Source organism: Triticum aestivum, chromosome 6B (assembly GCF_018294505.1).
Source record: "Triticum aestivum cultivar Chinese Spring chromosome 6B, IWGSC CS RefSeq v2.1, whole genome shotgun sequence".
NCBI classification, from domain to species: Eukaryota; Viridiplantae; Streptophyta; class Magnoliopsida; order Poales; family Poaceae; genus Triticum; species Triticum aestivum.
Window position 1 is genome coordinate 494,225,971 of NC_057810.1, and position 72,089 is coordinate 494,298,059.

Consider the following 72,089-nt stretch of genomic DNA (forward strand, 5'->3'; position numbering starts at 1 on the left):
TCCAAAGTAGCAGGAAGAAGGCGAGGGTGCTAGGAGAGTGTGAACGTGATGATTCCACCCATACTCTTCCGTAACAGATCCCCTCTTGATAGTACGGTTATCCCTACAACTCAATTCCACCGAAAAGAAACGAGAAAAAATAATCCGTCTAAAGTGAAGTCCTCGAGGGGTAACAATCGCATAGTGCCCTTATATTAGATAACCTGAAAAGCTTAATACACACGATTAGTGCGTAAAAATATTGTCATCAATCACCAAAACAAACCAGGAAAAATAATGCCCTAACACCAGTTATAATAAACAATCGCTAGAAACACAAGAAAAGTGCAAGAGGGCGAGGAGAGAGAGGGAGAGAGGAGTTACCATCTATCCGGAGACATGGCGCAATGGAGGAAAAACAATAAGCTCTATTCGCATCAAATTGTTCCCTTTCTACATTAAGCTTCTCTGTTCCTATCACGCCAACTTGTACAAGCAGCAATGGTGCCCACCCTATAGATAAACGAGATTCTTCTTAACCATGAAAAGGCACATAAGCTCCATGCACCAATGTGTCGCGCATGCACACAAAAAATATAGAAAAAAAACATGTAGATAACGAAAATAACATGCCAAAGTATAAAGTCGTTAATGCACGTCATAGTTTGTTTTCATATTCTTTTTAAATGTTACAAAATTTTCTATAAAGAAAAGAGAATAGCATAGAAAAATATGAAATATAGAATAATAAAGCAACAAATCAAATATGGAAAATAAATAAAACCGTATATAAAGAAAAATATAGGAAGATAAGGAAAAAAGATACAGAAAAGGAAAAGAAAAACGAGAAAATGCTGACAACACAACACACAAAGGATGCAGGTAGGCCATGCCGAAAATGGCCCAAGTAAACCGCAAATAGCAAACACAAACAACAAAACGCATGCATGGCCACGGCAGTAAATCTTAGTTGAAACCGATAATTGCCTTTGGCTCCTAGGTGCATATGCATCCATTGTCGAAATACACATTTCGAAAAATTAAAAAATTCGGAACAAAAATTCCGCGTGTACATCCAGACATTTTATGTGCGTGCACAAGATTTCAGTGAAAAACGACGTTTTTTGTGTCTTATGTAAAAAAGACAATTTCTGATGCTTCATTCTAACTATTCACGAGGCATTTCTTTATCTTTTTTACACCAGCCACAAAAAATGTCGCTTTTCACCGAAACCTTATGAACGCACATAAAATGTCCGGATATACACGTGGAACTTTTGTTCTGAAATTTTCAATTTTTTAAAATGTGTATTTCGACAATTGGTGCATATGCACCTAGGAGCCAAAACGCCGCTCTCGGTTGAAACCCGTTAGTGTCAACTAGTCGAGCCTACGCTCGCAGGCAAGGTGCATTGGGCCGGCCTAGTTGGGGGCATCGCTGCTCTTTTTTTTACCTCTTTATCTTTATCTTTATCTTTACCTAATAATAAAAGGGTGATAGCTTCTTCCTTCTAAATTTCGTCCGTTCCGTACGTCAAGAAAATTTCGTCCGTCGTATGTGAGACTCAGCTATTGGGCCTTGGGCCGGCAGCCATGTCCTGGTTTTCCAAAAAAAAAGACAATTTCTGATGCTTCATTCAAACTATTCATAAGGCATTTCTTTATCTTTTTTACACAAGCCACAAAAAATGTCGCTTTTCACCGAAACCTTGTGAACGCACATAAAATGTCCGGATATACACGTGAAATTTTTGTTCCAAATTTTTCAACTTTTCGAAATGTGTATTTCGACAATTGGTGCATATGCACCTAGGAGCCAAAACGCCGCTCTCGGTTGAAACCCGTTAGTGTCAACTAGTCGAGCCTACGCTCGCAGGCGAGGTGCATTGGGCCGGCCTAGTTCGGGGCATCGCTGCTCTTTTTTCTTTACCTCTTTATCTTTATCTTTATCTTTACCTAATAATAAAAGGGTGATCGCTTCTTCCTTCTAAATTTTCGTCCGTTTCGTACATCAAGAAAATTTCGTCCGTCGTACATGAGACTCAGCTATTGGGCCTTGGGCCGGCAGCCATGTCCTGGTTTTCCAAACAAAAAATAGTCAGCTTAAAAATAAAATTTCAATAGAATCCGGACTTGAAACCTGCTGGCTCAACCATAGCTTCGAACCATCAACCATCTCATCCATCCAATATTCACGTATGAACACAGGAATTGTTTTTACTATTGACTACCAACCGAGCAATGATTCCTCACCTTATTAGTCCCACACCGATCCTTCAGAGCAATTTTCATCAATTTATATACAATAGAGAGTTGCCCAGAATATGAGCAAGACGCCTAAAAAGGACCGGAAATTAAAGGAAAGATGAATTCACGAGGAGTGAATTGTGCATGCTCCAAATCATACGCTGTACATTTAAAGGAAAGATGGATTTATGTGTGTGCTGCAAATGAAAGGATCAATTTGGACGTCCCTGTTTTCCTACGCGTGGATCGTTTTTACTCTCGTAGTCTAGGTTTTTAGGTTGTTCGTCGTCTTTACTTCGGCGGCGACATCGTCTTTTTAAAGATTTTTCGGATCCTTCCCTGACGAGGCCATCGGTCCTATGGTTGGGGATGGATTTGGAAACCAGTTATTTCAAGCAAGGATGACGTGGCGGCGGCGGCATCCTCGTGGTGGACCTGTGTCCTCGGCTCCACCGTTGCGACGGCGTTTGCTCCAGCGTCGGCGTGAAGCTTGGAAGGTAGTCCAGGAGCGGATGCAGATTGTGGTCTGCATCGACGACATCTGGAAGACGGAGCATGTGCTAGGCTCGTGGTTCGTAGATGGCAGATATGGTTTCCTCCTTCGACGTTTTAGTCGTGGTGCGATGGAGCCGCGTCGAGCTCGGCTGAGAAGGTGATTCGTCATTCTTTTCATCGGTGGCTACTGTGGTGGTGCCGGAGGCAGGTAACGGGCGTTAGTGTCAAGCTCAGAGATATTCTGCTATCTTTTCAGTTTTGTCATGTTGGTTTTTATGTGACTTGTACTTTGTTCTTTATGATATGAATGGGATATATATTACCATGAAAAAAATTTGGCGTAGTCGTGTGCGCGCGTGGTTGTGTGTTCCAATCGGCTGCAAAGATCAATCAGCCTGTGTATGTGCAAAACCGGAGCAAGCCGGAGATCGTGCACTGCCGCCTGCTGTACAAAAGGGCTCTTGCGTCTAGAGACTGTTTGCTCATGTCACGAGCTCTGATAATGAAGGGGTGGTGATGGTGTTCGAGATGATTTAAATCAGTTTATCAAAGTCGCTTACATGGTATTGTTCTTTTGAGGTCAGATTTCTCCTCTGCAGAAAGTAACCACAATTTTTTCCTTCTCCGTAGGAAGTAATCTCATATTTCTCTTTCTTTGCAGAAAGTAACCTCCCTGTGGTAAGATTTTGTTTGCTTTTCCTTGACGAAAGAAATATAACTATTTGGTAATATCAATTTCTTAGCTAACAAAGGTAAAACGTCCGCAACATGCCAAATATGTGGATTTAATTCATGTGAACCGAACTACTGGATGATTTTATTCCCTTTTTTGCCAACTTGACATAGGGCATTGCGCAAATCATTTCTGGTAGCAATTCATCTCATCCAGTAGTTTGATGGGGGGTTTTTAGACTTGATTTTTTTGTCTTATGACATTTATTTCTATTCCAAAAAAGTTAATTTGTGTAGCAGATTGAAAACAATTGGATGTTGATGCAATCGTGGTCTGAAATTATTAAGTGTGAGCACATGCACATGCGTATAGGTGCTTTCGACTGGTGCTAACTCCGTAATTAAAACAAGATCTCATCTTCATGAAACTAGCAAAGGTGTAGACGTTAGAAAGAAGAGATGACGTATCATAAAAAATAAACCTTACTATTCAAAAGGATGAAAAAAACTATTAATAAGTTTCAGAGGTATTAAATTGTTTATCACACATAAAACTAATTGACCAGTTAGAATCTGACCTAATAAAATTGAGCTAGATATTATTTTCAAAATGGCGTGGTGCTGAAATAGAGATGTGCACATTCGTGAGGTCTTAAGCAATGCTTGTCAGGGATGTGTGATATTGTTTTTCTCCCATTGCAATGCACGGGCATGTTTTGCTAGTTTCTTTGAAATCAAGGTACCCCCTTCAAAGGTCACATTCGACTCCTCTTGTCCTGACAAATGACGCACTACATGTATGACACTAATCGCAACCTATAAATTTTGTGCTTTTTTCACTCATTAAAAAAATATTTTATTTCTTGACCTGTCCATTAGAATCATGAACCACTTTCATCTTGTGTTTCTCACATCGAGATTATTGATTCTATATTAGGATGGAGAAAATTTTCTCCGAAAATTAGAAAAAAATTTAAGAAACACAAAAAAAGGAAAAATGGAAGCCAAAAAAACGAAACCCCCCAAAAAAAACAATAACCAAAAACCGTATGTGTTTTCACTTTTTTTGTGAAGCACATTTCACTTTCTCACATTATGCTTCACCGTGAATCTCAATGGTGATTTTTCAAATGGCGTGCTTAACGTGAGTAAAACAAGAAAAACTAAAAAGAATAAAAAAATCATGAGAACATAGAAAAAACAAGCAAAGTCTAAAAACGCGTGTAAGAAAAACAAAACAAAAACATGCTCCCGTGGGGTGCGTCCAGCATGCGACACATGGGGTGATGGGGCTCCCTACACTGCCCGCTGGGTTCCCCGAAAGGAGTACCCGTCAGTTAGTTGTTCCTTTTTTTTCTACTTGTGGTTTTTGTTTCCAAATTTTCTTTTCATTATTGTTTATTTATTTATTTTCATTCTCGGTTTTAATTTCCATTTTTGGTTATTATTCTGTTTTATTCTGTTTTATTCACTTATAATTATTTATAGTCCTTTGTAATATAAACATTTTTCTTATATATATATATATAACCTTTTTTAATGTATGGTGTAAATATACATTTTTCTAATACAGACTAAACTATTTTTTATAGTGATTTTTTTCAATATACGATGATTATATTTATAATGCATACTAAAATGTTTCTAATCACATATTGAACTTTTATTATGTATTTTTTTCTATTTTTCTAAATATATTTTATATTATTAGATATGTAAAAAATCCACAAAAAACGGCATGAAAACTGAAGAGAAAAATGAAGTAGAACAGTTTTTTTTCTTATTTTGAGACAGCTGAAGTGAACTCGTCAGAGTGGGCCGGCACATTTGGGCCCCGCTTCAAGCGTTCGAGAATTTGGCGCTAATATGCGTCGAATGGGGGGGGGGGGGGTGCGCGCGTCGTGCTGCCCACACCCTAGCGCTTAAAAAAGATGGGGTTTCCCATTTTTCTCAGTTCACCATGTTTTGAAACCATTTTTGTTTGGTTTTTCACATGGGTTTTTTTATTATTTGTTTTTCTATTTCTTCTTATTCAGGTTTCCATCTATGTCTTTTCTTCAAACTCTTAAACCATGAACTTTTTAAAAATTTGTGAACTTTACATATAAGAGCTTTTATGTTTATGGGAAAGTCATGCTACTTTATTAGTACTAGATGACACTTAATCATGCACTAATAGCTTAGGAATAAAATTAGGGGGTGCATAACATAAATGGTGGATTACGACACCCTACATGAGCTGGGCAACCATGTTTGATTCTCTTTATAATGTTTGAAAAAAAATCATACCAAAAAATTTCAACAAAGTCAAGCATTCGTTCAGCATTGGGGCCGCCTCCATAGAATGTCCATGGTTAAAGTTTATCAGCCCCGCCACAATCATGTTATCCATCTGCACAATCAGTTGGTTATAGCCCAGAAGACTAGCCAAGTCTTCCAGGAGAGCGACATCTTTTGGAGCGACTGCATCAGCTACATGTTCAAGTCTTACATTTGCTGCATTGATGATCACCCTGTGATCACGAACTCCCGCCCAAGAAGCACCCGAATTATCATCCTCCATGAATGTTGCATTCATGTACAATATTTTATGCCTACCTACCGGTTTTCTCTAGCTCTTAAGACAAGGGCCAAGCATGGGATCTCCCGTCGCACAGACGAAATTCATGGCTAGTGCTTGGATAGCCAACGTGGTTCGATCCGGAGTTTGCACGAGTTGTTCACGAACTATCTGTCGTCTTTGCCACCATATGTACATGAGAATATCACATGTACCAACATGAAACAGCAATAACTTTCGTCATATTAACTGGATCCATGTAGGGGGCTCATGCTCCCGCGCGGCAAGCGGGGCATTGAGCAATATTTTGTAATGTGATGATTTGCCAGCACACAAGGACATGGGACCAGAAGAATCTTCACAAGAACATTCTAATTTTCCCCCAAAAAATTGAAATTCCGTAGACCCTTTCAACTTCTACAATTTAGTATTTTCTTATAATTTGTAATGTAACATCAAGCAGATACAAAGCATAATGAGAGACACATCATCTCTGCATATAGCAGTGATGCATGGAGAAAACCATAATTTGAAGGCCTCTTACATAGTACTAATAATCTTCCCACTCCCTTTAGTAGAAAGAGCACATGGAGAAAACTGCAGGGCTTTCTCAGGCTTGCTAAAGAAAAAATGTCATCCTTGCGACAATATAATTTGCCATAAAAATGTTTGATTTGTTATGCCAAAAATCTGACATTCGATTTGTAGCCAAATCCATAACCCGGCGATGTTTTTTTTTTTTCAAACTAACCAGCCGGGCTGATAGAAATCAGGCACTTGCCTCCTCTTTGATCCTTGGTATCTGGCCTAACCCTAGAACCGTACAGAACGGAGCCTTTCCGTGCCATACATGTCCATGTCAGCGACAGTGCCACCCTAATCGTTAGGAATTGGAGCTTATGTTTGGCAAGTCATCAAAGGACAGACAGCACCACATGACCCAAGCGTCCCAGCGCGTACAATAATGTCGACGTGTCTTTGTCTTCGTCCGAATAATCTGCCCAAGTCAACCTAGGTTGACACCTACGAGTAGCATGCATCCATGGTCCTCCTATAGTCCTCTGAAAGTCTGAGGTGCCAACTGCTTGAAAAACCTAAAACACGTACGCACAACCGTCAACTTCTCTGTCCTTACCGCTGTGCTCTAGCCACTCGGTTTACAATTCCAGTCACCATTAGACCAAATCACGTACAGTAGTGCTACTATCCAGGCCATTTGATAGGATTGTCAACGGGGCAGATGAGCAACGACAAGGTTTGCGCTTGACTTGAGACAAGATTAGCAGGCAGTCACATGGTGGAACACAAATTAATCGGAGAAGCCTCCAAGTCTGTGCGACCTAACTACTACATTCACGTCCACGTCAGTGTTGACCTGCAATTCTTGGAGCCATCACATACTCTACCAGCTAATCAGTACTAGTACAGTGACAGTGGTACGTCCATGGGCCATTCATTCATTAATCTGGCATTCTGGCCTAGCGCGTGGGCATAATACAGTACTCCTACCATGCTTTTAGCATACGTTTATCTGCCTGCCTTTTTGGCTGGCGCGCTTGTCTGAACATTATTAACATACGTTTGGTCCGTTTAGCATGATCATTCGGGATGTGGTGTGGAACTGCGAAGGAGCTAGCCAGGTAGCCAGCCTCACGGGCAGGCCCACCGTCCACTGAGATTTGGGGCTGATGCGTACGTCCGGCGATAGCGATGGTTCTTTTGTTTTGTCTCCTTTGGCTGCGCCTTTGCATACACCACAAGTTAGTGGTGTTATTTGCCTGTCATTAGTCGCTTCCGGGGAGAGAAAAAATATATCATTTCTTCATGCTTCACAGGGTAAAGCAAAGCATATATTTCCATTGTATCCGCGTGAATACGACGGTTTCCCGTGGAATTCGTAGGCACAAAACATGATGTACACGTGGACATTTCTAGAGCCCCGGTTTCCGTCGTTGCGTCTGTAAATTAACTAGAGCAGTCACATAGTAGCACTCATGAGAATGTTTGAGTACATGCTACAGGAGTTAATTTAGACTTTAAAGCACTTAGTAATGATGGACGATGATAAATATACGGGGATGATGTTCCGAGTATGCGTGTTTGGTGAGATATGCGGGGGATTTGATTGACATGCTGCATCATTCGCCTGATGCACCTGAGGACTAAGTTTACTAGTCCACACGTAGTGGAGGTATGTTTCAACAAAAACCAAAGGTAGTGGAGACGGTGAGGTGACGGGGAAGACTAAGTTTCAACCAAATTTCATTGTCACCCTATACCTATAGTATAGCAACGGTAATAATGTTAAAATACGGAGTGGGTTTCCGTTCGTCCCCATGGAAGTTTCATGCTGAGAAAATGCACGTCGTCGTCTCTTTGTTGACGTGACACTGGTGCACCGCCAGTTTATTATTATTTAATAATAGAGAAAAAAGATGCAGCATGGGAATACAAGCATGGTTCAGTGGATATGCACACAACTGGCCAAGTGGTACCGCTACCTTTAGAAATTCCACATGATGAAAGTTCACGTCGGTGTTCGTGGCCATGATGCTTTTTTACCGGGTATATCAAACTACCAATAGCAAACTAGGTCTCGTACCTGTCTGAAATTGATGGGTTCCACTGTTCTTATGCCGATTTCATGAAAATATTCGTACCCCAGACGTCTTGGTTGCGTAAAGAGATAAAATGGAACCGCCTATCTAAAAAACGGAGCTTCTTTTGACCGTAGCCGTGAATATGTTACACCAGTACATTTTTCCGGGCCGTAGCCGTGAAGCTGTTACTACTTCGCTCTCCTGCTCCTTTCCAAGGTGGAATATATGATCCACACCAGCGATCCGCCATCAGTCACTCGAAAGGCCGTGAGTTTACAAAGGAGATGGCCATAAAGCAAGCGAATGATGACACACGAGTACGTACTGAACATTTGCTAGAACTGACGAATAATTTCGCAACTTTCACTAGCAACCGGCTCCGGGCCCAACCTACAACGCATGAGCTTGAAAGTCGCCCTGAAAGTTAGCAGATTTCTGGCACTTTCGCCTGTACATTCTTCGCGAGGTTGTGCGTCGCGTTGCGCCTGTCTCCACTCTTTCTTTCAGATGTGTATCTCCATCTCAATGCTTTGCTACGCTTGTTCTCGATCTGGGGAAGACAAGGACGAATGCCTTCAAACGTCCCCGTGCCTTTTGTAACCATATACTACTACTAGACTGCAGACTACAATTGTTAAACCTGATGAGCTGATCGCCCTGGCTCTTCCTCTTGACTTTTCCATCACGAATAGTACAAAGCAGATAGGGGGTGGTTTGTTGGGCCTTCTTGATTCGAGGGCCTTTGCTTTTGCAAGATCGCGAGAGGGCGCGCTTCGACCTCCGGCACGCATGTATTTCAATGCGATATGGGCAGTTGACGTTTTCTTTTCCGAAACCCATCGCTGGCATAATTTGTGGCTCGATTCAATTCAACGCGAGGTGGCACGGTGCACTAAATACGTAAGTCTAGACAAACGGGGGATGTCATTGTTCTCATATGCCCAACCGATCTGTCTAGTGTGTTTAGTCGTCGATGATGATCCACCCGTTGCATTGCATGAGCTGCAGATTTCAATTTCGAGTTTTCGTCCGTTGTGAACTTGTGATCCGAGTCCGACCGCCTCCTGCATCAGATCACTAGATACGTTAACCAGCCCAGACCAAGAGTAACACTTTCTTGCTTATAAACTCTCTCTCTCTCTCTCTCTCTCTCTCTCTCTCTCTCTCTCTCTCTCTCTCTCTCTCTCTCTCTCTCTCTCTCTCTCTCTCTCAAGCGCATTGTCGATTTGTTTCGGAAAACAAATGTAAGTTAAAACAATTTTTGATGGAAAATTACTGACCGTGCTTGGACCATGCTTGACTTGGGGCTCGACCGTCACGTTTGACCAACCAATAATACTTTCCCAGCTATCACAAAAACAAAACCGCTCTTGTCTTGTTGCCACTCCTCTCATTCTACCACTTGCCCCGGCCGCCACTCCATAAGTTTCTATCCCCATCAACCCGTCAGAGCACATAGCTTTGCAATAGCTTTGCAATTCACAAATACTAGCAAGAGACAACACGAAGAGCAAAAAAACAAAAGGAAGAACGAAGCATAATCTGACAACGATAACATGAGAAACAAAACACTATACTCGGGTGGGTGCATGCGGCATGGTTATGGTACTAACTTAATAGGGCAAGTTAAAATATGCTCGGGGTGAAAGTGGCAGTTGGCCTGCCTGCCAGGGTCGAAAGGTGCTGGATTCGGGTGACGCCAGCATCCACTACGCTGGGAGGAGTCGTGCAGTCCACGTCGAGATGCCAGGGACTGGACAACACCTGGGCCCCGTCCGGATTTCTTCCCGGATCCTTCCACTGCGGTGATTTTTTTTTTTTTTTGAATGTTGGTAGTGCAGCTACCAAATTCATTGATCAGTAGAGGACAAAAAAAATCGAGCTACAGGGGAACCCAAGATGGGTCAGCGCCAAGCGGCTCGACAGGAAGGAACAAAAGAAGAAAGGAAAGAAAAGCACTATCGAGAGCGCTTAGCCTGGGTCAAAAGGAATGCCCGCTCCGGCCATATTCCAGAACTTAATTTCGTCTCTCACTCTCTGTATAAACGCTTCCTTCCTCATGAATTCTTACTGAAATATCCTTCTGTTCCGCTCTCGCCATAATTCCCAGGACATCAACTGGATCAGGGACAAGGTTCCTTTCTTTTTGTCTTTTGTTGCACGGCCAAAACAGCCTGAGAGCCAGTCTTGAACACTAGCCCTTCCATCCCATGAGTCAGGTAACAACGCCGGGATGCTGGACAGTGCAACGATTTTTTGCCAAGAGAAACGGGACCAAGGACACTCAATTAGTAAGTGTGGCGCGGTCTCGAGGCTTCGTTCACAAAGGGGGCAGAAGTAGTTGTTCTCCCAGCCGCGGCGAAGCAGAACATCAACCATCAAAATCTTGCCCAACATGGCTGTCCATAAGAAGAAACGACACTTTCCGGGTGCCCATGCCTTCCATATCAGGTTGTATCCCTTCATTTGAATCGCCCCCTCGAACTGCAGCAAATAGGCGGATCTCGCGGAGTACTCATGTGACGACGTGAACCGCCAAGCAATGGTGTCCGGCTGTCCTTCCCGCAGCACCACGTCATCGAGCAGTATGGCCAAGCGAGAGAGTTCAGATAACATTTCGTCAGTAAGGCCGATGGCGAGGTCCGACAGCCAAGTGTCCTCTCGCATGGCCTCCTGAACGGTGCGGTTTTTCCGAGTGGAGATTCTGAAGAGTGACGGCGCAATGATTTTGGGGCACTGTCCGCACAGCCATCTATCGTGCCAAAAGTTTGTTTTCCTACCATCTCCGAGTGATATCTCAGTTGCCATAGCAAACAACATCTGATCTCTGTCATCACATGGCAGTGGCAATCGCGACCAAGGTCTGGGTGGATCTTGCCAGGCTAGCCATATCCACCGAAGGCGTAAAGCGGCGCTAAATTTTGCAAGGTTCAGCACACCAAGACCACCAAGGTGTTTTGGTCGGCAAATCTGGTTCCAGCTCACTCTGCATTTGCCACCAGTGCAAGTGCCCTCACCACTCCAAAGCCATGCACGGCACAGTTGGACTAGTCGCTTCAGTGCCCAAACCAGGAGTTTGTGCACCGTCATCATATAGATTGCCAACGCTGTGAGGCCCAACTTAAGAAGTACAAGGCGACCGCTTTTCGCCATTAGACCACCCTTCCATGTGGCGGTCTTGCTGCCAAATTTGGCCAGTAGAGGATCCAGATCAGCCTTGGTGAGGTTTTTGAGGGATAGAGGCATTCCGAGATAAGTGATTGGGAAATTCTTGCGAGGGATGCCGAGGGGTGCCAGAATGTCGTCAAGGTTGAGTGAGCCACATCGTATGGCAAGGACCGAGCTCTTGGTTGCATTGACATGAAGGCCTGTGGCTTGAGCAAAACATGCTAGTACCAGCTTAATCATTGTGGCATCGCTTTTCTTTGGGTTCATGAACAAAGCCACATCATCGGCGTAGAACGAGCATCACATTAGTGGTGTCCGCCCAGGAAGCTTTGAGAGGACGCCGCTAGTAGTGGCCAGATTCATCATTCTTTGCAATGGGTCCATGGCGAGAATGAAAAGGAAAGGAGATATCGGATCCCCTTGTCTAAGCCCTTGCCGGTGTTGAATTGCCTTCGAGTGTTGACCGTTTATGATCACCCGGGAGGTTGCGGTCCTGAGTAACATGGCAATCCATTCACGCCAGCGCGTGCCAAAGCCTCTTGTCTCCATCATCTCCATCAAGTAAGGCCATGAGAGTGAATCGAAGGCCTTGGCAATGTCCAATTTTAGTAGTATTGAAGATTTCTTCGATTTGTGCAGTTTCCGTGCAGTGTTCTGAACGTACAGAAAATTCTCCTGTATACACCGCTTCTTGATGAAGGCACTTTGACATTGATCAATCAAACCATCAAGCTTGGGCGCAAGCCGGCTCGCCAGAATCTTGGAGAATATCTTGATTAAACTATGAAGCAGCGAGATTGGCCTGAAATCCCGAAGAGAGTCTGCCCCTTGCTTTTTGGGGATCAGCACAAGGAAAGCAGAATTTATGCGAGCAAGACCCCGGCTGTCCATGCGGCAAAGTTGGTTGAGGGCCTCCAACAAATCGTATTTAATGGTTTCCCAACATTGTTTGAAAAAACTGCCGGAGAAGCCGTCTGGTCCCGGCGCTTTGTCCTCTGGTATCTCATCTATAGCTCGTTTAATTTCGTCAAGAGATAATTCCCCCTCAAGATCTGAGAGATCCAACAGGTCCAGCTCAAGCTTGTCCCAATTGAGGGCAGTGGACCGCGGTTGCTCGTTGCCAAATAAATTCTGGAAATGTATGTGAGCAAGCTCGCCCATCTCCGTCGAGGAGGATACCGGTCCAGATGGTCCCTGTAGGATGTGGATTGTGTTGCGTTTATGCCTAGCATTGGCTTTCCTTTCAAAAAATTTGGTGTTAGCGTCTCCTGCCTTTAGCCAAAGGATTCTACTTCGCTGCCTCAGTTTAATTTTCAGGAGAATGGCAAGCCCCATGCATCGTGATTTCAGTTTTGACCTTAATTCACTCTCATCCGTATTAAGCGATCTGTAGTCTTGGGCCGTGTCTAGTTGTAGGATTAGCTCGTTCACTATCATAAGCTGTTTCTGAATGTCCCCCACGAGCGTTCTGCTCCATGCTCTAAGGGCTTTACTGAGTCGGTGCAGTTTAGCGTTGAACCTAGTGATCGGGCACGAGTTCCTGACTGGGAGGTTCCAAGATTGATCCACCACCTCCCGAAACCCCTGGATGTGCTGCCAATATGCCTCGAAACGGAACCACCTATTAGTTTTGGTGACTACGTCGTTTACCAGGAGCAAGGGGCAGTGATCCGATATGGCGGATGATTGGGGCAGCAGCTTTGCTCCGGGGAAGAGCAGTTCCCACTCAACATTGCAGAACGCACGATCCAATCTCACGAGCGTTGGCGAGGTTTGCTCATTGCTCCATGTGAAATGGCGCCCGATCAATTGAATTTCGTGCAAATTTGATCTATTAAGCGTGCTTCGGAACTTATTCATCCATCGGCGGCTGATCCTACTATTGTTTTTGTCCTGTGGGTCTTTGATGAGATTGAAGTCACCTATCACAATCCATGGCCCTCCCATGGAGTTGTGGATCGCAGCAAGTTCAGCAAGGAACGCCGGCTTGCGCGCATCATCATGAGTTCTATACACGGTTGTCACAGACCAAACGGGGCCTTCGTTCGCTGCCGTAAAGCAAATTGTGATGGAGAAATCTCTCACTGTAATGTTACTGGCTGTTAGGGACTTTGAGTGCCAACACAAAAGCACACCACCCCGAGTCCCATCAGCATTCAGGGCCACATGTTTATCAAACTGTGCCCCAACAATTTCTACCCGATCAGCATCGGAAACAGCAGCTAATTTGGATTCTTGGAGACAGACAAAGGAGCAACTCATGCGATTGATCAGAGCACAAACAGCCGCACGTCTTGCCCCATCATTAAGGCCCCTCACGTTCCAATTGACAAGCGAAAGATGTTCAATCATAGGAAACAATAAGGTCGCACAAAGCTAACGGCCGGATACAGGCAGCCGCAGTAGAAAGGAAACAATTCAGGGCAATGAAACGCCGGCAGCCATAGCGACGCACACACAAATTCAGGTTCAGGTTCTGGGGATGACTAAACATAGGAAACTAAGACAGACTGCGGAGGCGCGTTCAGGTAGCAGCCGCGCTAGACGGCCGTGGCCGCAAGCTCATCCAGGATGGCCTGGAGTTCAGCATCAGGCAGGCGCAGCTGTGCCGGAGAGGTCAGGCCAGCGATTTCCGCGAGCTTCGCCACGTTCTCTGGTGGCATCGGGCTGCGGAAGAAGTGAATGTACTCGAGCAGCGTGTCATCGGTGAAGTCCTCCGCCTTCCTGATGAAACCAAGAGCGACGCTGATCGCCGCCTGGGAGCGCCTGGAGGAGGAGAAGTTGGAGCGTTGGCGAAGGAAACGGGAGCTTTGCCTGGAGCCCTTCATGACGCTGAGCAGGCGCTGCTTGATGGGGCGCGACACGCGTGCCGTGGGGGACGGCGTTCCCAGAATCGACGACGATAGCACCGTAGCAAGTTTGTTGATGAAGGCCCGCTGCTCGTGAATCTGCAGCTCAAAGACCTTGGCGGTGATAGCTGTGAGGAGCCCAAGGCCTGACAGATTTGCTTCTGCGAGCGCACGTCTAGCTCGCGTTTCTTCCACAGAAGGCGTAGGAACAATGGTGTTGTTGCTCCCTGCACCAGGTCCAAACACCACTTCCGGGCCCGTGGCCCAGTCTGGTTCCCAAGGCAGGCTAGCGAACTGGGCCGGCTCCCAGCTAGGTAGCCAGCACGGCCCAAACTGCTGTGCAGGCTATTCCAATCGAACCACAGTTGCGTGCCCGGAGGAGCGGTTGATTCCCAGCTATTCAGTACACCTGATCCCAAGGATGGTGGTAGCGGGGGGAGCTCGTAGTTGTCCCACCGGCTCTGATTGAAGGAGGTGGCCATCCCGACAGCGGTGAGGGAAGCTGTATCATGTGTGTTCTGGCGGAGCCACGGTACTAGGATGCCAAGGGCCTGCTGCTGCTATCTGACTAAAGAGAGTTGCATCTCATGTCGGGGCGGGGAGAAAAGGGGCAAAAAACCAGGGACGACTGGTCCCCAATCGTCCGCGCCAACGCTTGCCAGAGCACGAGCTGTCAGGTCTGATGGTGGAAGAGCAGTCTCTCTAAGCGGGTTCACAGCGTTGGCCATGCCAATTGGTGTGGCAGCAATGCTCTGTGCGACACTCTGGGCGTCCTCCTCGTCCGGCTGGTCGGGCTGCTTCCTTGACTCCTCAGTTGACTGTACGGGCATCACATGCAGGGACGGAGTCATGAGCACGCGGGTGCGGCTCGCACTACCCCTCTCCTGATGCGTCTCCGCCGCGCCCAGCGCACCAGCGAGCGCCGGCCGCAGCATGCCATCTTGGGCGTTGCTTGAACCCCCATCGTGGCGCCTGAGTCGGCGCTGTTGGGGATATACATAACAGGTAGGCCCACGAAGGGTCGAAATATCATGAAGCATGGGGCCCACACAACATGTGGGTCCAGGTCAATTTCATACAGACACACTATCCACTCGGACAAGCAGCATACTATCCACTCGACCAAGCAACATACCATCCACTCGGATGACGGCTCACCACTCGACCGTACGACTCACTCGGATATACGAAGACCAGCAGGCAGCAAGGCAGTCAGCATCTTTCTAATAGTGAGGGCTTAATAGCGGGCTGGCATTATGGCATTCATACCCCACTTTGTAACATAGGAGGTGAGGGGGTGGCGCACTCTATATAAGCCACCCCCCACCACTAGACAAGGGGGCTCTGCTGCCACCTCTCTCTCTTTTCACCATTGGTCTCAGGACTTAAGCTCAGGCATGGGGATCCGTCCCTCTCGCTCACACACATTGTAATCTCCGGATATATACTCAGATAAAACAAAGCCTCTCCGGAGCACGAGACGTAGGGTTGTTATCTCCACCGTGAGAGGCCCGAACTCGCTAAAACCACCGTGTCACCCATATGCATCTCGATAGATCATGCTCCGTTATACTACCCCTATTCTACTGTCAGACTTAGAACCACGACAGTTGGCGCCCACCTTGGGGCATGGCGTCTATCGAGCCATGATGCATATGGTTTTTCATTCATCTAATTTCCTGTTCATGCAGTTCATACGAACAACTGAAGCACCGTAAAAGGGGAGGAGAAGATACATCTTCACCCGACACTGCGAGCGTGCATAACCATTCACAAACGCGTCCATCTGGCGATTTCCTTCTACACTGCGGGCTTCATCTTCGAGGGCCGGTACCGCTGGACGGACACGCCGCCACCAGGCGGTGTGCGGCTCCTCTTCGCCGAGCTCTCCGGCGGTGCCGCCTCCATGGGTGCCGACGACCCGCGCCACTACCTCGGGTTCACGGGCGATGACCCCGATGCCGCCGAGGACTCCGAGCGCGAGGCGAATCGCCCGCTCGACCGGACCGACCAGGGCTGCCACCAGCGCGCCTCCTGCTTCGTCTTCTCCATCTTCTCCGTCGAGCCCAGCACACCCGTCTGCTGGCTGCGCGACCGCAGGTGTTCAGCAGTCACTCCGGTGACGCGGACACTCGGTTGCTGCACGACCACCAGGCCTCCGGCGCGTCCATCCGCGCCAGATCGGCCCCTCTGGCGGCGTTTCCAAGTCCCGTCGCTGCAGCCGTCGTTCGGGAGCAAGGGACCAACCTTCTCGCCCGTTTAGGGCGCTAGCCGCATGCGAGCGCAGCCCACCGGCGCCGGGCCGCCTCCCCGTCATACAGAAAAAGGAAACGGAGGAACGTGGGTTGATCGTTTCGCTAAGGTAATTGCCTCATTAAAGGGCTCATCAGGTGAGTATTTTCAGCATCAATTACTTATTTACTGCTGCCAAAACTAATGCGCTCATTTGGCTACTTCCGCTCTTATCGCGGCAGTTATTAGTGCACGCACGCATGCACTATAACCACCGGACTTTAAGTCCCTCCAAAAGGCCTCAACTCAGGGGCGTTTTTGATCATCAATAGATATTCGTAGCTATACTTGCTATATTAATTTGCAGGTCGCTCGTCCGGACAGCATAACAATTCACTCGACCGGACAGCACATCAATTCACTCGGATGAACATATATCTCACGCGGGCGAGTAACACGATGACATGTTAACTCGTATGAAGTTTGCATCTACACGACTAACATGCAGGCACTTGGTCAGTCATGTGATCCGCCTCGCGCGTCACCATTCCGCGGGACGGGTCTACTTCACACGGCCACCCCGCGCATCACTACTCCGCGGGACGAGTCTACTTCACTCGGCTGCCCCGCGCGTCGCCACCAGGTTGGTCACCTCATCACCATTCGGCCGCCCCGCGCGTTGCCACTCGGTTGGTCACCTCATCACCACTCGGCCGCCCCGCGCGTCGCCACTCGGTTGGTCACCTCATCACCACTCGGCCGCCCCGCGCGTCGCCACCAGGTTGGTCACCTCATCATCACTCGGCCGCTCCGCGCGTCGCCACTCGGTTGGTCACCTCATCACCACTCGGCCGCCCCGCGCGTTGCCACTCGGTTGGTCACCTCATCACCACTCGGCCGCCCCGCGCGTCGCCACCAGGTTGGTCACCTCATCACCACTCGGCCGCTCCGCGCGTCGCCACTCGGTTGGTCACCTCATCACCACTCGGCCGCCCCGCACGTTGCCACTCGGTTGGTCACCTCATCACCACTCGGCCGCCCCGCGCGTCGCCACCAGGTTGGTCACCTCATCACCACTCGGCCGCTCCGCGCGTCGCCACTCGGTTGGTCACCTCATCACCACTCGGCCGCCCCGCGCGTCGCCACCAGGTTGGTCACCTCATCACCACTCGCCGCCCCGCGCGTCGCCACTCGGTTGGTCACCTCATCACCACTCGGCCGCCCGCGCGCGTCGCCACTCGTTTGGTCACCTATCACCACTCGGCCGCCCGCGCGTCGCACAGGTGGTCACTCATCACATCGCGCTCCGCGGTCGCCACTCGGTTAATCAAGGTTGGGTCACCTCATCACCACTCGGCCACCCCGCGCGTCGCCACTCGGTTTGGTCACCTCATCACCACTCGGCCGCCCGCGCGTCGCCACCAGGTTGGTCACCTCATCACCACTTCGGCCGCTCCGCGCGTCGCCACTAGGTTGGTCACTCATACCACTCGCGCCCGCGCGGCACTCGTTGGTCACCTCATCACCACTCGGCCGCCCGCGCGTGCCACTCGTTGGTCACCTCATCACCACTCGGCCGCCCCGCGCGTCGCAACCAGGTTGGTCACCTCATCACCACTCGGCGCTCCGCGCGTCGCCACTCGGTTGGTCACCTCATCACCACTCGGCGCCCCGCGCGTCGCCACCCAGGTTGGTCACCTCATCACCACTCGATCCGCCCGCGCGCGCCAACCCAGGTGGTCACCTCATCACCACTCGGTCGCTCCGCGCGTCGCCACTCGGTTGGTCACCTCATCACCACTCGGCCGCCCCGCGCGTCGCCACCAGGTTGGTCACCTCATCACCACTCGGCCGCTCCGCGCGTCGCCACTCGGTTGGTCACCTCATCACCACTCGGCCGTCCGCGCGTCGCCACCAGGTTGGTCACCTCATCACCACTCGGCCGCTCCGCGCGTCGCCACTCGGTTGGTCACCTCATCACCACTCGGCCGCCCCGCGCGTCGCCACCAGGTTGGTCACCTCATCACCACTCGGCCGCTCCGCGCGTCGCCACCAGGTTGGTCACCTCATCACCACTCGGCCGCTCCGCGCGTCGCCACTCGGTTGGTCACCTCATCACCACTCGGCCGCCCCGCGCGTCGCCACCAGGTTGGTCACCTCATCACCACTTGGCCGCCCCGCGCGTCGCCACCAGGTTGGTCACCTCATCACCACTCGGCCGCTCCGCACGTCGCCACTCGGTTGGTCACCTCATCACCACTCGGCCGCCCCGCGCGTCGCCATCGGTTGGTCACCTCATCACCACTCGGCCGCTCCGCGCGTCGCCACTCGGTTGGTCACCTCATCACCACTCGGCCGCCCCGCGCGTCTCCACTCGGTTGGTCACCTCATCACCATTCGACCGCCCTGCGCGCCTTCAGACAGCTAAGTCATTTTACATTCTGTTATTTTTGTCTTCCCGAGTATTCCATAATTCACACATCAGGTTCACTCGGAGGCCACACCACCGAGTGTACCTGTACGCTCGACTGCTTATTTTCACATACTTGCTTAGTACTGGTTATGTGACTTCGAAGTCCAACTTCCTTTTTTCGCATATATCATTCACGAACACCATGTGTCGTTCTTCATTTCGAGTTTGCATCGGTCCTCCGGGGCTGCAACTCAGTCAAAACACTACACTTCCGCTTTATTTTAGCCAGTATTCCAACAAGTTCAGTAGGATTTCTCGCTTCGACAAGTGCGAACGAATCCTTCGCTCTTTTAAACTTTTGCTGGTCAACCAGCAAGCCCCTTGCACTCCCAGCGGGTGTCTATGGGTGTTATTCACACAAATCATTTCAGCACACATCAAATTTCCTCAAGAAATTATTGTGTTGACTTGTGCCATTTTTTACACAAGTTACCGCGATCACTCGACGGCCCTACGCGCCAACTTCATCGCTGCTCGGACTCGGTCTCCATACTGGTCCTAGCGCACCACAACACTGACTTTGTCGCCCTGTTGATTTCAAACACGTCCGGCCAACCCCTCTATGGAATTCTCTTCATCGTATCAATGATATAGACCTCGTCGGGCATGAGACAGATAAGTCCTTTTCATAATTAAACTTCACACTTCACTCTTTTGCGAGTTTGCTTCTTCCGAGCATCACTCGGAAGCTTCTCCTCATCTTTACCCAAATCCGACTCGATGAATTACAAATCATCCATTCAAAACTATATTTCTCATATTCCGACATGTCCGTTGTCGAAGCCTGTAGTATGCTCGGGGGCTACGCCGCACTCGGGGGCTGCATCTCATTTGGAATGACACTCTCCTAAGTGGTCGAGTACTTCATCACCAATCAGACCCTTCACTTCAACAAGTACATTCGATCCGTCACTTTGACAAATTTCATAATCACCCAGACACTCTGCGTGCCATCTTCGTTCCTACTCAAATTCAGTTGTCGCACCGGTCTTGTTGCGCCACAGCCACACTACACCGACCTTGTCGCTACATCAGCTTCAAAAGCATCTGGCTAACTCCTTCAAGGACCATTTTTGCCACTCAGCTGGACACTTAGTCCTTCACTCGGCCGCCCCGCGCGTCGCCACTCGGTTGTGTGCGTCTTCACCACTCGGCCGCCCCGCGCATTGCCACTTGGTTCTGCACGTCTTCACCACTCGCCCGCCCCGCGCGGCGCCACTCGGTTTTGCACGTCTTCAGCACTCGGCCGCCCCGCGCGTCGCCACTCGGTTGCGCACGTCTTCATCACTCGGCCGCCCCGCGCGTCGCCACTCGGTTGTGCGCGTCTTCACCACTCGGCCGCCCCGCGCATCGCCACTCGGTTTTGCACGTCTTCAGCACTCGGCCGCCCCGCGCGTCGCCACTCGGTTGCGCACGTCTTCATCACTCGGCCGCCCGCGCGTCGCCACTCGGTTGTGTGCGTCTTCACCACTCGGCCGCCCCGCGCATCGCCACTCGGTTTTGCACGTCTTCATCACTCGGCCGCCCCGCGCGTCGCCACTCGGCTGCGCACGTCTTCATCACTCGGCCGCCCCGCGCGTCGCCACTCGGTTGCGCACGTCTTCGTCACTCGGCCGCCCCGCGCGTCGCCACTCGGTTGTGTCCGTCTTCACCACTCGGCCGCCCCGCGCATCGCCACTCGGTTTTGCACGTCTTCATCACTCGGCCGCCCCGCGTGTCGCCACTTGGTTGCGCACGTCTTCATCACTCGTCCGCCCCGCGCGTCTCCACTTGGTTCTGCACGTCTTCACCACTCGCCCGCCCCGCGCGGCGCCACTCGGTTTTGACACGTCCTCGCCCCTCGGCCGCCCCGCGCATCGCCACTCGGTCATACACGTCCTCGCCCCTCGGCCGCCCCGCGCGTCACCATCAGTTGGACATGTCTTTACCTCTACACCCCCAGCACGGGAACGGCTAAGTTACTCATATGGTCAAACCTCATATCACACTCTGTAGCAAGCTTACCTCCTTCGAGCATCACTCGGGGGCTACGCGCGGCAGTTGGCCATGTCACCCTCAGGGGTTACGCCCATTTGGTCAACCTGTTGATCACATCAAGATATTCTTCTGACCATACATGCTCGGTTCGCCGAAGATCTATAAGTGAAGCACGTCCACTTGGATAAATACCCCTTTTCATGCAAAAGGGTAAAAGTGAAGCGCCATCGCTGAATCGTACAGGCGACCTTACTCATCGTTCGTACAACCACCTCGTTACGCATCCATCCGATTGATTCAATTCCAGACAAAGATATTTGCCATGCCAACTGCATGGAGGTTTACCGAGAGACTTAAACCCTCTGCCAGACTCATCTAGTCCGACAGAGGCTCGGGGACTACACCCAGTGGGTGCACTCAGCGTGCCCCCACTGGAAGAGGACTCAGAAAGAAACATTTTGCTCGATGCAAACCTATCTCCAGTATTACTCGACCTCCGAGTCAGAGAAGAACAAGTTCGATCAGTACCAGCTAAGAAGAGTTTTAGTTCTCTCATACTCCCGCCGACTGCCCGCAGTCGACAGCAGTCTCGGGGACTACACCCAGTGGGTGCACTCAGCGTGCCCCCACTGGAATGGTATCCACTCGGAACGGTCCGCCCAACCCGAGTGACGGCCAAACAACAACAAAAAGACAGGCTCTAAGACTCCCGCCGACTGCCCGCAGTCGACAGCAGTCTCGGGGACTACACCCAGTGGGTGCACTCAGCGTGCCCCCACTGGAATGGTATCCACTCGGAACGGTTCGCCCAACCCGAGTGACGGCCAACAACAAAAAAGACACGTTCCAGGCGTGAAGAAATTCTGAGTAATCAGTTACTCGATGTAGGCCCAGCTCCAAATCACTCCAAAAAATTCTATAAGGCGAGTTTAACGCTCCTCCATGGACCTGTTTTGAACCTTCTTCTAGGACTCAAAGCGTGAAACTCACAAGTATTGGCGTTCCTCCGGGATAAGAATGGCATCTCTCTAAAAGAGCAGTCCATGTGTCAATCTGGTTGCACGGATTTAATGACACGCCCATACTCAGATCACGAGTTAAACCTCTCCCGAGAGATGAACGAATGTCACCAAGTTGCTCCTCACAGATGCTTACCTCGATTAGTCAGGAAGCATGGTGCCGGAATCCATTGAGATTTTGTTCAAACCTTGGTTGTCTGAAAGCGCAGCGACATGTACCAAGTATTTCTGTAATCACTCGGACCAAACTGTGTCTTACACCAACTCGTTCTGCAAAATCGCAATCGATTCGGGGGCTAATGTTGGGGATATACATAACAGGTAGGCCCACGAAGGGTCGAAATATCATGAAGCATGGGGCCCACACAACATGTGGGTCCAGGTCAATTTCATACAGACACACTATCCACTCGGACAAGCAGCATACTATCCACTCGACCAAGCAACATACCATCCACTCGGATGACGGCTCACCACTCGACCGTACGACTCACTCGGATATACGAAGACCAGCAGGCAGCAAGGCAGTCAGCATCTTTCTAATAGTGAGGGCTTAATAGCAGGCTGGCATTATGGCATTCATACCCCACTTTGTAACATAGGAGGTGAGGGGGTGGCGCACTCTATATAAGCCACCCCCCACCACTAGACAAGGGGGCTCTGCTGCCACCTCTCTCTCTTTTCACCATTGGTCTCAGGACTTAAGCTCAGGCATGGGGATCCGTCCCTCTCGCTCACACACATTGTAATCTCCGGATATATACTCAGATAAAACAAAGCCTCTCCGGAGCACGAGACGTAGGGTTGTTATCTCCACCGTGAGAGGCCCGAACTCGCTAAAACCACCGTGTCACCCATATGCATCTCGATAGATCATGCTCCGTTATACTACCCCTATTCTACTGCCAGACTTAGAACCACGACAGGCGCGGCCTCCCCAACCTTTCATGCTGCTCCACCTGCACCTCTTCAGGCTGCACCACCTGCACCTCAGGCTGTACCCTCAGCATCTCTTCGGGTTGCACCCCTTGCACCTCCTCCAGAGCAGGAGTAACGAGGATCAAAGCAGCCGGTCGGCTATCCTGTCCCATCTGCAGGTCCACCGGGGCAGCAGCGCCAGTCGGGCACTCGCCGGCGGCGGTGCTCGTGTGCTGCCGATGGCGCCGAGGCTCCGGCTCCCTGCTCGCAGTGTCCCGACACATGGCCTGCTCGCGCATGTTCTGAAAGAAGCGCTTGTGCACCCCCCCACGCGACCCACGGCGCCGACTGCTGCCTCCTCCATCCCCCTCCTCGTCATCGCTCCGGCGCCCAGCAAGATGGTTGGAGCAAGAGCCCACGGACCTGGCCCTGTCCTCTCCATCCTTGGTGCCGAACCTCCACTTGCCCTTGAAGCTATACGAGCGCCGCCACTTCGCGCGCTCGCCGCGCCCTGGGGAGATCGGCGTGTAGTCTTTGACAACATCCAGATGGATCAGCACCGGGAACGCCGGCCCTTCTTTGCCCTCCTCTGCGGGCGTGCCTTCAGGCAAAAATTCCCTTGGACGAACGACGTCGGGCCGCTGCAGCACGGCGAAGTCAGACGCACGCGGGATCTTGTCCGGGTGCCAAGTCCAGAGCCAGGCGAAGAGCGCCGAGCAGTTGGCCTTGGTGGATGATTGGCGCTCGATCAGGTCCAGGTCGCAATCCTTGCCGAGGACCTCCTTGACACTCTCCCAGTCCCAGGCGTTCAGCGGCAGCCTCTCAATGGCCACCCGACAGTAGTAGCGCCAGATGCGGCTGGTGCCGGGTGGAGGAAGCCATGGCCGAAACTTGAACTGCACTCCGGCCACCTCGATGCCCCGTTGCTCAAGGGCCAAGTCTCTCTGGGCAGGCAGGAATGTGGTGAGGAGGAAGTCTTCGGGGAAGAACGGCGCGACGATGATGTCGCTTGGCGGGAAGCGAAAATCCCGCTCCACCGCACGCGCCACCATGTCGGCAGAGATGCCAGAGCAGTGCCCGACCGCCGTCAGGACGAGCGCGAAAGAACGCAGCCGGTGGGCCTCCGCCTCCATGGCCGGAGTGCTGACCACCTTGCAGCTGGAACTGGCTGGCCTCCGCGACGCCTCGCCTGGAATGTAGGCCATGGGCACCGCAGCAGGCGCCCCATGGCGCACCATGGCAGTCGATGGAGGGGGTGCGCGCATGACGGCAGCGAAAGAACCACCGGCCAACGAGGCAGTGGTCGACGCAGGCTGTGAGGGAACTGGCGCGGCCTTGCTCTTCAGGCGATCGGGGCAGCCGCGCTCGAGGTGGCCCGACTGCTTGCAGGCGTAGCAAGTTATTGGATCTCGGCATTCAAAGAACTTGTCTTGAACCCAAGCAACGGTAGAACGCGTTTCCAAAGCGCCTCTTGAATGCATCCGCAGCCGCAGACGATGCAGGGCGATCATGGCGCGGATCTTTTGGATACCGGGCGGCCTCGCGTGCCTGACGCCGCGCCAGTTTCTGAGCACGCCAAGAGGTGACCTCGGTCCACCCCGCGGCATCCCCACCCCCAATAAATGCCACAACAGGGGGCGGAGGCGAGGGGTAAATCGCCGGAGCAGCCGGAGCGGTCGCAGAGCCCGTCGTAGATGCGCTAGAGAGAGGCCTCGGGAGGTGCGGCGCCAGACAGGGTGCGGGCGAATCTCCGCGGCCAGGGGCAACGACGATCGACTGAAGCCGCGGCCTGGCAGAAGCAGCCACCGTCGAAACCCCAGATGGGGAGGGAAGCACTGCGGCGGGCGGCTGGGCGGCTGGCAGCGAGCAAGAAAGGGAAAGGGCGGAGTTACTAACCGGGATCTCGGCAGATTCGAAGTCGCGCAAGGCCACACAAGGAAGGACCCGCCCGGAGACCGGGTCAACGAGACGGGGAGCGGAGGCCTCCCCCGCCTCCAGCAGGGCCACACAGGGCAGCACGCGGCCGGAGACACCATCAATGAAGGCCGGCGGGGCTGTGAGAGCCGCGGTGGTTGGGGTCGCTGGGGTAGGATGAAGGGCGGTTCCGCCCGAGCGAGAGTCATACTGCGGTGAAAATTTTGCCACCGCTACTACCAGGTCCACTGTAACGGCTAGGCATGGATTCGGCATCATCGGGACACGTCATCGACCGGCGTTTCCACACGCCGCACTCACCAAATTGTTTAACTACGAAAAGTCCATAGGATTTTGTTTTCTAGAGTAGCTTAGGCGTACATAGAATTTCTTTTTTAGTTAGCAAAACTTCGCAAAATTGATACTACTCATAAACAGACGGTTTGATTCATATGATTGGAATCCTTAGAAAAAATTCATAAGGATTGCTTTGCACTCTACTTTGGAGGGAAATTTGCATCAACTTAAATTTTTGTTTTTCAACTCATTTGTTTTTTCCGTGACATCAAACACTTATTGCTCCAAATCCTTGTGGTTATACTAAACCCTATAAGATTCAACATGACATGCCACTCCAATCATGTTTTTTTTCTATGTTTTGAAAATCCCATGAATCAAAGATGCTCGTAATCTTTGAGGTAAAAACATAAAATGTCCAAATATTGATTTCATTAGTGCATGGGACCCAATAGTGTTTAAATCTTGTCAGGCTACCTAAAAGAAAGGTAAGGACATGTGTTTCTAAACTGTCACAAAAAGGTGTTCTAACTATTTCTACTAATGTGGTTGATAGATCATGCTTGGACTGCTATATCTATCCAAGACTCTTTTATTATCAAAGCAAGCCTTATGTTCCTAGGAGTTAAGTCACCTACAAAAGACAGAAATGGCTATAAATCATACGACATTTCAAGTAAGATCTCTGTATTTGGATAATTTTACCTTTGGGGAAAGGGTGGTTCGCGTATTAGTTGGTTATGTGTGTTCCATGGCACCATTACCTAAAAGTTTCCATTACTACAAAATTCACATGTGGATGCCTCCATATCTAGGTTCACCACGATACTAGGCTATGAATCATAAAGCTGAGTTGATTTTGGACAACTTAGAAATTGGCACTACCTCTTACCTAAATACTGCCGGAGATGGTAAAACCACCGCACAATTGGTTGTGGAGAGGACATTAGGCTACTAGTCCAATTGCTTTTCAAGATGAAGTGAAATAAATGGTGACATTTGTAGCAAAATAGAGGTGGTTTAGTGACCAACTACAAAGACTAGTTGTAGGATCGCAAGCCACATGTACAAATTAAATACTTCTTCTCTATTTCGAGGAGGAGTCGGACTAGTCACGTAAAGTTGATTAGAGAAGATAGATCATATATCCGTCTCAGAATGAGTATTACCAGGCAAAATGTGGGATGGTAGCTCACGATTGTGACCTAGACTAGTCCCATAATCATGAATCGTTGGATGAACTCAATCTGATGGCCAAGAGATGGCAAATCCGAGCATTGTTGACCATTCGATTTTCTATCAATTACATCAAATTCTGCCATGTGTACTATCTAGAAGTTTCCAATAGTTAAAAACTTAGTACACCCTTGTACTTATTACATATACTATCTTTACACACTTCTCATTTATCCTAGAATCTTCCATGCATGCTCTTGCTCCATTAGAGTTTCTCGATTGAACAATAAGTGTATCCATTTGTGATTTAGTCTAGAATTTTCCATGCATGCTCTTGCTCCATTAGAGTTTCTCTCTTGAATAGAAGTGTATCCATTTATGAGATTACTTATGAAATTTTAGTCAAGGTGAAAGAGAATTTCAACCAAATGCTGCAACACTATCTTGGCATATTCATGAAATTGAACCTCTAAGGTCCATACATATAATGCGTTATATACATATATTGGACAACTATGCAGCTAAGGTTTCCTTTTTCAATGGGTTTAGCTATCGTTAGTAACAAATTTGTATCTTGAACTTCATGCATGCAATATGTAAGTGTCAGTTGTCTGTCAACATTGTGTTGTAACGATATCTCACAACTCACGTGCAACAACTCACTAGTATGTCTAGATTGTTTTTTTCCTACAAACATGACAACATGTAGGTTGTGATATATGACAAGACAAACATATGTGGCTTTGCAAATGTTGTTCGTATTTTGTCTCCGCACTTTTGAACTACCATAAAACTGATTTAAACGATCATATGTTTTCCCAACAGCATGAAAACACAATTTCTTTCTTTATTCCAAAAAAACTTAGTACTATTAGTTTTTTTTTGTTCTAGGACTTCCAATACATATGGACCCAACAACAAAAGTACCCCAAAATGCATATTAACCTATCCTCAAGACCAAAAGGAAACTTATAAATTCTACAAAAGATAAAATCTAGGTGTAGATCATAAGGTAATGTGATTTTTTTATCAACGGGTAATATGATTTTTCTAAAGGTTTGTACATTTGTTATTGAATGATGATATACACATGACAGTTTCTGTGTGATTTTCACATGAGGCAACAAATCAAGTTGTCATTGATGCATAGAGCAAAATTATACAACACCATTCAATCCTCCATTGTACAAAGTTTGAACACCAACTCGCGTATGCATAGTAGTTCCATTTGTTATTCACTGAATCCGTATTTTTAGCATGTAATGGTTCTATACCCTCTCTGTTTCTTTTTACTCCGTGTATTATATTTGTCTGAAGTCAAACTCTCCAATTTTTGACCAAGTTTATACAAAAGATTATTAATATTCACAATACAAAAGCAATATCATTAGATCCATCATGAAATATATCTTCATACTCCCTCCATTCCACAATGTAGTGCTTCCTCTATCCACGTGCTTCAACTTTGACCGTAAATTTAACTGCCAAGACCGATTGCGGCGGGAGCAAAAATTATATCAGTGAATTCGTATTCGAATGAAGTTTTCAATTATATAATTTTTTCTCCCGCCGCAGTTGGTCTCGTTGGTTAAATTTATGGTCAAAATTGGACCTCGGGAAGCGCGGGCGCACTATATTTTGAAATGGAGGGAGTATTACATTTGTTTGGTGGTGTAGATGTTGATAATTCATAATATAAATTTGATCAAACTTTACAAAGTACGACTTCAGAAATGTCACACGTAGTGTAAAAAGCAGAAACGATGGGAGTATTTCGAAAGAAAAATGGAGTGGCACGCATGCATAATTGGAAAATTCATTTCTTGAATTAGTAGTACTCCCTCCGTTCACTTTTATAAGTCATTTCAGAGAACTGAAATTGACCTGTTTTGCATGTTGTGTGAAATGTCTACAAGGCCTTGTAAAAATGAACCGAGAGAGTAGTATATACATATCCACCGGAGTTGAAAAGTCAAAAACCCACCATGAAACCTGAAACCCCGCGAGTCGTTCCCAGGCGGTGCAGCACATGCGCCTGAAAAAACCACACAGTGCCACAGTGGGTGGACAGTGGCACGCGTGCGAGCTACTCCGTCGCTGACCAGTGGCAATGCTCCATAGATCGGCGCCGGTTGACAGACCAACGACACATAGGAACGCTACTGCGCGGCTGCGCTAGCTCACTACGGTTCGTTTGCGGTCGGTGGCGCGATGATAGTTGATAGCTAGAGAGGACGGACCGACGGCGACTATGGCCATGGGCTAGAGAGGTGGGGGAGTGGAAAGCCGTCCTAGCGTGCAGCCTTTTTCACCAGGACGATCGAGGACGAGGGGGCAGCTCCATTAAATTCGTAAAGATGATGTCCCTCTCGATCTGTCTCGGCATAGTGGAAGCTCAGCGCATGCCCCTGCCTCCTCCTTCCTTGTTCATGGAATCATGCATGTGCGCGCCATCATCCTGCCTTCTTCCAGGCAGTGTTGCATGCGATTAATTACCTCTTCCGGTTCACAATCTAGTGCCACTTTGCGCCGAAACAGTTCACCGGAGCGCCTACCAAACCAGGTTACCATCCAGCGACGTGACAAAATGATGCGGCGAGGTGACTTTTGAGCGCGTGGGAGATCGAGCAGAGGGCGGGCAGATCTTGACGCGCGACTTGTGCTAGCGGGAAATTGTTAACAAGTCGAGCAAAGTTATTCGCATTTCGAATGCATGGGCCACGTAGAGGAATTTTGAACCGATCAGGGGTGATGAGTGCTTAATCGACCTAACAAATGAATATCATACACAAGCGTGGGCGAGCTGCGTAGACACACGGTGATGCAGGTCATGATGCAATGCGATGCCACGGGTTTAAATGAATAGCTTATCCCCTCGACCAATCTCAAAGGCAACCGCGTAATCCACCGGCGGCAGCTTTATTCGCCGGCACACTTTGTCACCACCTTTGCGACTAGTTAAACCTACCTGGGCAGACATTAGGGGCGGGCGTCTCGAGGGAGCTTGTGATCATACGGCAAAAGGGGTTTCCTCCCATCTTCTGGCTTTTGAGTAAAGCGGGATTGGTTTGATTAGCGGCTCCCTCGATCGTGCTACTTCTCTTTTGTCCTGCTGCTGCTAACTGCGTACGTACGTGCCATGAAAGCCGAAACGTAACGGAAGAAACCGACGAATTTAAAGCGCTCTAAAAGGCTCTCGCGTGATCGACCACGAACGAATTCACAGAAGAGACAGCGGAAAGGAGATGAAAAGGGAAGGAAGCCGAGATGATCCAAGAAAGGCCCGGTTTCTTTCTGCGTCTCTATCTTAATAGCTTCGTCTTCCACCTTTACCAGAATTTTTGTTATTACCTACTAGCAGAAACGAACTGCTAGCTTTTCGGGCTTTGGGGTTTGGGGCCAGAGTTCACCACCCAAAGGGGCATCGTCGGACTAGCCACCGTATAGGAGTAGTGGCACGTAGCCGGCTCGCGCGGAGGGTGGCTCCATGGATGGATGGATGTAGGTGAATGGGGACACGGCCAAGGAATTTCGCCGTTGGCGCTTGCCGGCCCGGCAATAATGGCAGGCGCCCATATCACGCGCCCCCACCCCGCACATCCTCCCGCCCTGTGGGTGGCTGGCTATTCGTGTCGATCAGTACCGTTCGTTCGGCGGCAGCGGCAGCGGCAGGAGGCATGCGTGCAGGTGCAGCGCGGCAGGAGCAGTTCCCACCCATCCGCGCGCACTAGCTAGCGGGAGAGGGGGGCCGGCCGGCTGCGGTGGGCGGCCACACAGCGCACAGGCGTGCGCGGCCGCTTTACCTCTTGTCGGAGCGGCGGGGCCCCGCGCCGAGGCATGCACGCAGGGTTTGCCCCCTCGGTTCGTGATCCGAGTGATGATCGAGTGCGATTTCTCACCGCGGATAGTTGGCAGTCGGCGCGCGCGTTCCTGGCTCGCGCACCACTCGCCCTCGTCTAAGAGCAACGGGGCGACCCATTTAGTCCGGTGGAGTTCGTTTGAATTGATGTGGACACACACACACAAAAAAACAGACGCGTGTTTGTTTGGTGTCCGCCTGCCGACTCATTTCCTGTCCATTTTAAACCGGATTTGCGTTGGTACAGACACGAGGCGGACGTGCGCGCGCGCCTTCTCCTCCCTCCGGGCCCGCTGGTCGGTGGTAGCCTCCACCATTTCCCTTCATTCCCGCAAAAACCCTCCCGCCAGCGCGCGCGCTCCCGCCCCACCCCCGCCATGGACGACGACCTCGACGCAGCTGTCGGCCTCGCCTCCCCCGCCTTGTCTGGCATGCCGGCCGCCCCCTCGGGCAAAGGCGAGCCTCGCGCCCCCCACAAGACCGTCGCGCCCAGCTGAAGAAGGTGCTGACATCCGAACAACGGGCAAGGGAGTCGGCCAAGAGGAAGGACCGGAGGCACGCGGCGGACGCGAGGGATGAAGCCATCGCGGCGGCCGCCGTTGCCTCCGTCGCGCAGCAGAAGGTCGCCAACGACCGCATCGCGGCGGCAACGAGGGAGGCGCTCTATATGCTAGGGTTGAACCCTGGACAACACTGCCTCGTCAACGCCGCCGTGGCCGCGGCCAGCACCGGCTCATCCGCCTTCCCTCGGATGGTGCTGCCCGACTCGCCCCGCGCGTCGGCTTGCACCCCGGTGCCCGGCTTCCACGTTTACCCGCAGGCCTCTCTCCTCTCCCGGGAGTGCTCGCCCGAGGTGAGCGTGGTCGTGCCTTTCACGCCCGCGCCCATCGACCTCAACGCCACACCGGTGGTCGGTGGCTCGTCAACCGGAGGCGCGAGGAAACGTGTGCGGCAAACGCCAGCCGTGCTGCCGGGCGCACGCAACCCGTTCGACGGAATGCCGGCCGCCGGCGACGACTACTACATGCAGAACATGATCTTCGAGGGTGGCGCACATGCCGCTGGCTTCAATCCCGACGAGACACAAAGCCAGGATGGTCGAGGGGCGTTCACGCCGTCCGCTAGCTACAATGAAGATCAGGCGGACTTCATGCGTGATCAGGTCGGCCTGGACCTGGACGACTTCCCTCTCGACCACGAGTTTCTGAAGGACTACGGGTTAGAGGAAGAGGACGAGTGCGACATCGAAGTGGAGCTTTTGATCGAGGACGAGCTCGCCAACCAAGCCGCTGGGGCGAATCCGAAGCGCAAGAGCAAGTGGACCAAGGCATACATGGCGACGAGGACAAGCTTCTTTGCGAGTGTTGGAGAGACATTGGGCAAGACCGCAAGACGGGCGCAGAACAAAAGCATTCAATCTTTTGGATTCGTGTCCACCGTGAGTTCCATGAGCGCAAGAAGTTTCCGCCGTACCAACTAGTAAGCACGCGCGGGTGGGTGTCCATTTCGAAGCGATGGAGGGTGATCCAACAAGAGTGCAACAAGTTCTGTGCCACTCTTGAGAGCGTCAAGGCCCGCTCCGTGAGCGGCATCGGCATGCAAGACATGGTATGCTAGCAAGCCGCCCTCTTTTGTGTCATCATGTTTATGCTTGCGTGTTCATTTGCATATCATTTTGCCAATATGCTTGCATGAAAACACATTTGTAGGCATTTCAAGCTTTGGAGGCATTCAAGGTCCAACACAATGGCAAGTGCTTCAACCTCTCCCATTGCTTTAGGGTCATCAAAGACAAGGAGAAGTTCAAGGCGCAATATGCCACCCTCAAGTCGCGTGGTGGGAAGCAAGCCATGGAGGAGGTTGGGGACGACGAGAAGGCTCGGCCGCGGGGGAAGACCAACTCCAAGAAGGAGGACAAGTGGGATGCCGCATCGATCGCCTTGATCGCAACCATGGAGAGCATCATGACCAAGAAGGACTCAAGGGAGGAGAAGCGCCAGCTAGAAAGGGAAGAGCAAATGAACGCCTTCATGGAGATCCAAAGGAGGAGGCTTGAGATGGATGTGGAGAATCAATCAAGGATGCTTGAGATGGAGACGGGGAAGCAAGCCAAGATGCTAGAGATCGAGGCCGCCAACGCCAAGACCAAGGCGAAAGAAGTGGCTCTCGCGAGCATGACAACCGGGGTGGAGATCATGAAGGTGGATCTCAACACCGTGTCGCCAAGGAAGAGGTCGTGGTTCGAGAAGATGCAGGCCGACATGCTCAAGTTCGACGACGAGTGATCTATGGTGGTGAGCGCCATCCTTTTTTTGTTTGCCGGCATGGCATGACCACGGGGCCACGATGGTGTGGTCGAACTCAAGTCCCATCCCTTTTTTTGTGCTGGCACAGGCGAGTGCGCCATCATGAACTGTGGTGATATTTTTTGAAGCCGGTATTGTATGCCGGCGCTGGCATGGTGGTGGCATGAGACATAGCCGCCGGCATGATCGGCCGCGGGCCTTTTTAAAAAAGGTTGAGTGCGGACATGAAATGGGTCGGCGCATTGGGCGCACTGCCGACCCAAATCTAAAACAGGGAGGACGCCGGGCGGGCGGTCGAACCAAACGGACAAAAAGCGGAAAAAATCGCCGTCCATTTGGGTTGGCCCGTCGGAGTTGCTCTCACCGGCCCGCTGCGTGCCTATGCCGCTATCCGCCTCGTTCTTGCGACAATGGGACCCAGCTAGCATTTTTCACATTTTTTTAACATAGTACATAGGCAAGCGCTCGTATAAACACAACACTCGTTGGCGCCATCAACAGAGCTTGATCGTGAAAAGACACTCGGATTTACGAGTTCAGACCTCTCTCGGAGGAGGTAACAACCCTATGTCTCGGTGCCGTGGAGGCTCTGTATATTGGAGTGTTGTGTTACAAGGGGTGCGAACCCTTGTGCAAGAGGGGATGGGTAGCCTATATAGATACGCCGACCCCTTACAGCCCTCAGTTACACAGGGGTTCAATGGGAGAGTAAAGCCACATACGTTACTGGTAACGCCCATAATTAATGACCTTTAAGGAGACGGAGTGAACGCCTGGCCATTGCCACCCAGAGGTGACTCTAAGTCTTCTGTCTTTCGAGTGGATTCTTGTCTCATTAGTGAATAATGACAGTCGAGTGGAATTGGGATATCCGAGTGGATCTCTTGTCGAGTGGATCACACTTCATGGGGATTCCAGTCGGTATCTTCCGTTTAACTTTGTAGGCCTTGGCCTCTTGTGCAGTGTCCTTGGGTGGGGCATACATGTTAGGCCCACGACCCTACCCTAGACACATGTCATCATCATCAGCCCCCGAATGGATCGAGGACAGAGTGGAGAAGGATTGAAGTTGGCTTCAACCCGACTCAATGTATCTGAGATACCTTCTTGGAGGTTCCACAACATGTTAGTAGTTTGACCCTTCGTCACTCGCCTTGATCGATTCTGACTTCTGGAATTTCCGAGTGAAATATGTAAAATAGTGTTGAGCAGATTGGATCTGACTATCTTTAGCATGATCGACTGATTCGCTAGACCTGGATTTCACATGTTTCAAAATTTGGAGAAGCGCGCGGGTCGGGGCGTGGCGCGGTAAGCGGGGAAAGTGGAGAGGGACTCCTCGATCCTCGCACCACCTTTTTTGCCATGTATCGAGCTGGCGCCAGTTGTGGGATGTGCTGAGATTGCGCGGGCCATGGGTCAGCCACTCAGACGCGCGGTAAGGCGACGCGGCCGATGCGTGCAACAGTGCCCACCATTTTCCTCTTTCTCATTCGTCTTTCCGCCTCGCCCCCTCGAGCGCAGCGCCGCTCCACTCGTTCCCGTCGACCACCGCGGAGGTGGTGAAGGACAATACGAAGGCCCTGGAGTGCACGAAGAAGACAGTTAAGGGCAAGAAGGCAGCTAAGGGATCGACCTCGTGATCTGCTCTGCCGCTGGGTTGGATCCAAGGGGATTGGATTCCCTCGCCGGTCTTGGAGGAGGATCTGGAGATGCTCACCGCTGACGGCCTGATAGCGCCTGGATCCCGGAGGCTACCGGGAGGAGAGGTTGAGCCTGCACCGCATGACGGCGAGTGGGTTCTCCTCACGACTCATGTGGAAAGAGGTTTCTCCCTACCTCCGCATCCATTCTTTCGCAAATTCTTGAATTTCTTTGGTGCTCAGATCCATCACTTTCCCCCTAACACCATCTCGTATCTTGCCACATTTTTTTGTTGTGTGAGAACTTCCTGGGATGCCACCCACATTGGGGTTGTTCAAACATATCTTTACTTGCGGATCTCAGTCGGTGAAGAAAGCCAATCCGACTGACGAGAGGACCCATGTGATCCAAATGTGTGGAGGTCTAGGAGTCCAAATGAGGGGTAGAAGCTCTTTCCCTCCCATTACTTTTTTCTGAATCTGTTAGGGGATGGCAGTCGACCTGGTTTTACTGCAAAGATGTCCCGACTCCGGGTCAGTCGAATGGCCTTCCCCCTTTCTCTGTGGAGAGACTCCACACCCCTCGTTCATTGACTGTAGAAGAAGAGGAGAAAGGTGAGGTAGCCATTCTGGTTGACACAATCATGGCGCTGGTCCAGGGCGGAGTGACAGGCATGGATCTAGTGGATGTATTTCTTAGTCGATGCATCCAACCCTTGCAAGCTCGCGACCATCCCATGTGGATGTACTCGGGTCCAGGTGACACCGCTCAGGCTCACCCGGAGGAGGTTGACGAGGAGATAGTGGCATAGTGGCTTCGGAGCATCACTGGGAACAAGGACAATCCGTGCGGGGAAAAATGGATCCTGCCATTCGACGCTGAGAATTCTCCAGGAGAGGTCACGCGTACCTTGTCGAGTGTTTTATCTTTTACTCTTCAATATGCAGCTGTGTTGGAATCTGGCTGATCTTTCGCAATCTATGTCTTGCAGGTATTCACAAAGATTACTCACCCGTGCCGAACGGGGAACAACACCTCGGAGGGGCAGAAAGCGAGGGCGGGAGCATCGATATTGAGTATGCTGATGATAGTGAAGATGACAGTGACGATTCTGATGGCAGTGAAGAAGTTGAGTCGCCACCATGCACAGAGCGTCGTACCAAGTAGACACAGGATCCCATGGCTATCCAGGGGAAGGCTTCGGTGTCGAGTGCCAGGATCTAGAAGTGCACTTGGACATCAACTCCTGACCTGACTGAACATTTCTAAGCATGCTAAGGTCATTCCACCTAAGCCTTGGAATGCTTTGCCCCGGATCAAGGTTACAGTGCCTATCGCTTCAACGTAAGTGCTCTTGCTGTAGACCGTTTCACTTTTTGTCTTATCCTTGCAGACCTTCATGTTTTTGTTAACCGAGTGAAATCTGGGGCCTCCAAGGCCGCTACCTCTGGGACGTCCCAAATGGAGATCGGCAATAGCAGGCCGACGTGGATCTCTGTGTATGCGACCACTTCTCGAGCATGTATGATTAGCTCACGCCTTGTCAATTGTCTTGGTGGTCGACTGAAATCTTACTGTCGAGTGACTATAATGCTAGCAAACGTTATTCAACTTCCTGATGACGATGAGGAGGAGCCTCCAAGGAGCGCATGAGGAAGAGGCAGGGCTTCAACCACCTCGCGAAGCCCCAACAAGAGAGTGCCTTCAAGCCAAACGTCTCATTCGCCACCTGAACCTGTTCTTCAAGATCTAGGTGGTTCGTCTCGAGTTGGAGTTTCTTTCGCTGACCCTTTGTCGACTGCCAGCCTTTAGTGCCGACCGCCCAAGCCTCATGTCTGACCGGGCAACCCCAAACAATGATCCCTCCAGCTGAGTCACCAACTCCTACGTTGATTGTGTTTGCTTTGCATCATGTCCTGGAGGACCAAACAGGAGCTGCCAAGGAGGCTATGATCCTAGCTGGCCTGATGATGGAGCGACTGAAGGAGGTGTATGAATCCAACAAGGTTGCTTATGACGCCAGTTCTGCCCTTCAGACCAATGTTCGAGTAAGTACGATTGTAAGTTGATTTCCGATTGGATTTTCTTCGTCTTGAATTTGTACACCCACTGGGTGTTTTCTTTTGTCGTGTAGTTCTTCTACTCGAGTTGGTCAGGCCGTGTCGAGTGGGGTGTCTGGTCTAGTGGGGGCACGCTGAGTGCATGATACGTCTCCATTGTATCTACTTTTCCAAACACTTTTGCACTTGTTTTGGACTCTAACTTGCATGATTTGAATGGAACTAACCCGGACTGACGTTGTTTTCAGCAGAACTACCATGGTGTTAATTTTGTGCAGAAATAAAAGTTCTCGGAATGACCTGAAAATCCACAGTGCAACTTCTTGGAAGTAAGAAAAAATACTGGCGAAATAATCAGCACCAGGGGGCCCACACCCTGTCCATGAGGGTGGGGGCGCGCTCTCTGCCTCATGGGCCCCCTGGACCTCCACCGACCTCAACTCCAACTCCATATATTTACGTTCGGGGAGAAAAAAATCCAAGAGAAAGTTTCATCGCGTTTTACGATACGGAGCCGCCGCCAAGCCCTAAACTCTCTCGGGAGGGCTGATCTGGAGTCCGTTCGGGGCTCTGGAGAGGGGGATTTGTCGCCGTCATCATCATCAACCATCCTCCATCACCAATTTCATGATGCTCACCGCCGTGCGTGAGTAATTACATCGTAGGCTTGCTGGACGGTGATGGGTTGGATGAGATTTACCATGTAATCAAGTTAGTTTTGTTAGGGTTTGATCCCTAGTATCCACTATGTTCTGATATTGATGTTTCTATGACTTTGCTATGCTTAATGCTTGTCACTAGGGCCCGAGTGCCATGATTTCAGATCTGAACCTATTATGTTTTCATGAATGTATGTGAGTTCTTGATCCTATCTTGCAAGTCTATAGTCAGCTATTATGTGTTATGATCCGTTAACCCCGAAGTGACAATAATCAGGATACTTACCGGTGATGACCGTAGTTTGAGGAGTTCATGTATTCAATAAGTGTTAATGCTTTGGTCCACTACTCTATTAAAAGGATGCCTTAATATCCCTTAGTTTCCAATAGGACCCCGCTGCCACGGGAGGGTAGGACAAAAGATGCCATGCAAGTTCTTTTTCATAAGCACGTATGACTATATTCGGAATACATGCCTACATTACATTGATGAACTGGAGCTAGTTCTGTGTCACCCTATGTTATAACTATTACATGAGGAATCGTATCCGACATAATTATCCATCACTGATCCAATGCCTACGAGTTTTTCACATATATCTCTTTGCTTAATTACTTTACTATTACTGCTATTACAATTACTACACAACTGCTGCTATTGCTTTTGCTATTATTACCGTTACTTCCATACTACTTTGCTACTAAATACTTTGATGCAGATACTAAGTTATGCAAGTGTGGTTGAATTGACAACTCAACTGCTAATACTTGAGAATATTCTTTGGCTCCCCTTGTGTCGAATCAATAAATTTGGGTTGAATCTCTACCCTCAAAAACTGTTGCGATCCCCTATACTTGTGGGTTATCAGTGCACCCACTGGGTGTAGTCCCCGAGACCCTTGTTGAATGTTTGATTCGGCAGGGGTCTTAGAATATGTTTGTTTGTAGCTTTTCACTCGGTCCGGTCGGGCCGTGTCGAGTGGGTAATTGATCCAGTGGAGGAATGCTGAGTGCACCCACTAGGTGTAGTCCCCGAGACCGTCGTCAACTGCGGGCAGTCGACAGGGGTTCGAGAACAGGTTTTTTTTGTTTTTCTACTCTATCACTCGGGCCAGGCAGACCGTACCAAGTGTGAAATTGATCTAGTGGGGGCACGCCGAGTGCACCCACTGGGTGTAGTCCCCGAGACTATCGTCGACTATGGTCAGTTGGCGGGGGTCTGAGAACACTTTTGACAATAGCAACCTGTACTTGCTCCTCTCCACTCGGACGTAGATGAAATACTTTTGAGAGTCTTTCTCTTTGTCGACTGAATTGCCCCTTTTTTTGTTGATCTTAGAAATCTTGTGAACTTGGAACTAGTATGTTGCCTCGGAGAAGGAGAAGATCCAGCTCCAACTGGACTTAGAACTGGCTAGGAAGAACTTGAAGCAGGCTCAAGAGGAGGTGAAGACCATGGGAGGTAATTCTTTGCTGACTGTGTGCTTTGTCATTTCTTCTTTTTTGTCCTTTGAAACGAGTGACTCTGCTCGAGCAGATGTGCATAGTGAAAACCTCCAACCTCAAGCACGACTGATGAATGTTATTTCTTTAGACACTATGAAGCAGGCGCTGGATAGGAAGGACAATGAACTCGCGGGTGCACAGAAGGTGGCCCGAGAGAAGACTGAAGCAGCTGAGAGGAAGCTAGCTTCAGTCGGTAAGGTTGAGGAGGAGAATGCGGCTCTAAAGGCTGCTGTTGATGAGGTGAAAAAGGAAGCTGTGCAACTGAGGGAGGAGAAAGTTGTGTTGGCTGACAAGGTGGAACAACTCACTCAGAGGAGGGACGAGATGGAGGCTTACTTGGGGAGCCTTGCTAAGAAGATGTACATCATGCTTGAAGGTATCCTTCTTCATCCGAGTGAATCTAAAAAACTTCAACATAATGTTGCTGCTGATTCATACTTTCTCTCCTTGTGCATAGTTCTGTCAAAATTTTGAGCAGGAAACTAAATGAAGTAAACCAGGCCTAGACCCCACAAAGTCACTTGTCAAAGACGAAGCTGCAATGAATGTGCTGCGACTTGAAGCCTGTCTTGACAGCGTCTTGGTGTATATTGCTCGACTGAAGGCTGCACTGACATAGATAGACAAGGAACTGTGGCCAGACGACATACTTCAGAATGACCTCGAGTCACTGATGACTCGACTCAATGAAATCCCTGGTCGAGTGCAAGCATGGAAGAAGTCAGCTGCTCGCTGTGGAGCCGACGTGGCTCTCTCTCTTATCCGAGTCCATTGCAAGGATGCCAAAGAAGAAAAGATGAAGGCCCTCCAGGTGGCGAACACGAAGAAGCGCCAGTTTCAATCCTTCATGGAGACTTTTATTGAGGCAGCCACTTGCATAGCTGACGGCATCGACCTGGACACCTTCGTTGAGCCAGCGAGTCCTCTTCCTGCCATGTGTAGAAAAACTTAATGATTTGAATTTATTTTCCTTGGAATGCCGAGTGATCTTGTAACTGTTAAACAATTCGGGCTTGATGTCTGAGTACTTTTGCTTGCGGTTCCGAACTAGATGGATTTATCTGAATATTGCTTTCCTACTTACAAAATGCTTCATGTGAATGCATTTTTTTAACTTAGGCGAAACTTGTTTGCGACTAAGCCCCCGAGTGGAAGGACTGTTCTCCACTCGGAGTAATTTTATAACTTAGACGAAACTTGTTCGCGGCTGAGCCCCGAGTGGGAGGATTGCTCTCCACTCGGAGAACTTCTTAAACTTAGGCGAAACTGGTTCACAGCTAAGCCCCCGAGTAGGAGGATTGCTCTCCACTCGGAGTAGTTTTTTAAATTAGGCGAAACAGGTTTGCGGCTAAGCCCCCGAGTGGAAGGATGGCTCTCGACTCAGAGTAGTTTTTAAACTTAGGCGAAACTCGTTCGCAGCTAAGCCCCCGAGTGAGAGGATTTCTCTCCACTTGGAGTAGTTTTTTAAATTAGGCAAAACTGGTTCACGGCTAAGTCCCTGAGTGGGAGTATTGCTCTCCACTCGGAGTGATTTTTTAACTTAGGTGAAATTGGTTTGCGGCTAAGCCCCTGAGTGGGAGGATTGCTCTCCACTTGGAGTAGTTTTTAACTAAGGCGAAACTGGTTCACGACTAAGCCCCCGAGTGGGAGGATTGCTCTCCACTCAGAGTAGTTTTTAACTTAGGTGAAACTGGTTTGTGGCCAAGCCCCCGAGTCGGAGGATTGCTCTCCACTCGGAGTAGTTTTTTAACTTAGGTGAAATTGGTTTGCGGCTAAGCCCCCGAGTGGGATGATTGCTCTCCACTCAGAGTAGTTTTTTAACTTAGGCGAAACTGGTTCGCGGCTAAGCCCCCGAGTGGGAGGATTGCTCTCCACTTGAAGTAGTTTTTTTTAACTTAGGCGAAACTAGTTCGCGGCTAAGCCCTCGAGTGGGAGGATTGCTCTCCACTCGGAGTAGTTTCTTAACTTAGGCGAAACTGGTTCACAGCTAAGCCCCCGAGTGGGAGAATTTCTCTCCACTTGGAGTAGTTTTTTAACTTAGGCGAAACTGGTTCGCGGCTAAGCCCAGAGTAGGAGGATTGCTCTCCACTTGGAGTTGTTTTTTAACTTAGGTGAAACTTGTTCGTGGCTAAGCCCTTGAGTGGGAGGATTGCTCTACACTCTGAGTAGTTTTTTAACTTAGGCAAAATTGGTTCACGGCTAAGCCCTTGAGTGGGAGGATTACTCTCACTCGGAGTAGTTTTTTAACTTAGGCGAAAATGGTTCGTAGCTAAGCCCTCGAGTGGGAGGATTGCTCTCCACTCGGAGTAATTTTTTAACTTAGAAGAAAACGGGTTCTGCAGTTAAGTCACCCAGTGGTGGTTTTGAACACATGCTTATGCAAGAACAATCATTAAGAGATTGCAGGAAAGATGTCTTGATAAAAAATCTAACAAGTATTTGATGTCTACTACACAACCTTCTTCTTGTAGACATTGTTGGGCCTGCAAGTGCACAGGTTTGTAGGACAGTAGCAAATTTCCCTCAAGTGGATGACGTAAGGTTTATCAATCCGTAGGAGGCGTAGGATGAAGATGGTCTCTCTCAAACAACCCTGCAACCAAATAACAAAGAGTCTCTTGTGTCCCCAACACACCCAATACAATGGCAAATTGTATAGGTGCACTAGTTCGGCGAAGAGATGGTGATACAAGTGCAATATGGATGGTAGATAAAGGTATTTGTAATCTGAAAAAATAAAAACAGCAAGGTAACTAATGATAAAAGTGAGCGTAAATGGTATTGCAATGATAGGAAACAAGGCCTAGGGTTCATACTTTCACTAGTGCAAGTTCTCTCAACAATAATAACATAGATAGATCATATAAGAATCCCTCAACATGCAACAAAGAGTCACTCCAAAGCCACTAATAGCGGAGAACAAACATAGAGATTATGGTAGGGTACGAAACCACCTCAAAGTTGTTCTTTCGAATCGATCTATTCAAGAGTTCGTACTAGAATAACACCTTAACACACAAATCAACCAAAACCCTAATGTCACCTAGATACTCCATTGTCACCTCAAGTATCCGTGGGCATGATTATACGATATGCATCACACAATCTCAGATTCATCCAACCAACACAAAGTACTTCAAAGAGTGCCCCAAAGTTTCTACCGGAGAGTCAAGAAAACGTGTGCCAACCCCTATGCATAGGTTCATGGGCGGAACCCGCAAGTTGGTCACCAAAACATACATCAAGTGGCACATGATATCCCATTGTCACCACAGATAAGCACGGCAAGACATACATCAAGTGTTCTCAATAAAGACTCAATCCGATAAGATAACTTCAAAGGGGAAACTCAATTCATCACAAGAGAGTAGAGGGGGAGAAACATCATAAGATCCAACTATAATAGCAAAGCTCGGATACATCAAGATCGTGCCATAGAGGGAACACGAGAGAGAACACAAGAGAGCGATCAAACACATAGCTACTGGTACATATCCTCAGCCCCGAGGGTGAACTACTCCCTCCTCGTCATGGATAGCGCCGGGATGATGAAGATGGCCACCGGTGATGGGTTCCCCCTCTGGCAGGGTGCCGGAATGGACTCCTGAGAGGTTTTTGGTGGCTACAGAGGCTTGCGGCGGCGGAACTCCCGATCTATCTTGATATCTGATGGTTTTAGGGTACGTAGGTTATATAGGCGAAAGAAGTCGGTCGGGGGGTGCTCGAGGGGTCCACGAGACAGGGGGCCGCGCCCTGTAGGGGGGGGGGGCGCCGCCCTATCTCCTGGGCTCCTCGAGTATCTTCTGACTTGATCTCCAAGCCTCCGGGATGATATTCTTCCAAAAAATCACGATGCCGAAGGTTTCATTCCGTTTGGACTCCGTTTGATATTCCTTTTCTTCGAAATACTGAAACAGGCAATAAAACAATAATATGGGCTGGGCCTCCGGTTAATAGGTTAGTCCCAAAAGTAATATAAAAGTGTATAATAAAGCCCGTAATCATTCAAAACTCATAGTAATATAGCATGAATGCTTCATAAATTATAGATATGTTGGAGACGTATCAGCATCCCCAGGCTTAATTCCTACTCGTCCTCGAGTAGGTAAATGATAAAAGAAAGAATTTATGAAGTGTGAATGCTAGAAGGTGCACAAGTTTGATCAATGATAATTTCAATCACCTTTTCTAGCATGATAATATGTCATAACAGTAGTTCATCTCATAAAACTTCTCACGATAAAGTAACAAGCAATTCACATGTCAAAGCATAGACCATAAACTTTCTTGAAAACTTGCAAACTTCATTCTTAGTCATCAAACAATTGCAATTCATCCTATTTTTAGGAAGGGTCTATGTCAGAGCTTTGATTTAGCAAACTTCACATACTCAACCATCATATAGTCTTCTACAATTGCTAACACTCACGCAATACTTGTGGTTATGAAGTTTTAATCAGACACAGAGAAAGATTGGGGCTTATAATGTTGCCTCCACACGTATTCACCTTTGGGTGATGTTAACAATAATAGTTCATGCTAACTTACATCCAATTAGATATATATATCAGGATCACCCTAACACAAAGTGCTTGCCAAACGATAAAATGAAAAAGGGAAAGGTGAAGATCACCTTGACTCTTGCATAAAGTAAAAGACATAAAGTAAAAGATAGGCCCTTCGCAGAGGGAAGCAGAGGTTGTCATGCGCTTTTAGGGTTGGATACACAAAATCTTAATGCGAAAGAACGTCACTTTATATTGCCCCTTGTATATGGACCTTTATTATGCAGTCCGTCGCTTTTATTGCTTCCATAACAAGTTCGTACAAAGCTTATTTTCTCCGCACTAATAAGTCATGCATATTTAGAGAGCAATTTTTATTGCTTGCACCGATGACAACTTACTTGAAGGATCTTACTCAATCCATAGGTAGGTATGGTGGACTCTCATGGCAAAAACTGGGTTTAAGGATATTTGGAAGCACAAGTAGTATCTCTACTTGGTGCTAGGAATTTTGGCTAGCATGAGGGGGAAAGGCAAGCTCAACATGTTTGAATGATCCATGACAATATACTTTAACTGAGATGTGAGAAAACATAACCCATTACGTTGTCTTCCTTGTCCAACATCAACTCTTTAGCATGTCATACTTAATGAGTGCTCACAATTATAAAAGATGTCTATGATAATATATTTATATGTGAAATCTCTCTTCCTTCAATATTCTTTCATGAATTGTTCAAATGACCAATACAATGCTTGCTAACCGTCAATAAATTTACAACCTCTACTTCTTAGATGTGAAGTCATTACTCCCCATGGGATAAGAAAATGAGACATATATAATTTCAGATTTATGACATTCAACTCATTCAACCATTTACTCATAGGATATAAGTGAAGCACACGAGTAAATGACAAACTACTCCAAAAAGATATAAGTGAAGATCAATGAGTAGCTAAATAATTATGTAACTATGTGAAGACTCTCTCTCATTAAAGAATTTCAGATCTTGGTATTGTATTCAAACAGCAAAGCAAACAAAATAAAATGACATTGCAAGGATAGCACAACTCATGTGAAGAAGCAAAAACTTAGGCTCAACCGATACTAACCGATAGTTGTTGAAGAAGAAAGGTGGGATGCCTACCGGGGCATCCCCAAGCTTAGATGCTTGAGACTTCTTGAAATATTATCTTGGGGTGCCTTGGGCATCCCCAAGCTTGAACTTTTGTGTCTCCTTAATTCCTCTCATATCATGGTTTCTCTTTTATCAAAAGCTTCATTCACAACAAACTCAACAAGAACTCGTGAGATAGGTTAGTATAAACCAATGCAAAACCTTATCATTTTCTACTGTAACAAATCACTAAAATTATTATTCAACATTGCATACTAAATGCCTCTGCATATTTAATACTCATATCGTCAAATAGAATCATTAAACAAGCAAACATATGTAAGCAATGCAAGCATAGCAGCAATCTGCCAAAACAGTACAGTCTGTAAAGAATGCAAGAGTATCAATACTTCCCTAACTCCAAAAATTATGAAATAAAATTCCCACTGTAGTAAATTTATCAGATCTCATTATGCAAAAAGTTTCAACATTATATCATTCTCTGACTTTTCTAGGGAATTTCTGCAACAGCGGTAAACTTTCTGTTTTCAAACAGCAACATGTATACTAGCAAAATAAGCATGGCAAAGGCTATCCTTGACATTTTTATTGAAACTAAAGCTGCAGAACATTATTCTAAATAACAGAAAGAAATACTAACAAAATAAAATGATGCTCCAAGTAAAACACATATCATGTGGTGAATAAAAATATAGCTCCAAGTAAAGTTACCGATGAACGAAGACGAAAGAGGGGATGCCTTCCGGGGCATCCCCAAGCTTAGGCTCTTGGTTGTCCTTGAATATTACCTTGGGGTGCCTTGGGCATCCCCAAGCTTAGGCTCTTGCCACTCCTTATTCCATAGTCCATCGAATCTTTACCCAAAACTTGAAAACTCCACAACACAAAACTCAACAGAAAACTCGTAAGCTCCGGTAGTATAAGAAAATAAAACAACCACTTAGGTACTGTAATGAACTCATTCTAAATTCATATTGGTGTAATATCTACTGTAGTCCAACTTATCTATGGTTCATACCCTCCGATACTACTCATAGATTCATCAAAATAAGAAAACAACACATATAAAACAGAATCTGTCAAAAACAGAACAGTCTGTAGTAATCTGTATCAAACGTATACTTCTGGAACTCCAAAAATCCTACCAAATTAGGAAGTGCTAAGAAATTTATTTACCAATCGATAGCAAAATGAATCAGATCAGAATTACGTTTATGTGAATTAACAAAACTAATTTACTCTGTGCAAAAGTTTCTGATTCTCAGCAGGATCAACACAACTATCACCGTAAGCTATCCTAAAGGTCTTACTTGGCACTTTATTGAAACAAAAGCTATAAAACATGATTACTACAGTAGCATAATCATGTGTACACATAAAAATAGAAAGGATAAATATTGGGTTGTCTCTCAACAAGCGTTTTTCTTTAATGCCTTTCTAGCTAGGCATGGTGATGACAATGACGCTCACGTAAAAGATAAGAATTGAAACACAATGGGAGCATCATGAATCATATGACTAGCACATTTAAGTCTAACCCACTTCCTATGAATAGGGATTTTGTGAGCAAACAACTTATGGGAACAATAATCAACTATCATAGGAAGGTAACACAAGCATAGCTTCAAGAATTTAAGCACATAGGGAGGAAACTTGATATTATTGCAATTCCTACAAGCATATGTTCCTCCCTCATAATAATTTTCAGTAGCATCATGAATAAATTCAACAATATAACCAGCACCTAAATCATTCTTTTCATGATCTACAAGCATAGAAAATTTATTGCTCTCCACACAAGCAAATTTATTCTCATTCGGAATAGTGGGAGTATCATAAGAGACTTGAACACTAAAAATTGTTTCCACATTAAAAGAGTAATGTTCAGAAAAAGGGTAATCATAATCATGACAAGATTTGTAAATATAATCATCACTACTTTTTATAGCATAAGTTTCATCACAATAATCATCATAAGTAGCAACTTCGTTCTCATCATAATCGATTGAAACCTCTCCCAAGATAGTGGAATCACTAAATAAAGTTGACACTCTTCCAAATCCACTTTCATATTCATCACAATAAAATTCAACATCCTCCAAAATAGTGGGATCACTACTTCCTAAAGTTGACACTCTTCCGAACCCACTTTCATCAATATAATCATCATAGGTAGGAGGCATGCTATCATCATAACAACTTTGCATATCAAAACTTGGGATGCTAAAAATATCATCTTCATAAACATAGCATCCCCAAGCTTGGGACAAACATTAATTTCAGCAAATATATTCTCAAATATTTCATCCTCATCAAACATAGCTTCCCCAAGCTTGGGCCCTTTCATATCATAAGCATAATCACTCTCATCATTAAAAATATTGGATAGCACCAATAGTATAGCAATTATCATCATCACAATGAGTAGTAGGAGCAACATCATTTGGGAGGGATACCTTTCTATCTTTGTTGTTCCTTCTTTTCTTTTTCTTCTTCACATTATGTGTGGGTTCAACCTTCCTCTTTGAGCTCCTTATTGATGAGATTGGTTGAATAGAAAGCTCCTCCTCGTTACCTGATTCATCATAAGAAATAATAGGAGGATATTGGGAAGTCTCTTCCCTTTCATTAGTATTCTCATCATCTTCCATTTGCTTTCTTTTCTTTAGGTAATTGGCAATATAAGGATTTTCAATGCAATTCTCCGCACAAAACATATAAATCTTTTCTAGATCAATATTAAGGAAATGCTTAAGATTAAATTTTGGAATAGGCTTAGTTAAACGTTTCAACTCTTCATAACCCAAAAGCAATCTAAGTTCATTGTAATGAGAAAGGGAGATCAAATCATCACAATTTTTGGACACGATCCGATCATGAAACAATTTGCATTGGAGATGTAAATGATCTTGTTTATTGCAAAATTCACAACGGGAAAGATATCTTAAATTCTCCGCACTCTTATCTAGCCTTTCTTGCAACCTCTTAGTTTCTAAATACTTATGCTTCTTGCAATATATATCTTCTCTATTTGGTGTGTTCATGCAAACATGCACTCCACAAAAGTTGACATGCTTATGAGAGATATTTTCATCATGACTAGAGAAATCATAATTAGTACTATGGATATTCAAAGAGTTCATACTAACAACATTGCAATCATGCTCATCATTCAAAGATTTAGTATCAAGCATTTTATAGATTCGTTCTTCTAGCACTTGAGCACAATCTTCCTTTTCATCATACTCACGAAAGATATTAAAAAGACGACGCGTATGAGACAAACTTAACTCCATTTTTTTGTAGTTTTCTTTTATAAACTAAACTAGTGATAAAAAAGAAACAAAAAGATTCGATTGCAAGATCTAAAGATATACCTTCAAGCACTCACCTCCCCGGCAACGGCGCCAGAAAAGAGCTTGATGTCTACTACACAACCTTCTTCTTGTAGACGTTGTTGGGCCTGCAAGTGCACAGGTTTGTAGGACAGTAGCAAATTTCCCTCAAGTGGATGACCTAAGGTTTATCAATCCGTAGGAGGCATAGGATGAAGATGGTCTCTCTCAAACAACCCTGCAACCAAATAACAAAGAGTCTCTTGTGTCCCCAACACACCCAATACAATGGCAAATTGTATAGGTGCACTAGTTCGGCGAAGAGATGGTGATACAAGTGCAATATGGATGGTAGATAAAGGTATTTGTAATCTGAAATAATAAAAACAGCAAGGTAACTAATGATAAAAGTGAGCGTAAACGGTATTGCAATGATAGGAAACAAGGCCTAGGGTTCATACTTTCAGTAGTGAAAGTTCTCTCAACAATAATAACATAGATAGATCATATAACAATCCCTCAACATGCAACAAAGAGTCACTCCAAAGCCACTAATAGCGGAGAACAAACGTAGAGATTATGGTAGGGTATGAAACCACCTCAAAGTTATTCTTTCGGACCGATCTATTCAAGAGTTCATACTAGAATAACACCTTAAGACACAAATCAACCAAAACCCTAATGTCACCTAGATACTCCATTGTCACCTCAAGTATCCGTGGGCATGATTATACGATATGCATCACACAATCTTAGATTCATCCAACCAACACAAAGTACTTCAAAGAGTTCCCCAAAGTTTCTACCGGAGAGTCAGGAAAATGTGTGCCAACCCCTATGCATAGGTTCATGGGCGGAACCCGCAAGTTGGTCACCAAAACATACATCAAGTGGCACATGATATCCCATTGTCACCACATATAAGCACGGCAAGACATACATCAAGTGTTCTCATAAAGGACTCAATCCGATAAGATAACTTCAAAGGGGAAACTCAATTCATCACAAGAGAATAGAGGGGGAGAAACATCATAAGATCCAACTACAATAGCAAAGCTCGGGATACATCAAGATCGTGCCATAGAGGGAACACGAGAGAGAACACAAGAGAGAGATCAAACACATAGCTACTGGTACATACCCTCCTCGTCATGGATAGCGCTGGGATGATGAAGATGGCCACCGGTGATGGGTTCCCCCTTCGGCAGGGTGCCAGAACGGACTCCTGAGAGGTTTTTGGTGGCTACAGAGGCTTGTGGCGGCGGAACTCCCGATCTATCTTGATATCTGATGGTTTTAGGTTATGTAGGGTTATATAGGCGAAAGAAGTCGGTCGAGGGGTGCTCGAGGGGTCCACGAGACAGGGGGTTGCGCCCTGTAGGGGGGCCCCTATCTTCTGGGCTCCCCGAGTATCTTCTGACTTGATCTCCAAGCCTCCAGGATGATATTCTTCCAAAAAATCATGATGCCGAAGGTTTCATACCGTTTGGACTCCATTTGATATTCCTTTTCTTCGAAATACTGAAACAGGCAATAAAACAGCAATATGGGCTGGGCCTCCGGTTAATAGGTTAGTCCCAAAAGTAATATAAAAGTGTATAATAAAGCCCGTAATCATTCAAAACACATAGTAATATAGCATGAATGCTTCATAAATTATAGATACGTTGGAGACGTATCAGTATTCTTATTACATCTTGACAATCCGACTATCAAGTATAAAAACGACAAAGAAGATCTGCGTTCCAAGAGCGCGGCTCATCTTTCTTCTGAGTTATGTTGTAAAGGTGATAGGCTCCATTGTGAAGCACCTTGGTGATGACGAAAGGGCCTTCCCATGCAGGGGCGAGCTTATGTGGTTGCTTCTGGTCCACTCGGAGCACTACGCCCCCGTCTTGAAATGCTCGACCCTTGACGTTCCTTTCATGGAATTGACGAAGATCTTGTTGATAAACAGTCGACCGGATCAAGGCCATCTCCCGTTCTTCCTCCAGAAGGTCTACGGCGTCTTGGCGTGCTTGCTCTACCTCAGCCTCTGAATAAAGTTCCACTCGGGGTGTTGTCGGTGTACAAAAGTAGGGGCCTCTTTGTACCCCTTTACTTGTGCACGGGCAGTCTGACCCGCACCTATGGCCATGCTTAGCGGGGAAAAGGAAGGAAGCAAAAGTACAAGACTACCGAAGTGGCGCTCAAACCATGGGCGCAAAAGGTAAAGCAACAAGATGGGATTCCCCCGGCGATACCCTTGCCGGGGCAGCCTACGTAGCCCTGGCAAGAGCCTTGCCGGGGCAACTTACCCAACGCCAGCAAGGCCACCACCCTTGAGCCGGAGAGTTCCGACACCCTTGACAACATTGGAACCAAAGCTCTAGAGGGGGCCTGCATAGTGGCATGCAGATCTTTGTGAAGACAAAGGGCCTGTGAGGCCTAGATAGGAACCAGAAGACAAAACAACAGCGAGGCTCCTTGCCAAGGATGCCCACGAGGCCCCGGCAAGGCTCCTGCCGAAGATACCCACGAGGCCCCGGCAAGACTCTTGCCGAGGGCGCTCGCGAGGCCCCGGCAAGACCCTTGCCGAGAATATTAGCAAGACCGCAGCAAGGCTTTGTCGCCTCGTCGCCGACCCAGCTCAACGACCGACCCACCAACTAAGCAAGTACCCACGTGGCAGTATGTGGCTCCTAAGCCAACCAGTCAAGCACCTGCGTGGTGGCATGCAGATCTTCGTGAAGACCCTGCCACCACACCAGTTCAGCAGCCTGCCAGCTTACATGGCGTTGCACGCTTCGTTGGCCTGGACGCGTGTCGATGCAAGGCGAAGCGGCAACGAATGGGACGAGCTTCATTGCCATCCCCGATAAAGCAAGAGGACATAGAAGTAGCGCATTTAATGCGTTTTGTCCTTTGATGTCAGGTGATAAGCTTGTACACTGTATACCCTTTCCACCTCCTGTGTGCCACTGTGGCATCCCCTTTGAACTACAAAAGGAGGCCCGAGGCATATTGAGGAGGGATTCAGATCTTCTGAATAGGCCACGTGCCGTAGCTAGTTCAAGAACTCAAGAACACTCAAATATACACCAAAGCAGGACTAGGGTATTACGCATCCTCACGACCCGAACCTGGGTAAACGATCTTTGTGCTGACTCCTAGACCCGCTCTTTCCACAACCTCGCGCCCGCCGACCGTAGTAGGGATTCCAGTGATCCCATAGGTGTCGTTTTCCACCGACATCTTTGGCGCGCCAGGTAGGAGGCGCAGCTGTGAATGTCCGTTCTAGCAGTTAGTTTAGCAGTTCTTCATCACCATGGCTCCCAAGAATAAGATGACGATGGCGATCGGTTCATCCGGAGCCGGACGGCCCGTACCAGTGCGGGTAAGTAGCGAGGCGGTCGCGGACGGAGGCCGAGGCGCGGCCCGCGAACACCCACATCGCTCTGGCAGTCAAAGCATGGCGAGCGGCGTTGTTCGTGCGCAAGATGACGGGCCGCATGCCGCCAAATCCAAAGACGGAGCTGGGCCCGCCGCAGACGGCGCGGGGCCCTTGAAGGACGGTGCCATGCCACCTACCGGCGGCGCGGTGAACTCTAAGACACCTATGTCGACGCTCACGACGTGCTCTTCCCAAGTTGTGTGCGATGAGCATCCTCACCACGCTGGTGACCCCGAGCGCCGCCGTGGGAAGAGTCCTACGTATCCTTCATGGGGCGAAGGAGGCCAACACGAACGCCGAAGTGCTGGCAAAAATGGAGTATAGCCGCAAGGCCGTGATAGAGCTCCTTCTAACGTGGTGAGAAGTCGAAGCACGTCATGGTCCACGCAGCTTTCGCCGCCGCCCACGCCACGAGAAGCTTTGGCACGCGCACAGCTGCTCCTCGAATTTCCTCCTGCTGCAGAAAAGCTCGACGAATGGAGAGCCACCATCCAGAGCCTTGTCGGCGTTGCCAACAAAGATGAGCCGAGACCAGCAGGGCCCTTGGGCCAACGCTCCGTTGAGCCACCGCATGCTAGTGGTGGAAGGGCCGGAGGTGATGCAGCCATGGTGCACTCTCCTCCCCCACACCAGTTACCGCGGGTGTCGGTCCATCATGATGACGCTTGTGATAACATTTCCATAGCGTCATCCGACCCATGGACTCACCACGATCAGCGGCAAGTTCTTCGGGAGCGAGCCCTTGAAGACGCTCGAACCACCATCGAACGCCGGTGTGAAGCGCGCCCCCAGTCAGATAGGTGGGAAGGGCCCACTATGGACCACCCGACACCGGGAGGCTATGGTGGCCTACCCTACGAGGTGGGTTGCCCAGCCTATACCCGTGAGCTGCGGCAGTTCCAGTGGCCCTCCCACCGCATGTTCAAGCCCGATGTTGGCGAGAAGTACGACGGTAAGACTCACCCGTCAGAGTTCCTCAGCATCTACACCATCACGATGCAAGCTGCTGGAGCCCGCGACGACAAGGTGCTTGCCAATTACTTCCCATTGGCACTTAAGCCCAATGTCATGTCATGGTTGATGCACTTGTCAGCGGATTCCATTTTTTCTTGGTCGGACTTGTGTCATGAGTTTTTTGGCGCCTTCACTGTGGGCCATCAAGCTCATGGCTAGGCAAGCGATTTGCATATCATCCCCCAGAAGGAAGGTGAAAACCTGCGCAAGTACATACAGAGGTTCAGTCGGGTGTAGTACAACATCCCAGACGTTCACCCCGCTGCCGTGATCAGCGCATTCCATCGGAATGTGCGCAACCGCAAGATGCGTGAAGAGTTGGTGATGAACAAGGTCAAAGATGTGGCCGAACTTTATGTTCTGGCCGATAGGTGCGCTTGAGCTGAAGATGGGAGGAAGTACCCCGGCGAGAACGCTGGTGCGGAAACCGACTCCACAAACAAAGACACCCCCGCCCCAACGAAGAAGGGCCGGTGCCACAACAGAAAGCGCAAGGGCATTGCCGTGCTTGCCATCGAGGGATCCGACGACACCGGGCTGCCAAGAAGGCCAAGGCAAGCAACCCCGACAAGGAAATTGCCGGGTGCTCCACTTGCCGGGCCTTGGCGGCTAACGACAAGCCAGGAAGCTCCGACAAGCAGTACTGCAAGATCCACCGCACCAAGGGCCACGACCTCCAGAACTGCCGACAAGTTGAGCTGCTTGTTGAGAAGCAAAAATCTGAGTACGAGAGGTGGGACAAGGAGAAGGGTCAGTATGGTACCGAAGGATCCGGCAAGAAGCGTGGCGGACAAGGAGGCCGCCGTGGCAAGGATAACCAGCAAGAGAGGCCCGCCCGGAGCCACGACAAGAAGCAGGAAGATGATGATCATGACGAGGACGATGAGTCTGGCGAACACGAGTTTCAGAAAGCTACGGAGGCCATGTGCATCGACGGTGGCGCCTCGCTGCACACCTCTCACCGCCAGCTCAAGTGGTGGGCGCGTGAGATCGTAGCGGCGGAGCCATTATTCGACGCTCAGAAGCCACTAAAGTGGTCCAGCACGCCTATCATTTTTGACACCGAGGACCACCCTAATCGCACAACTACGGTCGGGTGTCTGCCGTTGTTGGTATCACCAACGATACACAACCTCAAGGTGACGAAGATGCTAGTTGACGGTGGGGACGGTCTGAACTTGATCTCGCCTGTTGTGATCAAAAGGCTGCAGATTCCTGATGGACACCTTGAAGAGATGGGCATGTTTCAAGGGGTCAACCTGGGAATGAGTCAGCCGAAGGGTAAGGTCACGCTGGCCGTGACGTTTGGAGGCGAGTTGAACTACAGGACGGAGAGTGTCGTGGAATTGTCACGGCAGATGTCCTAGTGTGAGGACTTAGTCGTGAGGCCAACACATCTATGTGGTAGCTTGAGAGGGGTTGATTGGGATGATAGATGCAACACACAAGACAAGGATTTAGACAGCTTCGGGCCCCGGGAAACATCATCCGGTAATAGCCCTACATGATGTTTGTGGCTAGATCTCATTACGCTCATCAGGGAGACGCCACATAAGCCGGCTCCCCTTTAGTTGTGTCTAGCCCTAGAGATTATTCTTGCTTGTCCCTCTTGGGGTGCCCTGCCCCTCCTTATATACGTTGAAGTGGCGGGTTACATGTGGAGTCCTATTAGGATTAGGACTAGTCTATTACAAGTGGAGTCCTAGTCTGCCCCCTTAAGAGAAAACTCCTTATGCCTTTCCTCGTAAACCGGCCCACCATAACATGAGCCGGCCTTCTGGGCCTTGGGCCTAGTCTTCTATCTAACCCGCCGTTAGAGCCATCCATGAGTCACCAGGCTCGTGGGTCGTTAGACCAGTAAGCCGCCAGACTCGTGAGTCGCCAGTCCTTTGGCGGGTTACCAATGAAAACGCCAAGCCCGGCCGGGTCATACTTCCGGCCGAGTCATACCGCGGGGTATATCCCCGATAGAGAGGATTGTCTTCGATGTAGCCGAGATCCCCTTTCCCTACAACGGGATCCTCGGCCGCCCGACACTAGCCAAGTTCATGGTGGCGTAACACTACGCCTATAACACGCTGAAGATGCCTGGGCCGATGACCATCATCACTGTCCCCTCCGACAAGAAGCATGCGCTGATCTGCGCTGACCAACTCTATCGGGAAGCAGTTGCAGCGACTGCCGCCAAGGCACTTGCTCCTGCCGCCGAAGCCCCAGGAGGGAAGAAGACCGGCAAGACCTCTCGCACCCACTCTAGCAAGCGCACCTCTTCGGAGTGCTATGCTCCCATCGAGGACATGCCAGAAAGCTCCACCGGCAAGAGCAAGAAATCCAGAACTGCACCACTAGAGACCAAGAAGGTATCCATCAAGGAGGATGGCACGGGATGGGCTTTCACCATAAGCTCCACCCTCGATAGTAAATAGGAAGGTGCGCTCGTCACTTTCCCGCGGGCAAATGTTGATGTGTTTGCATGGCAAGCATCCGACATCCCTGGCGTTCCCGGGAAGGTGATTGAGCACCATCTTGCTGTCTGTCCTCATGTGCAACCCATCAAGCAGAAGGTCAGGAAGCAAGCTTTGGAAAGGCAAGAGTTCAATACAGAGGAGAGCAGGAAGCTGGAAGCGGCAGGCTTGGTGAGAGGAGAACTCCATCCGACGTGGTTGGCCAATCTGGTAGTGGTGCGCAAGGCAAATGGGAAGTGGAGGCTGTGTATTGATTACACAGATATCAATAAGGCCTATCCAAAAGACCCTTTCCCGTTGGCACGCATTGACCAGATTGTTGACTCCATGGTCGGGTGTGACTTGTTATGATTCCTTGACGCCTACTTAGGATACCACCATATTTTCATGACAAGAGAAGATGAAGAGAAGACAACATTCATCACCCCGTGTGGTACGCATTGCTTTTTACGGATGCCTTTTGGGTTGAAGAGTGCTGGCTCAACATTTGCAAGAGCAGTCCAAATTGGTTTTGAGCCCCAACTACATAGAAATATGGAAGCTTATATGGATGACATAGTGGTCAAAACTAAGGACAAGGCAACACTTGTACAAGATTTGGAAGAGATGTTTGCAAATTTGCGCAAGATCAACCTCAAGCTGAACCCTGAGAAGTGTGTCTTCGGCGTTCCGTCCAGCAAACTTCTCGGGTTCTTTGTGTCACAGCGTGGAATCGAGGCGAATCCAGATAAGATCAAGGCCATTGAGCAGATTGAGGCGCCTAGGCAGATCAAGGATGTGTGTCGGCTCACTGGCTGTGTTGTCTCCATGAGTAGATTCATCTCCAAGTCTGCTGAGCGCGCCCTTCCCTTTTTTAAAATCTTGAAAAAGGCGGGCCCAATGGAATGGACCCCAGAGGCCGAAGCAGCACTGCAGGATTTGAAGAAATACCTCTCCTCCACACTGATACTAGTTGCGCCTAAACCGCAAGAGCCGCTGCTGCTATATCTAGCGGCAACGAATCAAGTGGTCAGCGCCGCGCTAGTGGTGCAGAGGGAGGTCGACGAAGGGGCAGTGGCAACAGCAGGACTGGCGGATGGCGAGCCAGAGCTCCCCCTGGCAGGGCCTGGTACCGGCAGGGCGAGGCCCCCGACAGGGTCTAACGCCGGCGGGACATGGCCTGCGCAACCAAATGAAGTGGTGCAGAAGAAGAAGATGATGCAGCACCCGGTTTACTTTGTCAGCTCCCTCTTGCAGGGGCTAGGTCAAGGTACTCCGGTGTGCAGAAATTGCTCTTTGGACTCCTTATGGCCTCGAGGAAGCTGCATCATTACTTCCAAGCGCACGAGATCACCGTCGTCACCCGCCATCCGTTGCAACGGATACTGCATAACCCGGACGTAACCGGGAGGATTGTGGAATGGGCCTTGGAGCTGTCGAGCTTTGGTTTGAAGTTTGAAAGTACTTCAAAAATCCAGAGCAGAGTCTTGGCAGAGTTCATTGTAGAGTGGACCTCGACGCCCGACGAAGAGATCCAGGAGACCACTCTTCCCGGCAAGGAAACAAGTTGCAACTGGATTATGTACTTTGACGGGGCTTTCTCGCTGCAAGGCGCTGGTGTGTGATGCTCGTCGCACCCACTGGAGATCACCTCAAGTATGTAATCCAGATGCACTTTCCCAGGGAGATATCGACAAACAACACTACTGACTACGAGGGGTTGCTTGCCGGTCTCAGGATCGCGGCAGACCTCGGGATCAAGAAGCTCATCGTCAGGGGTGATTCGTAGCTTGTCGTCAGGCAAGTCAACAAGGATTATCAAAGCCCGTTGATGGAGGCCTACGTAGATGAGGTGAGGAAGCTGGAGGAGCGTTTTGACAGTATACAGGTGGAGCATGTTCCCCCAATGGAGAACGACATTGCTGACTACCTGTCGAAGGGCGCTGCCTTCAAACTAACCGTGGAACCATGTACTTTTGTGCTTTGTTTAACTCAACCATCTGTTGAGCCATCGACATAGCAGAACAAGCAGAGGAAATCAGGCCCCGACAAGTACTTTCCCACCGAGCTCCCAGGAGCCGCTGGCAAAGTTGTTGCCGTGGACCCTGAGCCTGCCATGGGGCAACCGACTCCGACAGGGCGTCAAGCCCTGGCCATAGAGACAGCCGTTCCCATGGCAGAGGAAATGCCTTTAGTCCTTGCCGTCGAGCCCCTGGCTCCGGCATGGGCACAACATACGGTTCGATTCCTCCAAATAGGGGGAGCTTCCTGAGGAGCAGGAAGAAGCGGAGAAAGTAGCCCGTCGGTCTGCCATGTATCAGTTCATTGACAACGTTCTGTACAGAAAAAGACCAAACGGTGTGAAATTGAATTGCATTCCCCGGGAGGAAGGACTGGAGCTGTTGGCAGAGATATATGGAGGCATATGTGGCTCCCACATAGGGTCGAGGGCCCTTGTCGGCAAGGCCTTTCGGCAAGGTTTCTTCTGGCCCACTGCCCTCCAGGATGCAATGACACTAGTAGCCAAGTGTGAAGCGTGTCAATTCCATTCAAAGTAGCTTCATCATCCAGCTCAAGCCCTTCAAACAATCCATCTCTCCTTGCCATTTTCGGTCTGGGGGCTTGACATACTGGGCCCTTTCCCCCACGCTGTCGGGGTCTTTCATTACTTGTACGTTGAAATCGACAAGTTCACAAAATGGCCGGAGGTGGAGCAATGAGGAAAGTGACAGAATAGTCAGCCGTCAAATTCTGCAAGGGGCTAGCCTGCCGTTTTGGTGTGCCAAACAGAGTCATCACCGACAACGACACACAGTTCACAAGCCACACCTTCATGCAATACATCCAAGACCTCGGCAGCAAGGTCTGTTTCGCTTCCGTGGAGCACCCACGGAGCAACGACCAGGCGGAGAGGGCAAATGCTGAAGTACTGTGAGGCCTGAGGACAAAGACTTTTGACAGGCTGCACAAGAGTGGAAGGCGCTATATTGATGAGTTGCCGGCGGTTCTTTGGTCGATCAGAACAACGCCAAATCGAGCCACCGGCCAGACACCCTTTGCCCTGGTATACGGGCCAGAGGCAGTTCTCCCCATGGAACTCACATACGGGTCGCCTCGAGTGCTTGCTTATGACGAGCTTGAGCAAGAGCGATTGCGGCAAGATGACGCAACGCCCCTCGAGGAAGATCGTCTTTAGGAGGCTGTGAGAGTAGCGTGGTACCAGCAAGCCTTACGCCGCTACCATAGCCACAAGGTTCATGCCCGAAGCTTTGAGGAAGGCGACTTTGTTCTTCGGTGCATTCAATCAGCCAAGAATCCCAACAAGTTGACGCCGAAGTGGGAAGGGCCTTATCGAATAATACGAGTCACCAGGCCCGGCGCAGTTTGCCTGGAGATTGAAGATTCCATTCCAGTGAGCAACTCCTGGAACATCGAACATCTTCGCAAGTTTTACCCCTAAGGCGCGGTTGTCGGGCCCCCTGGCAGACCACCTTTTGTACAAGCCTTGCCGGCAAGGCATGTAACCCTCTGTACAAAGCCGGGCGCAGATCCTGAGCATAAATAAGTGAAGCACTAGCGCCCTAAGTTATAGCATGCATGCTAGGTTGAGTCTCTCCCTCGGTTAGAGTTGATAGTGCTTAGCAGCGACTAACCCCTAGAATAGAGGTCGAGCGTGTGTCTCTCTGTTCCTTTCCGTCCTCTTTGGTTTGCAGGGTACATGGACATTTCTGCTGTGCTATTTGGAAGAAAGATAACAAGCCGGCGCTCCGGTCCTGGCAAGCCCAGGTTGCCGGGGGCTGCAGACACAAGGGTCCAACCACGGCAAGCCAAGGTTGTCGGGGGGCTGCAGATTCAGATAAGTCCTTTATCCCCTGTTGTGCATTTTCGTATGGAATTTGGATGTATGAAACCTCGTTTTATTCCTAGGCCACCGTGCTTCCCTTTTCCTGTACCCAAGAACTATTCCCTGGGTTGGAATTTGGTTGTAGTCACGGTAACAAGGAAGCAAACGAAGGGCCTAACCCTACTTCACCCCTGCCTCCATCAAAAGCGTGAGTATGGTCGAATGAAATAAGGGGACGGCAAGGCCTGTTGCCGGGCGACAATGTTTATCTTAAAAATAACAAGGATTCATTCCTTGGCATGGGCTTCGCTCACGCACAAAGAACCCGACAAGCACCCTTTTTTCATTAATACATCCCATACAGGTAGAGTTCCTATGGAATGTAAACATGATCAAGGGGAATACAAGGTTTAAATCTGACAAGTGCCCGTAGGCTTAAAAACTAAAAAGAGATAAGATGCCCGTAATCCCTTTCTTGTCCCTCTCCCCAAGAAACAGAACAAGATGGCAGGAGGGCAAAAGGAGTGCCTAGGCGAGGTACGAGCAGCAGAAGACACCAAGAGAACATCCAGGTGGCCGTCCGGAAGAGGGATGGTGATGATGGTGCCAGGAGAAGAGCCGAAAGATGAGGCACCGGGCCGGCAATACGAGACGAAGGCATCGGTGCCATCGTACTCCGACTTGACGGCCCGACACCCGCCTTCTTCGTCTTCTCCGGCCTTTCCACGCCAGCCGCTGAAAAGCCCATTTTGCATCATGCTTTTATATCAATATTTATTACATTATGGGTTGCTATTACACGTTATGTCACAATACTTATGCCTATTCTCTCTTATTTTACAAGGTTGACATGAAGAGGGAGAATGTCGGCAGCTAGAATTCTGGGCTGGAAAAGGAGCAAATATTAGAGGCCTATTCTTCACAACTCCAAAAGTCCTGAAACTCCACGGAAGTTATTTTTGGAATTAATAAAAAATATTGAGCGAAGAAAATACCAGAGGGGGGCCACCCACCGTCCATGAGGGTGGGGGGCACGCCCTACCCCCTGGGCGCACCCCCCTGCCTCTTGGGCCACCTGGCAGGCCTCCGGTGCCCATGTTCTGCTATATGAAGTCTTTTACCGTAGAAAAAATCATAAGGAAGCTTTCGGGACGAGACACCGCTGCCACGAGGCGGAATCTGGCTCCGACAGAGCTGTTCTTCCGGGGAAACATCCCTACGGGAGGGGGAAATCATCACCATCATCATACCATCGATCCTCGCATCAGGAGGGGGTAAATCTCCATCAACATCTTCACCAGCACCATCTCCTCTCAAACCCTAGTTCATCTCTTGTATCCGATCTTTGTCTCAAAGCCTCAGATTGGTACATGTGGGTTGCTAGTAGTGTTGATTACTCCTTGTAGTTGATGCTAGTTGGTTTATTCGGTGGAAGATCATATGTTCAGATCATGCATATTAATATCCCTCTGATTATGAACATGAATATGATTTGTGAGTAGTTACGTTTGTTCCCGAGGACATGGGAGAAGTCTTGCTATAAGTAGTCATGTGAATTTGGTATTCGTTCGATATTTTGATGAGATGTATGTTGTCTTTCCTCTAGTGGTGTTATGTGAACATTGACTACATGACACTTCACCATTTTTTGGGCCTAGAGGAAGGCATTGGGAACTAATAAGTAGATTATGGGTTGCTAGAGTGACAGAAGCTTAAACCCTAGTTTATGTGTTGCTTCGTAAGTGGCTGATTGGATCCATATGTTTCATGCTATGGTTAGGTTTACCTTAATACTTATTTTGTAGTTGCGGATGCTTGCAATAGGGGTTAATCATAAGTGGGATGATTGTCCAAGAAAGGGTAGTACCCAAGCACCGGTCCACCCACATACCAAATTATCAAAGTAACGAACGCGGGTCATATGAGCGTGATGAAAACTAGCTTGACGATAATTCCCATGTGTCCTCGGGAGCGTTTTCCTTCATATAAGAATTTGTCCAGGCTTGTCCTTTGCTACAAAAAGGATTGGGCCACCTTGCTGCACCTTATTTACTTTTGTTACTTGTTACCCGTTACGAATTACCTTATCACAAAACTATCTTTTACCGATAATTTCAGTGCTTGCAGATAATACCTTACTGAAAACCTCTTGTCATTTCCTTCAGCTCCTCGTTGGGTTCGACACTCTTACTTATCAGAAGGCGATAGATCCCCTAAACTTGTGGGTCATCAAGACTCTTTTCTGGCGCCGTTGCCGGGGAGTGAAGCGCTTTTGGTAAGTGGAACTTGGTAAGGAAAAATTTATATAGTGTGCTGAAATTTACTGTCACTTGTTACTATGTAAAGTAATCCTTCGAGGGGCTTGTTCGGGGTATCTTCGGCCCGAGAAGTAGAGCAAAGAGTTGCTCCTCAACCTACTGAACCTACTGGAAATGTTTACTTCGAAATTCCTTCGGGTATGGTAGAGAAACTGCTAGCTTATCCTTTTACAGGAGATGGAATATTGCATCCCGATTTGCACCTAATCTATGTGGATGAAGTTTGTGGATTATTTAAGCTTGCAGGCATGCTCAAGGATGTTATCAAGAATAAGGTTTTTTTTTCGAGATTGACGGGGGGGGGGGGCCAAAAACCCCACCGCTTGTTATATTCCAACTCGAAGGTGACTTGGCAGTCAGTACAGATACAAGTAAGCGCCCAAAGGCACAAAAGAAAATTACAGGAAAGGGCAAGAGAAAGCCCAAAACTAGAAGAAAAAAACAAAATGGAGGGGAAGGCTAGCACCAGTACCAAACCGAAACCCCTGGAGACCGACATCTCGGGTAGAGAGCTCCGCTGAGCAGCTTGTTCCACCTCCGACAATGAACCACAACAAGGCCTAGGGAGAAACATACGGGCACCAGACCAACAACTCACAATGGAACATCACTGGCATGAACGAAGGGCGTCGGATAGCCGAGTTCATGCGGCGACACCGGTGTGCGCCGGCGAAGCCAAAAGACAACGCACCACCGAGACCGAAGGGCGCGGCACCGGTGTACCGCCGCCGAGGTCGAAGGGCAGCGTGCTGCCAAGGCCACCCCAGGATGTCCCCGCGATCGTTGTCCGGACCACCATGAAGCACAGCCCTGACGGAAAGGAGACACCAAAGTAGAAGCATACCGAGAAGCATCACTGGCGCGAACGAAGAGCATCGGGTAGCCGAGTTCGAGCGGCGGCACCGGTGTGCCGCCGGCGAAGCCAAGAAGGCAACGCGCCACCGAGACCGAAGGGCGCAACACCGGTGTACTGCCGCCGAGGTCGAAGGGCAGCGTGTCGTCGAGGCCCCCCAGGATGTTGAAGCAAGCTCAACTCGAGTCGCCAAGAACAATGGCCAGCCAGGATCAGAGCCGAGGTGGAGATGAAGCAACAAGAGGCGAGTCCACCCGAAGCAGAAGAAATCCAAGAAGATGCCCCCAAGGAGGAAACGACGTAGAGACGTCGACACCATCTGACATGGAGAACCCCGAGTCCGAGATTTCTCCCGGGATATGAGAAGCTTGGGGGGGGGGAGGGAAACAATGCCAAACTCGACGCCTTCAAGAAGGGAAAATGGCGGCTGCAGCCGTCATCGTCGATGAAGTTTTCACCCGGCAGTGCCTCCTCCACCTCGCAACCGGAGCAAGTCGGCCACCCACCACCGTAGCGCTAGGCAGCCATGAGCTGTGAAGCGAGCAACGGAGGGCCAAAGAAGCAGCAACACACCGGGCTGCAGCACGCAGAGCCGAGGCCGAGGTGCACCGCGGCCAGCGTGAGGCCGCAACGAGAGAGCACGGGGAGCCGGTTGACGAGGCCAACCGAACACGCCAGATCTGGTGCTGAAGTGCGACCACCAGAGACCGGCAACGGCAGAGGGACGAGTGGTGGGGGTCGGCGTAGAGGGTGGACGCAGCAAGGAGGGCGCGCCCGGCCGCCACGGCAAGCTGGCCGGAGAGCAGCACCACCGGCCGTGGCCCAGATCCAAATGGGCAGACCGGACCAACGCAGCAGGGGGACCCGCATCCGGAGGGAGATCCATCACACGCAGCTGGCGAGGAAACACCACCGGGGGAGGGTGCTCCCGCCACCGGACGAAGCCGCCGAAGCTGACAGGGGCGGATCTGGAGGAGCGGTGGAGGAAAAGGGCGTGGGGCGAAGGGGGAGGGGGGAGAACGGCCTCGCCGCCATCCCTGGATCCGGCGCGGCTTCGCCGGCCGGCCCTCCGGCGGCGGCGACACGGGGGGCCGGGAGGAGGGGCGGCGGCCGGCGGCGGCTGGGGTTCCCCTCGAGTCGCCCAGCGTGGGCGACGCGAGGGCTTCAGTCAACTGGGTTTGTCTCCCCGTGGTCTTCAAAGCTTGATCTATGGCTAGCTAGTTCAATCAAGAAGAAGGTCTTCCCCTTATCTTTGAAGGGAAAGGCATTGACATGGTTTAGGCTATGTGATGATATGCTATCATGGAACTAAATAGATTGAAATTGGAATTTCATCAGAAGTTTTATCCTATGCATCTTCTTCATCGTGATCGTAATTATATATGTAATTTTTGGCATCGCGAAGGATAAAGCATCCCTCAAGCTTGGGGGAGGCTTAAGTCAATGTTATATTCATGCCCCAATCATGAGCTCTCAAGAGAAATTATTATTCAAAATTTTTATGCTCGACTTTCTCTCAAGAATTGCTCCATGCTCGATACTCCTTGTACTGGCTCTTTCATGATGAAGACTATTGAATTGAATGGGATTTATTGGAAAGATTTAAATGCAACTCGGAAGATTGGGATCTCGAAGAAGGTAAGGAGTCAGGTATAACACCTAAGTTTGATTGTGTTAAATCTTCTATGGATACTGATGCTTTTCATGAATTTAGCACTAAATATGGACTTGACTCTGAGATAGTAGCTTCTTTTTGTGAATGATTTGCTACTCATGTTGGCCTCCCTAAGGAGAAGCGGTTTAAATATAATCCTCCCATTGAAGTAAAAGTAGTTGCACCTACTAAAGTTGAAGAAAATACTATCACTTATAATGATCCTATTGTTCCTACTACCTATATTGAGAAACCACCTTTCCCTGTTAGGATAAAGGATCATGCTAAAGCTTCAACTGTGGTTCATAAGAGTAATACTAGAACACCTACACCACCTGAGCAAATTAAAGTTGAACCTAGTATTGCTATGGTTAAACATCTTTTGGATGATATTATTTACTTTTGTGATGTAGCTACTAGAATTGCTAGACCCGATACTAAAAATAAACATAGACCTGTTGTAGGCATGCCTGTTATTTCTGTTAAAATAGGAGATCATTGTTATCATGGCTTATGTGATATGGGTGCTAGTGCAAGTGCAATACCTCATTCCTTATACAATGAAATTATGCATGATATTGCACCTGCTGAGATAGAAGAAATCGATGTTACAATTAAGCTTGCCAATAGAGATACTATTTCGCCAGTTGGGATTGTTAGAGATGTTGAAGTCTTGTGTTGGAAAGTTAAATATCCTGCTAATTTTCTTGTTCTTGGTTCCCCACAAGATGACTTTTGTCCCATTATATTTGGTATACCCTTCTTGAATACTGTTAACGCTAGGATAGATTGCAAAAAAGATATTGTTACGATTGGGTTAGGGGATATGTCTCATGACTTTAACTTTGCTAAATTTCGTCGACAACCCCATGATAAAGAATTGCCTAGTAAGGATGAAATTATTGGTCTTCCTTCTATTGTTGTGCCTCCTAATGATCCTTTGGAACAATATTTGCTAGACCACGAAAATGATATGTTTATGAATGAAAGAAGGGAAATAGATGAAGTATTCTTTAAAAAGGGACCTATTTTGAAACACAACTTGCCTATTGAAATCCTAGGGGATCCTCCACCACCCAAGGGTGATCCCGTGTTTGAGCTTAAACCATTACCTGATACTCTTAAATATGCTTATCTTGATGAAAAGAAGATATATCCTATTATTATTAGTGCTAACCTTTCAGAGCCGGAAGAAGATAAATTATTGAAACTCTGAAGAAGCACCGTGCTGCTATTGGATTTACTCTTGATGATCTTAAGGCCATTAGCCCCACTCTATGCCAACATAAAATAAAATTCGAGAAAGACACCAAACCAGTTGTTGATCACCAACGACGGTTAAATCGTAGGATGGAAGAAGTGGTAAGAAAAGAAATACTAAAGCTCTTGGAGGCAGGTATAATTTATCCCGTTGCTGATAGTCAGTGGGCAAGTCCCGTCCATTGTGTCCCTAAGAAGGGAGGTATTACTGTCGTTCCTAATGATAAAGATGAATTGATCCCGCAAAGAATTGTTACAGGTTATAGGATGGTAATTGATTTCCGCAAATTAAATAAAGGTACTAAAAAGGATCATTACCCTTTGCCTTTTATTGATCAAATGCTAGAAAGATTATCCAAACATACACATTTTTGCTTTCTAGATGGTTACTCTGGTTTCTCTCAAATACCTGTGTCAAAAGAGGATCAAGAAAAGACCACTTTTACTTGCCCTATCGGTACTTTTGCTTATAGACGTATGCCTTTTGGTTTATGTTATGCACCTGCTACCTTTCAAAGATGCATGATGGTTATATTCTCTGAATTTTGTGAAAAGATTATTGAGGTTTTCATGGATGATTTCTCCATTTATGGATCTTCTTTTGATGATTACTTGAGCAACATTGATCGAGTTTTGCAGAGATGTGAAGAAATTAATCTTGTCTTGAATTGGGAAAAATGCCGCTTTATGGTTAATGAAGGCATTGTCTTGGGGCATAAAATTTCTGAAAGAGGTATTGAAGTTGATAAAGCTAAAGTTGATGCTATTGAAAAGATGCCGTGTCCTAAAGACATTAACGGTATAAGAAGTTTCCTTGGTCATGCCGGTTTTTATAGGAGGTTTATTAAGACTTCTCTAAAATTTCTAGGCCTCTGAGTAATCTCTTACAAAAATATATTCCTTTTGTCTTCGATGATGATTGTGTAGAAGCATTTGAAATACTTAAGAAAGCTTTGATTTCTGCACCTATTGTTCAGCCACTTGATTGGAATTTACCCTTTGAAATTATGTGCGATGCTAGTGATTATGCCGTCGGTGCTGTTCTAGGACAAAGAGTTGATAAGAAATTAAATGTTATTCAATATGCTAGTAAAACTCTAGACAGTGCCCAAAGAAATTATGCTACTACTGAAAAAGAATTTTTAGCAGTTGTATTTGCTTGTGATAAGTTCGGACCTTATATTGTTGATTCTAAAGTAACTATTCACACTGATCATGCTGCTATTAAATATCTTATGGAAAAGAAAGATGCTAAACCTAGACTTATTAGATGGGTTCTCCTACTACAAGAATTTGATTTGCATATTATTGATAGAAAGGGAGCTGAGAACCCCGTTGCAGACGACTTGTCTAGGTTAGAGAATGTCCTTGATGACCCACTACCTATTGATGATAGCTTCCCTGATGAACAATTAGCTATCATAAATGCTTCTCGTACTGCTCCATGGTATGCTGGTTATGCTAATTACATTGCTGCTAAATTTATACCACCTAGTTTCGTATACCAGCAAAAGAAAAAAGTTTTTCTATGATTTAAGACATTACTTCTGGGATGACCCACACCTTTATAAAGAAGGAGTAGATGGTGTTATTAGACGTTGTATACCTGAGCATGAACAGGAATAGATCCTACGCAAGTGTCACTCCAAGGCTTATGGAGGACACCACGCTAGAGATAGAACTGCACATAAGGTATTGCAATCCGGTTTTTATTGGCCTACTCTCTTCAAAGATGCCCGTAAGTTTGTCTTGTCTTGTGATGACTGTCAAAGAATTGGTAATATTAGTAGATGTCAAGAAATGCCTATAAATTATCACTTTTTATTGAACCATTTGATGTTTGGGGCTTTGATTATATGGGACCGTTTCCTTCCTCTAATGGGTATACGCATATTTTAGTTGCTTTTGATTACATTACTAAGTGGGTAGAAGCTATTCCAACTAGTAGTGCTGATCATAACACGTCTATTAAAATGCTTAAAGAAGTTATTTTTCCGAGGTTTGGAATCCCTAGATACCTAATGACTGATGGTGGTTCACATTTTATTCATGGTGCTTTTCGTAAAATGCTTGCTAAGTATGATGTTAATCATAGAATTGCATCTCCATATCACCCACAGTCTAGTGGCCAAGTAGAACTGAGTAACAGAGAGCTTAAATTGATTTTGCAAAAGATTGTTAATAGATCTAGAAAGAATTGGTCCAAGAAACTTGATGATGCATTATGGGCTTATAGAACTGCATATAAAAATCCTATAGGTATGTCTTCATATAAAATGGTTTATGGAAAAGCATGTTACTTACCTCTCGAACTAGAACGTAAGGCATATTGGGCCATTAAAGAGCTCATTATGATTTAAAACATGCTAGTGAGAAGAGGTTATTTGACATTAGCTCACTTGATGAATGGAGAACTCAAGCCTATGAGAATGCCAAACTGTTTAAAGAAAAAGTTAAAAGATGGCATGACAAAAGGATACAAAAGCGTGAGTTTAATGTAGGTGATTATGTGTTGCTTTTCAACTCTCGTTTAAGATTTTTTGTAGGAAAACTCCTCTCTAAATGGGAAGGTCCTTACGTTATCGAGGAGGCCTATTGTTCTGGTGCCATAAAAATCAACAACTTCAAAGGCATAAGTCCTAAGGTGTTGAACGACCAAAGAATCAAACATTATATCTCAGGTAATCCAATAAATGTTGAAACTAATGTTATTGAAACTGTGACCCCGGAGGCATACATAAGGGACACTTTCCAGAATGTTTCAGACTCCAAAAAGGAATAGGTATGTGGTATGGTAAGTAAACCGACTCCAAAATAGTTCTAATAGCAAATTTTCTCCATTTTGGAATATTTAAGAAAAATAGGAAAATAAGAAGTAGTCCGAAGAGGACACGAGGCATCCACGAGGGTGGAGGGCACGCCCTACCCCCCTGGGTGCACCCCCTGCCTCGTGGGCACCTCGTGTGCTCTCTGGACTCCGTTTTTTGCATGATACTTCTTTTGGTCGGTAAAAATTCATTATATAACCGCCCGAAGGTTTTGACCATCGTACCACACAAATATCCTTTGTTTTTGTTTCGAGCTGTTTTCTGCCAGAGTTGTCAAGGCCAGGCATCATGTCGTCCCCCTCCTCCAACAATGAGGGCAACGATGCTTAGCTAATGAAGATAGAGCTGAAGAGAGAAGAACGCGGGGAGATCAACAAGGATGATGGGATCAAGAAGGCCATGGAGGATCAAGCTCCGACAACAGAAGACGAAGACATCCTCCAACCTCATTACAATCTTCTTACCTAATGGAGATTGAAGCTTTCAAGATGATTGAGTTAGCTCGCATACAAAATAAGTATCTCACTCGTGAAAATATTTTTTTGAAGGAGCATATGACCGCACTCAAGGGCATTATCTACAAATTGGAGGATCTCGTACGCTCAATGTGGGACTATCTATCATCACCACCATCTTCTTCACCAACAAAGGAGAACTGAGTATCTAGTATGGGCACTCCCCTTGGCAACTGCCAAGCTTGGGGGAGGTGCCCCAGTATCATATCATCATCACACTCCTATCTTTACCGTTTTTCTTAGTTTGATCCTTTTGGTAATATCTTGATCTAGTAGAATAAAGTTTTAGAATGATCTAGTTTTGAGTTTTGCTTTATGATTCCTCTATGTAATCGAGTCCGTGAGCTATATATAATAAATATTAGTCTTGAGTCAAGGGCTTTGCTATCTTGCTATGATCTTGAGGGAATAAAAAGAAAAGGAAAGAATAAAAAGAAATAAAGAGATCATATGGATCTTATGGAGAGTAATGACTGTTGGAAGTATGCCCTAGAGGCAATAATAAAATGGTTATTATTATATTTCCATGTTCATGTTAATTGTCTATTGTTCATGCTATAATTGTATTGACCGGAAACCGTAATACATGTCTGAATATATAGACCACAACATGCCCCTAGTGAGCCTCTAGTTGACTGGCTCGTTGATCAATATATGGTTATGGTTTCCTGACCATGGACATTAGATGTCATTGATAACGGGATCACATCATTAGGAGAATGATGTGATGGACAAGACCCAATCCTAAGCATACCACAAGATCGTGTAGTTCGTTTGCTAAAAGCTTTTCTAATGTCAAGTATAATTTCCTTAGACCATGAGATTGTGCAACTCCCAGATACCGTAGGAATGCTTTGGGTGTACCAAACGTCACAACGTAACTGGGTGGCTATAAAGGTGCACTACAGGTATCTCCGAAAGTATCTGTTGGGTTGGCATGAATCGAGACTGGGTTTTGTCACTCTGTATGACGAAGAGGTATCTCTGGGCCCACTCAGTTATGCATCATCATAATGAGCTCAATGTGACTAAGCAGTTAGTCACGGGATCATGCATTAAAGAACGAGTAAAGTGACTTGCCAGTAACGAGATTGAACGAGGTATTGAGATACCGACGATCGAATCTCGGGCAAGTAACATACCGATTGGCAAAGGGAATTATATACGGGATTGATTGAAACCCCGACATCATGGTTCATCTGATGAGATCATCATGGAACATGTGGGAGCCAACATGGGTATCCAGATCCTGCTGCTGGTTATTGGTCGGAGAGATGTCTCGGTCATGTCTGCGTGATTCCCGATCCCGTAGAGTCTACACACTTAAGGTTCGATGACGCTAGAGTTGTTATGGGAATTAGTATGCGGTTACCGAATGTTGTTCGGAGTCCTGGATGAGATCCCTGTTGGAAATATGCCCTAGAGGCAATAATAAAAGTATTATTATATTTCATTGTTCATGATAATTGTCTTTTATTCATGCTATAACTGTATTATCCGGAAATCGTAATACACGTGTGAATACATAGACCTCAATATGTCCCTAGTGAGCCTCTAGTTGACTAGCTCGTTGTGATCAACAGATAGTCATGATTTCCTGGCTATGGACATTGGATGTCGTTGATAACGGGATCACATCATTAGGAGAATGATGTGATGGACAAGACCCAATCCTAAGCATAGCACAAAGGACGTTTAGTTTGTTTGCTAGAGCTTTGCCAATGTCAAGTATCTCTTCCTTAGACCATGAGATCGTGTAACTCCCGGATACCGTAGGAGTGCCTTGGGTGTATCAAACGTCACAACGTAACTGGGTGACTATAAAGGTGCATTACAGGTATCTCCGAAAGTAGCTGTTGGGTTGACACGGATCGAGACTGGGATTTGTCACTCCGTATGACGGAGAGGTATCTCTGGGCCCACTCGGTAATGCATCATCATAATGAGCTCAAGGTGACCAAAGTGTTGGCCACGAGATCATGCATTACGGTACGAGTAAGTGACTTTCCGGTAACGAGACTAAACAAGGTATTGGGATACCGACGATCGAGTCTCGGGCAAGTAACGTACCGATTGACAAAGGGAATTGTATACAGGGTTTGATCGAATCCTCGACATCATGGTTCATCCGATGACAACATCGAGAAGCATGTGGGAGCCAACATGGGTATCCAGATCCCGCTGTTGGTTATTGACCGGAGAACGTCTCGGTCATGTCTACATGTCTCCCGAACCCGTAGGGTCTACACACTTAAGGTTCGATGACGCTAGGGTTATAAAGAAAGTTTGTATGTGGTTACTGAATGTTGTTCGGAGTCCCGGATGAGATCTCGGACGTCACGAGGAGTTCCGGAATGGTCCGGAGGTAAAGATTTATATATGGGAAGTCCTATTTTGGCCACCGGAAAATGTTCGGGATTTTTCGGTATTGTACCGGGAAGGTTCTAGAAGGTTCCGGAGTGGGGCCCACCTGCATGGGGGGACCCACATGAACGTGAGTAGTGGGGGAAAGGCCCCACACCCCTGGTCAAGGCACACCAAGATCCCCCCTTAGAAGGAATAAGATCATATCCCGAAGGGATAAGATCAAGATCCCTAAAAAGGGGGGATAACAATCGGTGGGGAAGGAAATGATGGGATTTCTTTCCTCTCACCTTGTCCAACGCCCCAATGGACTTGGAGGGCAAGAAACCAGCCCCTCCACCCCTATATATAGTGGGGAGGCGCATGGGAGCTTAACACAAGCCAAGGCGCAGCCCCTCCCCTCCCCAACACCTCTCCTCCTCCGTATATGCTTGGCGAAGCCCTGTCGGAGTACTGCTGCACCAACTACACCACGCCGTCGTGCTGCCGTTGGAGAAATCTTCCTCAACTTCTGCTTCCCCCTTGCTGGATCAAGAAGGAGGAGACGTCTCCCGTCCCGTACGTGTGTTGAACGCGGAGGTGCTGTCCGTTCAGCACTTGGACATCGGTGATCCGAATCACGTTCGAGTACGACTCCATCAACACCATCCCCTTGGCTAGCTTCCGCTCGTGATCTACAAGTGGTATGTAGATGCAAACTCTCTCCCTTGACTCGTTGCTTAGATGAACTCATAGATGGATCTTGGTGAAACCGTAGGAAATTTTTTAATTTTCTGCAACGTTCCCCAACAGTGGCATCATGAGCTAGGTCTATGCGTAGTTCTCTTTGCACGAGTAGAACACAATTTTGTTGTGGGCGTGGTTTTTGTCATCTTACTTGCCTCTACTAGTCTTTTCTTGCTTCGGCGGTATTGTGGGATGAAGCGGCCCGGACCAACCTTACACGTACGCTTACGTGAGACCGGTTCCACCGACTGACATGAACTAGTTGCATAAGGTGGCTGGCGGGTGTCTGTCTCTCCCACTTTAGTTGGAGCGGATTCGATGAAAAGGGCCCTTATGAAGGGTAAATAGAAGTTGACAAAATCACGTTGTGGTTATTCGTAGGTAAGAAAACGTTCTTGCTAGAACCCAATTGCAGCCACGTAAAAGATGCAACAACAATTAGAGGACGTCTAACTTGTTTTTGCAGCGATTGATCATGTGATGTGATATGGCCAGAAGTTGTGATGAATGATGAATTGTGATGTATGAGATCATGTTCTTTGTAATAGGATTCACGACTTGCATGTCGATGAGTATGACAACCGGCAGGAGCCATAGGATTTGTCTTTATTTTTTGTATGACCTGCGTGTCATTGAAGAACGCCATGTAACTCACTTTACTTTATTGCTAAACGGGTTAGCCATAGAAGTAGAAGTAGTCGTTGGCGTGACAACTTCATGAAGACACGATGATGGAGATCATGATGATGGAGATCATGGTGTCAAGCCGGTGACAAGATGATCATGGAGCCCCGAAGATGAAGATCAATGGAGCTATATGATATTGGCCATATCATGTCACAACTATATAATTGCATGTGATGTTTATTATGTTTATGCATCTTGTTTACTTAGGACGACGGTAGTAAATAAGATGATCCCTTACAAAAATTTCCAGAAGTGTTCTCCCCTAACTGTGCACCGTTGCTACAGTTCGTCGCTTCTAAGCACCACGTGATGATCGGGTGTGATGGATTCTTACGTTCACATACAACGGGTGTAAGACAGTTTTACACAGCGAAAACACTTAGGGTTAACTTGACGAGCCTAGCATGTGCAGACATGGCCTCGGAACACGGAGACCGAAAGGTCGAACACGAGTCGTATGGAAGATACGATCAACATGAGAATGTTCACCGACGATGACTAGTCCGTCTCACGTGATGATCGGACACGGCCTAGTCGACTCGGATCGTGTAACACTTAGA